Source organism: Rhagoletis pomonella, unplaced genomic scaffold (genome assembly GCF_013731165.1).
Source record: "Rhagoletis pomonella isolate Grant_MI unplaced genomic scaffold, Rhpom_1.0 Rhpom_scaffold_00013, whole genome shotgun sequence".
Classification (NCBI taxonomy): Eukaryota; Metazoa; Arthropoda; class Insecta; order Diptera; family Tephritidae; genus Rhagoletis; species Rhagoletis pomonella.
Window position 1 is genome coordinate 6,726,906 of NW_023458567.1, and position 63,551 is coordinate 6,790,456.

At 33.0% G+C, this 63,551-nt stretch overlaps 3 protein-coding genes across 3 annotated transcripts; 1 reads left to right on the forward strand and 2 right to left on the reverse strand.

The window, feature by feature from the left end:
• Positions 1-7,341: 7,341 nt before the first annotated feature.
• LOC118748219 lies at positions 7,342-8,730 on the forward strand. The gene is made up of 2 exons (XM_036482596.1): positions 7,342-7,785; positions 7,856-8,730. The coding sequence occupies exons 1-2, from the start codon at positions 7,386-7,388 to the stop codon at positions 8,656-8,658; spliced, it is 1,203 nt and encodes a 400-aa protein (XP_036338489.1). The 5' UTR covers positions 7,342-7,385; the 3' UTR covers positions 8,659-8,730.
• A 5,640-nt stretch (positions 8,731-14,370) lies between these two features.
• On the reverse strand, positions 14,371-14,985 carry LOC118748314 (the record flags this gene model as incomplete). Its single annotated transcript, XM_036482689.1, has 1 exon — positions 14,371-14,985. A coding segment is annotated over one exon (390 nt), but the record flags the coding sequence as incomplete, so codon positions are not given.
• On the reverse strand, positions 14,893-44,671 carry LOC118748680 (location of vulva defective 1-like). The gene is made up of 3 exons (XM_036483277.1): positions 43,854-44,671; positions 18,663-18,848; positions 14,893-15,173 (listed from the first exon to the last, which is right to left on the reverse strand). Exons 1-3 carry the CDS (start codon positions 44,422-44,424, stop codon positions 14,986-14,988), a joined length of 945 nt encoding a protein of 314 aa, XP_036339170.1. The 5' UTR covers positions 44,425-44,671; the 3' UTR covers positions 14,893-14,985.
• Between the last annotated feature and the right edge of the window lie 18,880 nt (positions 44,672-63,551).

The following is a 63,551-nucleotide window of genomic DNA, read 5'->3' on the forward strand; positions in this document are numbered from 1 at the left end:
AAAGTGTGATGTTTGTACGAGTATTGTGCAGAGGCGCATTGGGGAGTATCTTTAAGTGGAGTGTGTATATGCATGTATACATTTGTATGTATTTGGATATGTATGCACTAAATATAAATTTTGTACTTAGCCAAAGCAAATAGTTACATATGTATGACTGAGTAAAATACTATGCACAAAAAATAATTAACAATTTCTGATATAATCATTTATATTTAGTATTTTACGCATTTCTGTTTTATTTTTTATGACAAAACTATTTAAAATTTTTTAAATTTTGTAGTAACCAGTATTAAATATTTTAGGCAAAACTAAATATGTACTTTGATTCAAAAAGTTTTAAAAATATGTATATATTGCTAATGTTAAATATTTTTTCCAGTATTTTATTTAACTATTGCCTATAATTTCCTAAACGTCATTTTATCGTAAACAATGAATTTAGCAAAAACAACTGCATTCGAGCATTCTTGCAACCCTATATCCGTATCCCAATCTCAAAATACTCGTCCGTTTCCGTTCTGGTCAACGAACATATTAGTTGCGTTCGACAACACTAAAATTTGTAATAGTTTTCCCACTTTTTACAAGTTGGCGTTCGGTAACGACAAAAAATTATCCATGATTCAAAAATTGAGAGAGCATAGTTAATTTTGCTTCAAGAGAAACGTTCATTTTATGCTGGAAAAATTTTAGTCATCAAAAATTAGCCATCACGAAAACATATGATCTGAAAACATAAGGTTGAAATTTTTGTAAACAAGCAAAATTGAATTTTTCCAGTTGTGGTATTCAAATGCCTTTTGGCTGCCTGCTATATAACTACGATAGTGCTAACTAGTTTTTGCTTCCAGAAATGTTCCTGGCGAACATTGAATGTTCACATTCCTTTTTCTCCATGGAGGCAACATGAATTTCAGTTCGTTGTTTGATGGATAATTTTTGATGACTAAAACTCTTCCAGCATAAAATGAACGTTTCTCTTGAAGCAAAATTAACGTATGCTCTCTCAATTTTTGAATGATGGATAATTTTTTGTCGTTATCGAACGCTAACTAAAACTCTTCCAGCATAAAATGAACGTTTCTCTTGAAGCAAAATTAACGTATGCTCTCTCAATTTTTGAATGATGGATAATTTTTTGTCGTTATCGAACGCCAACTTGTAAAAATTGGAAAACTATTACAAATTTTAGTGTTGTCGAACGCAACTAATATGTTCGTTGACCAGAACGGAAACGGACGAGTATTTTGAGATTGGGATACGGGTATAGGGATGCAAGTATGCTCGAATGTAGTTGCTTTTGCTAAATTCATTGCTTACGATAAAATGACGTTTAAGAAGTTATCGGCAATAGTTAAATAAAATACTGGAAAAAATATTTAACATTAGCAATATTTACATATTTTTAAAACTTTTTGAATCAAAGTACATATTTAGTTTTGCCTAAAATATTTAAAACTGTTTACTACAAAACTTAAAAAATGTTAAACATTTTTGTCATAAAAAATAAAACATAAATGCGTAAAATACTAAATATAAAAGATTATATCAGAAATTGTTAATTATTTTTTGTGCATAGTATTTTACTCAGTCATACATATGTACCTATTTGCTTAGTTAGCCAAAGTACAAAATTTATATTTAGTGCATACATATCCAAATACATACAAATGTATGTATACATGGATATACACACTCCACTTAAAGATACTCCCCAATGCGCCTCTGCACAATACTCGTACAAACTTCACACTCTTCCGTTGTTCGTCAGTTTCCTTTTCGCGAATTTGCAAACGTTGCTTGTTCAGCAGCATGAAGTGGAAAAATGTGAAAATAGCGTAGTAAATAACGCGCCAAGTGTCGATTTTTGTAAAAAATATTGTAGTTAGGATAATGCTCTATCATTTGAGTGTAAAAAATTAGTGCGGGCGTTGTTTTTTAAGTGTAAATTTCGCGAGTGAAGTGGAACTGAAATTGGTGATCGTTGCCTGCACAGGCAAGCGGACATGTTGTTAGTGTATTTAGTGAATTAGTGTTTATAGAAATAAAATCCAAGGTGCACTTTAAAACAAATCGCTTTTAAGGTGAGTTTCTTTGCAAATGTAAGTGAAAATTAATTAGTATGCAAGGAGTGAATAAATGAGAATGCATTTATTTGCGTATTTACGAAGTGCCAATATAATATGTAGTAAGCTCCTATTCGTTGAGGTACATAGACGGTTTTAGTTCCAGTGTGGTATTCAAACTGTTGAAGCGCAGAATGTGCCCGGCAAATAGTTGGAATGAAAAGTGTGTGTATGCAAGTGAGTACACTAGCCTAGTATGTATGTAAACTAGACTGGGCCGCCAATTTAAATATAAATAATTTATAGCCCTTCCTCTCCCTAAATAATAAAAATTTTGATAGGATTTCAGGGCCATACAAATTTTCTCAGAATAGCCAAAGTTCCGTTTTGTTCATAACTTGTTATATGTATGTTACATACAATTTTAACGCATTGCATGTGTAGTATATAAGTGTATCCTGGCGTAGCAGATGGTACGTTCGGCGAAAATTGAGAATATAAAAGATTTCATGATTTAAGGGAATGTTTAAAGTATTATCTATTAGAACAAAATATTAGAAATTCTAACTTAGAGTATTAAAATATATCTAGTATGAATTTGTGTTCGGACGTTAGCATTGTTGATATAATCATCAAAAGTCTGAACATTTTGATTACACTTCTTTTTTCGTTTTTAGTTGCCTATTTCTCGGATTTGCCCATATCGGTAATGAGATATTTTTAAGTTCTACATACTACTTTTATATAATCTTGTCTTTATATACCTACTGATATATGAAGGTAAACTTAAATATTTCTATTTCTACCAGTCTATATTTCAATTTAGTTACCACACAACTAAACTTGTTAATACAGCTCTCGAAATAACAATTCTAATGAATTAAGCTGGGCTTGTGTTGGCCAAATCCCCATGAAGTCTACTTTAAAATCGGTAATTATTTTTTTTTGTATAAGCGTCGACCCGATCTAATTTATGCACATATGTATGTTTGTTGCTCTGTGACTACATACAAGTTTACTTTCTCGTTGAATGCAGCGGAAACGGACGAGTATTTAGTGGTTGGGATACGGAAATAGGGTTGTGGTAGTTGATAACTAATATTCTGAAAATTAACGGGTCCTCTTACAAGAGAAAAATGTCTAATATTTAATATCAGTAAAATTTTTGAAATTTGTTGGTCCAAACTAATCTTGTCTATTTGATACAAAATGGTCTCTAGTGGATATAAAAATAAAAATACATTTAAATATTTTTTCGTTTAAAAAGATATTTGAAAACTATGCAATAAGAAGTTATTAAATTTGTTTATTTATTTTTTTATTTTGGAAATATTTAATAAATATTAATACTAATAATTTATAATATTTTGTATGATCATACATACATATGTACGTATGTACATACATACAAACATATGTATTCGTATACTTCTACAAGATAAACAATTTTAATTTTATACATACTCCACATTGAAATACTCCCAAAAGCTCTTAGAACTTTGCCCTTTACATAAGGTAACACCTTAACCATCGCCATTTTCCGTTATTCGTCAGTTTCCTTGCCGCGAATTTGCAATTGTTGACTGCTGGGCAGCGTCAGGTGGAAAAATGTGATAATTTCATGGAAAATAAGGTCGGAAGTGTTGGTTTTTGTTGAAAACGATTTAGTTTGGAAAATGCTCTATCAATTGAGTACAAAAAATTAGCGCGGGCATTGTTTTTTATGTGCAAATTTCGTGAGTGAAGTGTAAGTGAAAAATGTTATAGTTGCATGCACAAGTATGCAAATGTGTTGTTAGTGTATTCAATGAATTATCGATGTGTAAATAAAAAGTCAAAGTGCGAGTTTAATAAAAATCATTTAAAAGGTGAGTTTCTTTAAAAAAAAATTTTAATTTATTAGAATATACCTACATATTGTAAGAAAGGAGAAGAAATGTTATATATTCCGTTGATAGCTGTCGTCTGAGGTCGGCAGTAACTGAGCCTTAGTTTTATAAGCATAGTGGTGTTCAAACTGTTGAATGTATGTATGTATGCACATACATATTAGGCTTAACATTTGATAATTGTTTAGTAAAGTCAAGGCAGGTTTTTAAGTAACTTTTAAATTTTATCTGCCCTTCAAAAAATTTTTTTTAATTTTAAAATTGACTTGAGAAAACGACCCTCAAAGTCGCTAAATCTTGAATTTTTCAATAAAAGACATAGGAAAATAAATACATAAGTACAAATTCATAAAACCTTAGTTTATTAATTATATTTATTCAAATAAAAAATTTTATAACACGAAATTTAAAAGCATCAGTTGTCAAGTTTTCTAATCGAAATTGCACGTTGACGCTTCGCTAAAAACCTTTCTAACACCATAAGCATCAAATTGCCTCATAGCAAATTCATTACCACCCGAGTGCTCAGTTACGAATCTTTTATATACATACGTACACATATTTACTATATGTTCATGCATGTGCACGTATGTGTGTATGTGTGTACTTCTATAATAATAATAATAATAATAATAATAATAGATTGGCGCTTACACATATGTTAGTGTTTGGCCGAGCTTCTCCTCCGATTTGTGGCGTTCGCCTTGATGTTGACACACAAAGCGGAGGGACCTACAGTTTTACGCCGACTCCGAACGGCGATTGTATTTTTATGAGAAGCTGTTTTTCATGGCAGAAAAACACTCGGAGGTTTGCCATTGCCTGCCGAGGGACGACCGCTGTTAAGAAAAAAACTTTTTTCTATATTTTTGCGATGTTGCTTTGACCAGAGTTTGAACCCAGGTGCTGCGGAGTGGTAGCGCGCACTGCTTACCACTACACCACTGCGACCTCTATACCCTGCAAAAAATTGTGCGACTAATCTCTAAAGAGAGTATTCCGAGATTACTCTCCATCGGGTAAAATTGGGCATTAATTAGTCCTAACTAGTCTCATACGGGTACTAATGGAGGTCAATTAGTCTCGACTCATCCCTTGTGGGTATAATTGGAGATCAATTAGTCCCCAACTCATCTCTAACGGGTACTATTAACGATATACGTATACGTACAAATAATTTGTATATTTACCCACTAGGCCATTTTGTTAGGTGCTCGTAATGTTATTCATGCCAGGATATGCATATGTATGCTTTTGTTAGTTTGACCGCAGGTACTATTCACAAAAATGTATTGCATTTTGAGTAGCTGAATTTGCAACTAACTAAAGTAGGTGTAAAACAGGAGAAGCCGAAGTAATAAATTGATACGAAGCGAGTAGATAACAAAGTTAGGTAGTGAGCAGCTACGTACTAGTGTTGCAAGTAACTTGGTTAATAAAATCCCGTCGAAATATAAACTAAATCCCGTTTTATACTAAAGTTATTACAGAACTCCCGCACTGTGTGTATCTATTTTAATAATAGATTGGCGCTTAACGTATTTTATCTCAAAAACGGATTTTTGTAGATTTTTTCAAGCTGATTTGAAGTGCATTTAAAAAAATTTCTAGCACGTCCAGTTTTGGAGAAAAAACTCTTGAAGTGTCTAAAAATGGCAAATTTAAAACATTGTTTTTAAAATAGAATTTGGACTTAGTTTTTCCGAAGGAAAAAACATCGCCCTTTTTACTCAATCCATCGACATGAGGTAGAATCCATCAGGCAAATTGGCTTTTCAGTAATACGTGTTTTTTTTCGGAAAAACTACGTCCAAATTATAATTTTAATTTTAATTTTTAAATTAGCAATTTTTGCCATTTTTCGACATTTCAAGAGTTGGTTTCTCAAAAACTGGACGTGCTAGTCGGGCCCGTTTTTTGAGATAAAATACGACCAATTTTTTTTTTTGAAAAGTGTAATTTGTACAAACAGCATTTTCATTCATTTTAAGTGATTATATTGCAAGTACAGCAATTAGGTTGTTTGCACATCACTAATTTTAATTTCTTTGATAAAAGAAGCACTCAAAATAATTTTCCATTCGTCGTTTAAATTTAACTGTTCATTGATTGGAAATTTTTATAATATTTTCAAAATACACAACTTTGCGAATTCCCCCACACGTTTTTCTAACTTCTAGCACTTTACTTTTTTCCAAATTACTTTCGGTATAACTCGTAAACTTGCTATTAAAATTCATTTCAAGTGAATGAAATTCCGCTGCACATAGGAGTATTTGACCGATTTATGCGGCCAAAATTATTTTTATGAATATTTCAACTCGACTTGTTCAGAAAATACGTGTATGTATTGTAAATGTTTAAAATCAAGTAAATTTAAATCGCGTGATTTTTTTTCACTTCTATAAATAATGAAAATATTTTATAAAAAATCGCGCGATTTTTTTTTTTTAAATCGATAATTGGATCAATTCAAATTATTATTAAAATCAATACTTCGGCTGCGGCGCTTTTTTTATGTAAAAGAGTATTTCAATATAAAATGAAAATTCTCAATAAAAAAAACCGCGGCTTTTTTTTTACTATTTTCATCATCTGGCAGCACCAAGATCTGTGTTCATTTCCAACCCTTGCATTTAACCAATGAAATTTGTATGGTGAATTGTGCAACTTTAACGGTTAATAACTTCAAGAAGCCTCTGCGGTCTGGGGTCTTCACTTTTAGGATCTGAAAAAGCTCCTCTGCCCCCCTCATTTTTTGGTTCTTCAAATTTGTACCGAATTAACGGAAAATGTTAATTATAAAATCAGTGGCAAATTAGCTGCAATTGAAAAAGTTGAATTTTGTGTAGTTTTTCCATGAAATGCTAAATTGTATTTACTAAGAAAACCAACAACTTTGTTATAGTGAAAAGTGGAGTTAGTGGAATGCTGACAAGGTGTTTAATTAATGACAACACATAGGCTTGCTTAAGTTACCGTATTGGAAACAACAAAATGGAGCATTTCACGTATAAAATCAACAATTTGTTTAGCCTTGTTGGACTAAGCATTTATTTGTCGTGAAATTCAAATATAAAATCACAGTTTGGTGGTCACTGTTTTCATTTACCATGGTTGCGGTTTCCTTTATTGCTGTTTTCACACCAACAACAACAGCAGCACCGCACTATTGAGGGTAGTTTTTGCTTCACGCGGCCATATTGCATGCACTGCTTGTATCAACAGCACTGCATGCATGTTAGCGCCGCCCATAAAAAGGGTGTGGTTTTCTACCATATGTAAGCGCCACCGACACAGATTTTCCATGAAAATTTTCTTCTCGAAATACACACACAAAAATTGACTGATTCGCATTTCAAATTTGTTGCTGAAACCGAAAGGACCACTGCTCCGCGTAAATTAAATTTGTTTGAAATTTTTTTCAATGGTTTGGATTCCAATGGGTGAGCCAGATGAGCTTAACTCCAACGTCGCTAACAAAAATGACTCCAGCAATCCGGCGAATGCCACAAATGGCTTAAGAAGCTGTAAATTGGAAAATGGCTCACCGAATTCCATTGCTGAATCGAGGTCAGTTTCACCAAAAACGGGCACAGCAGAAGTTGCACCAGCAATGTTGCCCAGTTGCATGCGCAGCTGTGCGACTAATGGCAATTGTAGTCCACCAGCGCTGGTGCGTTTACCACCTACTCCCGCAGCCTGCTTGCATCCCAAGACTGAGTCAATTTCCGACGGTGATCTATCCGATTTTTCACTCAACGACACCGAAGAGGAGGAGGAGGAATTTCGCAGCTGTGTGCTCTCGAATGGCAGTCAGGGAGAAGGTGAGCGCCCATTGTTGGCTGAAAATACCTAATAGTTAATTTCTTATTCCACTTTTTCTCCCTCGTACAGCCTCGCGCTCCCAGTCAACATCACCGCGCAACATGAACAACATCCTCCAGCCGCCGCGTCAAACAAATTCTCCTCCAAATAGCAGCAATATTTTGAAGAATGGACAACCCATTAGCGGTGCTCCAGTACGCAAAGTTTTCACCAATACACGCGAACGTTGGCGGCAACAAAATGTATCGGGCGCTTTTGCTGAGTTGCGTAAGCTGGTGCCCACACATCCGCCAGATAAGAAGCTCTCCAAAAATGAAATACTCCGCATGGCTATCAAATATATTAAGCTGCTCACAGGCGTCTTGGAGTGGCAGAAGCAACAGGAGGAGCTGCAGCAGCAGCAACAGCCTGCCAGCGGTAACACGCGTGGCAGCGGTGAGTTGAACAACAACGATAAGCAACGCATGAATGGGCATCATGTGCCTGCCGACGGCGTACGCCAGTCGCCGCCCTCACTGCGTCAGGTGCATTTGAAACAATTTCACTTGAAGTGTGAGCGCGGCGGTAGCGCTATATTAGCTGGCTCTCAACGGAATAGTAGTCTCCTAATGATAGCTCCTGGTGCTATGAACACGCGTTCTATTAAAATGGAGCACTTGGATGCGGTCGAGTTGGGTGGTGCTGCTGGTGGTTTGCCTACCGTTGCACCTGCAGTGGGCATTGCAGTGCCTTCTCAGGCATCGAGTTCAGCTGGACGCGTCAATGGTGTCGCTAGCGGACGCAGCAATAAGCGAAAGTCGAATTCGAGCAATAAGGCAAGTCTGGATGTGACAAGTGAGAATATTAACCATAAGAAAAAGAAGGAAAATTGATAATATTTGGGGATTTTTAAAGTTAAAAGTTAAAGTAATCAAAAGGCTCGGTGTTAAGTTCTTTATGCACGTTTGCTCTAAGTGAAATTAAATGTAAAAAATTAAATATACAATTTGATAATGTAGTTAATTCACTTTCTATTGCTTTTTGTGGCTTAAGGCTTCGTTTAAAGTGCATTCCTCTTCAACTTAGTCATAAAATGACTCACAAAGCGCATAGTATTCAGTAGCCCAACATCTGTGGATTTCCAGTTGTGCTCTCAGACAGTGTAAGTATTAGTGGTTGATTTTGTAACGGGTCTCTACGGGTGCTCAAATACTGAAAAATGAGCATAAAAGGCACCAGTTGCAGAGACCAACACTTCGCATTTATATTATATGCAGTCTTTGTCAAGCGAAGCTCACAAAGGAAGGCTACAGTAGTTAAGAAGCTATAGTGCATGCAAATCCTATAGTACTATATATAGACTACATACTACAGTCCAATTAGAATGAGCATCGTGCTGCGCACTCTTTTACTAAGCGTTGACCCCGCTTACAGACTCTCGCAAATCTTCGACGTCATACCTACAGATGCTTATGCGTAAGGAAAGCTACTGGCCCTGCTTAGATCCGTGTACCTCTAATTTGGGACTTCAGAATTTTGCATCGCATTTCAAGCAGAAGTTGCTGATATAAAATAGTCACTCCACTAGATGCGTAATACTGGGGCTTAGATTTGTTGGTGCTACAGCCGAAGCTGGCCGTGGAATGACTGGCTATACTTTTGACTCATCTGAGGGTTTTCGTATCTGTAACATACGGGCGCAAGGACACAGCGACATTGCTAGACGCATCCATTTGACCACCCGCGGGCGGTTATTGAAAAGATAGACTTCTCGACTCTCGACCAGAGAAGAATGGGATGCAGGAATGCCAGTAATAGAGGAGGTATATCTATCTGCACTGATAGTTCAAAGTTGAAAGAAGGAACCGGAGCCGGAGCCGGTGTCTACTCGAAGGACTTGCAGATTAACCAGTCCTTTGATCTACCAAACAACTGCAATGTCTTCCAAGCGGACATCTACGCTATAGAGAGGGCGGCTAGCCTTTTATTTAGTGATAGAGTTCCAGTAGACAAAGCCACTTTTTTTGTCGGCAGTCACGCAGCAGTGAAGGCAATAGGATCCAAAATAATAGTGAAATTAGGAATCGTACTTAAATGTCGCACCACGCTGGCGTCACTGAGCCGTAGTAACGTCACTCTATGCTGGGTCCTCGGACATAGCAATATTGCACTCAAAGATGCAATAGAAGAAGCGAATAGCTCAGTACTATCACCGTTTAGTGATCACGTTAGGAAAATTGATGATTACACCGTGGCCGCGGCGAATGACTTGTGGAACAAATGGGAGACCACAAGTTTATTATGGCTGCGGCTTAGTAAGAAAAAGACAAGGGACATACTGAAACTCAATAGATCTGCAGTAAGATGCCTTAACAGCGTCATCACAGGACACTGTGCTGCACTACCAATGCTTCAAACGGTGACGAATACCAACAAGTACTATCTGCAGAAGCCGCCATAAAAAGGATGAGGAGGAGTCAATTGACCACTTTCTGTGTCGCTATCTAGTAGACGAAGCGCCTCAAGCAGTTGGGTTTACGCTTGTTCAACGCTCTGGGCGAGGTAGCGGTGGTTCATTAGAATAATGACTTCAAGCTACTCTTTCAATTATAGGTACGTGTCTCCTCCTGACACTCACTTAAAGAGGGCACTCAAAATGGACAATTCTATCGCGGAGTGAAAGTATGAAATATTCCACACACGCCCTCCTAACCTAACCTAACCTAGACTTGGCTTATTGGGAGCTTTTCGAAAGCCTCGACAAGTTAATTTGCAAGTTCCTTGTGGTCGCTGGATACTTTGGCTCTGAAAGAAATTTATTTCGACATCTCCCAGACATCACAGGTTAATATATCTGGGCACGTCAATGCAGCTTAAGTGACTTTGGAAAATTTGACTTTGAATAAAAAAATTATAAGCTTCTCTTCAATTTTTTTCTCTTATTTTTATTAAGCTTCTATCAAAAGGGCATCTTAAACTGCATACACCTTTGGTTATTTAAACGTTAATTTTTGGTTTTTGGAACCCAATGGCATATTTTTTTAAAGGGGAAATAGCCTATCACGACTTAGGCTACTTTAATTATCGGCCACAAATTTTCACGGATTTTTTTGATAGTGATTACGACTATCGAAGAAGTTAGCACTAGAACTGAATGTAGAATCAGGGGAAGTCTGTTCATTTGCCGCTATTCTCGTTGCCTGCACCCGCAGAGCCACATTCTCAATAAGAAAACGGTCTACGTTAACTTCGAACTAAACTCCAAATCTTAAATTAGAGTCAGTTTCGAGCTTTTAGCCAGCATTCTATAAACTGTAAGTGTGGGCTTGGAACTGGGCTTTATCAGCAGCTCATTCTACAGCATGCTGTGATTAACTTAAAGCATGTGTGGCACTGAATCTTATTTTAACCTGAAAAAGAAGGTTTCCCCACGTCATTGCTGACGAGTTTAAGAGGCGGTTTTCTATGATTTGAAAATTTTTCAACCTTCGAAAATTAGAGGAATTTTAATATCATCGCTCTGGCAACAAAATCATTTGAATGGCATATTCTGAATCCTTCTTAGCGAAAGTGTATAGATTTTCATGACTACGTCAGTACATACTTACATACATACATACATACATACATAATTAAATATTATGCATGTCCTTTTGAGTACAGCTTGTTCATTTGTAGTAAAAGCTATCTAAAGCGCATGTGCTATTTGTAGAACAAATTTTCCCCAAAATCTTGCCAAATTTATTTGCAAAGCTCATCAGTTTCAATAAAGCTCTAAGTACGGTTAAAAGCTTCTTTGTTCCTAGACTGCTTTTCTGTTCCAAAGTCGCGTTAAGTTTTTCTTCACTTAAGCTCTGAGGGAGGTTGAAAGTTTCTGAAAGTTTGGTTCGTGTACTGAGCAGCTGAAGTTGCAAAAGAAGCTTGCTCAAGTTAATGGTTTTTGCCAAGCATTTTAGGAGTTCTATATGTTTAGTAAATATGTATATTGCAACAGTTTCTTCAGTCGGCACAGAGATACACAGCTTGTGGAAATTTTTAACTGAAATTTTCATTTTCAAATAGGATTCACTCCTCAAGAGACCGATCTGGTTAAGGAATGAGCTCTGGGATGGAACTGGAAAATTTGAAGATCTCAACTACCGGTAAATCTAGGAATCTTACTGATTCAACGCGGTCAAAGAAAAGGGAAAGAGGTGCTGGCGCAGTAGGTTTAAGGGGCCAAGAGAAAAAGTCGTTGTTCACAAACCGGAGTTATGTACATATATCAAGTATTTAACCCTTTAATGCCCCAGCCTGCCTCTAGGCGGTCTTCACAAAAATCGCACTGGCGGCAAGATTTTTTTTTTACAATGGCTAATGGATATGACAATATATTTGCATAAGCTTTGAATGCTTTCAAAAGCTTTCTTTTATCACCTTTCTTCCACTTTACAAAAGCCTGCTTATTTGCAACGAAACAAGTTTTGCTGGAAATTGCTCTATGTATTATCAAAGATCCATTCTGTTTTGGTTTGGAGTTTCTCTATCGCAATAATAACGTTTTGTTTCTAACAGGTATGCTTATCTATTATTATTTTGAAATGTGTTTTATGTTAATAAAGGCTAGTTGAGCTTTGGAGCAGTAATTTCTTAATGAGTGCCTCAGTTAAACATTCTCATGTCACAGCTGAGCCCATGACTATACTGGCTCAAAGAACTTTTTTTTTCATAAATCAGAAGCTAAAAATTATCTGAAAATGCATATTTAGCCCTAAAAAAATTCAAAAAAAAAAATTACCTTACCAAAAATCTTGAAGAATAGTTTTTTAATTTACAAAATTTAAATGAAATTTTAGAATTATGAAAATTAAAAAAGCTAAACAAAAGATGAGAAAACAGCATGACAAATTCTTTAAATAAAATTTTTAGTTTTCAATAAATTTTCTTTTAACAAAAAATGCTTACCAAAAATAATAAACATAAAAATAAATAAATTAGACACTAAACCTAAACACAAGTGCGAAAATTTATTTATGTTTTTTCGAAATTAAGAATTGCTTTTTTAAAACAAAAAAATGTTTGTCATAAAAAAGAGGATAACAAACTTAGATTAAAAATAAAAAAAATTTAGGGAGTGCTCAAAGCGCTCAAAGTTTTCCACGTATTTTATATGGGAAAAAAACAAATTTTCGTAGAAATAGTGTAGAGTTCTTGAAAATCAATATTTTTTGGTCGGAAAACTTGCTTATCTTCAGGAGATTCCCAGTATTAATACGCAATTGTTTCTATAACAATTTTTTCATGGTAACTATATTTTATAGGTCCTCCAAAAAATCTTTAATATTAAAAAATGGTTAAATAAATAAGTGGATATTAATATTGGAAGCCTCCTGAAGTTTTCCACAGTTTCCACAGATTTCTACGAAAAGTTATTTTTTCCACATATGGAAAATTTTGAGCGCTGTGAGCACTCCCTAAATATTTTTTCATTGCAAAAAAAAAAAAAACATGGGGTTATATTTTTTCGGTTCAGAACAATCCTAGGGAGTTGCGGCATCAAAACTCCGACTTTATTGTTTTTGGACCACTCTAATGTATATGTACTGCATATGAAAATATATAAATTAAAAAATTTGGAAATAAATTAAAAAAATATATGAAAACTTTTTCAAATAAATATTTAGTTTCCTCAAATTAAAAAAAAAAAATACCAAAAAAAATCTCGAATAAAATTTGAAAAAAATTCGAAAAATCTTAAATAAACTAAGCAAATTACAAAAAAAACGAAATTTAAAAAGAATTAATTAAGTTTGAAAAGATTTCAAAAAAAATATATTAACATAAAGAAAAATTTGTACCAAACAAATTTTGGCCAAAAAAGGAAGATAAAAAAAAAGCAAGTGAAGGAATTTTGAAAAAATAGCTTATAAATATTTGTATTTTACCCTTTTTTATTAACATTAAAAAAATAAATTAATTATGTACATCAAAACTATAATCTACAATTCAAGCTGCAGGTTTCTCACTTAAAGCTCTCATAGCACCAAAAGACTTTAAACTATTCGGATTTGTCGTAGCCAACTTGTTTTTAGTTTAAAGTTTTTTTGTCAACAGAAATAAAACCAAAATTTGATTTAATTTTTTATTCAAACTGTTTTTGAGTGTAAGACAGAACTCGCTCATTCCATACTCCAGTGAATTAAAACACCATATGTATTTATGTTGGGTTGCAGCTGCAATTTGGAAATTTTTATTATTTTTTTTCACTCCATTATTTTGTTTTTTTTTTCTTCTTTCATCTCCCATGAATTTTAAGGGTTTATTTAATTAACATTGCAAATAATACAAATTTAGATAGTAAATTCTTTAGTACAATTTTCTTACGGTAATTTTTCGCTATGTTACATAATTTTCAAATATCAATGCATCGCTGTATATGTATACATTTACGCTATATATAGTTTTTTTCAATTTACATACATAATAAAAGGGTATCAACACATTAAACGAGACGTAATTGTAATATACTTTGATAACTTTGCTTTAATACTGCTGGGGAAACTCCTTTTTACTTAATTATATAATTTTTTACACTTCCCAATTGTTTGGGTGTTTCCCCCATTTTTTTTTTGCTGAATTAATTGCATTTGCTGCATGGATTGACGGTGTTGCGGGGGTGCCCGAATTGAACTCATTCTCGCACGAAATGACTGGGTTGGGTTGGAATTTGCTGACTCACACTCGACTCGCGTTTTATAGATACTCCTTCCTCTTTTTCGACCAGCATACCACTTGCCTTCACCATCGCTGCTTTCTGCTTTCTTTACTTTGTTTGCTCTTCGTCCGCTGCCTTAGTATTCGTCCTGCAGTATTTCATTGATTGTTCGGGCATTTGTTAACGTCGCCCAGAGCGGCGATTGTACGCAGGCCAGCGTGTATGCCTCGGCGTCAAGTGAACGTGATTTGCGCATTGAGTGGCGTTTCTTACTGGCGGCCCGTTTTGTGGGCGTTGTGGTGGTGTTGCTGCCATCAAAATGCGTCTCCTGCACCGATTCGGTTTTACGAATTTTGAATTTCGTTTGCGAATGTGAACGCCTGTGTGAAGCTTTGCTCGTTGTTTGTGACACTGGCGCCGCCGATGCTGCTACTGCTGCTGCTGCTACTGTTGGGGAGATTTGTAATAGGTGTTGTGGTTGTTGTAGCTGCTGTTGCTGTTGTTTTTGTTGTTTATCCACTAATTGTTAGCTTGAAAAGGACATCTTGTAGGATGAAGTCGTCTCCATGGGCGATTCGGCATTGAGTATTTCCGTTTGCGTTTGTTCTACATCGCTGCAGCGTTCCTCCACTACGGTATCGAGCTCGAGGGAGGTGAAACCCTGACTCAGGCTTCGTTCAGGACGTAAACTGATAGCTCGCGACGGTCGGTAATCTGTGTGAAGGAGAGGGAGAAAGTAAGTAGAAAAATTTAGTACGCATTCGAACAATGAAGTTACCAAGAAATAAAAAGTTAGACACCTCAACCGACTTACGATATTGGTAATTTCAAGATTTTTGGACGGTTGATTAATATATTTTCATCCTAGATTTATAACTAAATCAAAATAAACACGTATGAAGTCTCACTAAAATATCATAGTTTTAAAGCCGTTTTGTCCGTTTCAATATCGTAAATATATCTTAAGTTCTTCATAACAAACTCTGTAAAGCCCCCTGATTTTGCTTTAAATTAAGTTAAATTCATACAAAAGTTGCTTTGAAGCAAAAATCCTAATATCGTAAAATATTTATATATTGGGAATGGAAAAAATACTTTTTGAAAGTACATAAGCTTAATAGCCTTATTTCGTAATCTTGTTTTCATTTCCGTAACGCGTGGCATCAGGAAAAATTATTGTACATATTTCTAACGAAACTTTCAATATCGTTAGTATTATATCGTACGTAATTTTTTAAAGCTCGACAGGATTTTAATTATATGGGGCTTTTAAATGTAACATACTATATGTATGTATAAAATTTTAGGAGAATTTTATTTAAAAATAATTTATATCGTAAATTTGTGCTTAACTATTTTTACATACATACTTAGCACCATAAAACATAATTGTGCATACCTCTTATGAAAATTGTAATATCGTAAAAATAATATCGAAAATGTTTGCTGCTTAAAATCAATTATAATTTAAAATCTAACAACCTGAGTAGTTTTCGGACATTCTATTTTCAAAAATGTTATATCGTAAGATTTTCACATACATCCATACGTATATATGTATGTACTGAGAAAAGTGGTTCTTTAAATAATTAATACTAACTAGAAAAGACTTGTAAAACGAATTTTAGAAATGAAAATTCAATATCGTAACTTCTATTGTGTAATTAAAATTGAAATTCATATTTTCGTAGGTCTATTCATATTTAGTGTTATTGAACTTCTTAAATGAAAGACTTATTCTAAATGTACTTTTGAAATTAAATAAAACAAGGCACGAATTTACCACTTAGCATGTTTCCCAATCATAAATCTATGGAATAGACACGTTAAGTATGCAAATGATATTTGCGAATCGTGAGAAATTATAATAGAAGAAAGAAAAGTGCGGGTGGAATGAAGCAAGCAGTTTCAAATTAAGGCAGAATTGCTAAGCCACATTTTCCCACAAAACGAATAAAGTAGATAATCGATGATAAGCTGAATGAAGATTATGCGCTAGATTGGTTATGTGGTAGTGAGAAGTCTAAGAACGTAATATGTATATTTAAAATTCAGTTGTTGCCAAGGACACTCACTGAATTTCAAATACATAAATCCAATCCACCCGAAGGTGATTGCGTCAAAAATAAAAAACTATTTAAAATCTTCCCTCGCACGCAAACGAACGATTTCCGTTAAGTTCAATGTAGATGACAAAGTATTCGGAAATAAAAAATGTATTAAAAAGCGCAATAAAAATAATCCAAAATCAACGAAATGTCGACAGCACCATGTTGGGGTGATTGTTGGAGCGTATTTAAGTGCGCCTAAAAGTAGATCTGACGCGCAAATGCTATTGCGTTTGCTATTCAATTCAACTCACAGTTCCATGCACGTACAAACTCCCTGACGGCCATAAAAAAATAAAAAATTCACTGTCAACGACACGCATTCACAGTTCACAGGAAGACACATTGTCAGCGCTGCTAAAAGCCGCGAGTCATCAGCCACCAAGCGGCAGCTGGCTACTCTCATTGCTCTTGTAATTGTTGGCGGCGTTGAAGTTGTTTCCGAACCTGTCGCTGACAGCCAGATGTGCTGATGAACTCCGACATTTCGGAAGTGCCTGTTGTGGGTCATGAATGTTTCATGAACAGTAATAACAAGGAACGCGAGAGTACATAGGCAACGCACGCTTGTGTGAAACATACTTTTAGGCGCTGTGCGCCACTAAATTAAAATTGACAATTATCGACCAGTTGCATGGATAGGTAACGAGATTAAGTGAACGGTTAAATTAATGCACTTTTTTACAAATTCTAATATGAAATTAGTCCCAAAAATATTCTTAAATAATTTAAACCCAAAAGTAACGACACAGTTTTTTTAATTTTTGAAGGGAAAAAAAATTGTTTGAAGAGGGTAATATCTTTAATTGAATATCGTAATTTTTTTGTGTAAAAGGTATATTTACTTAGTACTTTTATCTAAAGATTTCAGCTGTTTTTTGACAGAGTTTAAGTCACTATTTTTTCTAATTTTTTGTGTAAAAAGTATATTTACTTAGTACTTTTATCTAAAATTTTTCAAGTGTTTTTTGGCAGACTTTAAGCAACTATATTTTCTCATATCGTAAATATGTTGCAATACAAAATTAATTGCGTTAAAAAAAATAAAAAAGCAACAATTAGAGTGTAAGAATTGTAAAATTAGTAAAATCTATCGTAAAACCCATATCGTAAAACTTATATCGTAAAATATATATGTATCGCGATTTTTCAAAATAAAATAAAGGGTATATGATACTTGATATTATAGATAAATCTCTTTTTCTCTCACTTTTTAGATGACAGTACTAAATAAAAAATACTATTACTTTTTATAATAATTTTAATTCTAAAACAGTAAAAACGCTCATATCGTATAAACGATTCCCTTATTAATAATTTTTTGTAGTTTACTGAGTGCTTTTGAAGGTCTTATTCAGCCTACCTCAAAATACCAGAAATTATTTCTAGCAAATCTTAATAAGAAAAATATTGATAGAACCATAAATCTGAACATATCGTATTTTTGCAACATTCATTTACTTTCATATCAAAAATGTCCACAAAATACTCGTAACGCATTGAAAAATACAATGTCGTAAATTATGGCTTATAAAAGTAATTTCTTTTTTATCGGCTAAGCATCCAAAGATGGTTTTTAATTCGTTGAAAACAAAAATTTTTAAATTAAACTGAAAACGTTCTAAACAGCATAATGTCGTAAGAAATATTTTATTTAAATAACAGATTCTCACAATCTATTTAACAGACACTTTTTTGGATTACCTTCTTGCACTAAAAATCTATTATACTAAATTAACAAACCAATATCGTAAGACGAAATACTTGCGTGCCACTATTTTTGCATACACAATTAGAAGTATATTATGAAAAATTTAGAAATTTCTAAATTTTGTAGCGAAAAAACATATCGTGCACTTTTTCTTCTAAAAATGTCTAATTCTAAATTTTTTGTTTTTACAATAATAGGTACTAAAATAGTGCAGCAAGCATCAGTAGCAAAGTAAAAAAACAATTAGAAAAAAGTCGATTGCACAGAGTAGAGTAAAATTGTACACAATCCTAGGGGTGTCCTTATTTTTAAAAGTCAGTTTTTCACTTACTCGTCAATTGAAAATAAGCACACCCCACTCACACATAACACTTAACAACTCACTAAGCCTATGTATGGGACTAAATCTGACCAGGCTCACAGCGTGGTCCTGCATATCGTAATTCCGACGACGATCACGTTCACGTGCCAATTTCGCGCGACGACGCAGGCAACAGATGACGAGTAAAGCCAATATGGGGAAACCGAATATACACGAAACGATGGGTATCACAATAGATTCGGGCGAAACTGCAATGAGAAGAGAAAAGAGAAAGAAAGCAAATGAAAAATATATATATAAATGGAGTAAATATTTTGTATACTGATTTGTATGTTTCGTTCTAAATATGTACATATCTACATATGTATAGAAATACTAGTCTTGTAAAATGTCGCAGCCACTTACAAACACACCTACACATACATACGTGCATTGCATATACATACATACATTTGTATAGTCTAACAGCCGCACTTGTAATTCGAATAGCACTTCCGTTTTCAACGGCATTTAATTGAGTGTAAATGTAGTGTGTGGGTGTGTGCGACTCGAATGAAAGAAAGTGCATGGTATGTGTGCATCTGTGTAAGTGTGTGTTTGCCTTGTAGTTCATTTTAATCCACTCAATTAAAATGTTTGACATTTGATCCAGCTGCGGTTGAGATTTTAAGCGGTTCTAAAAATAAGTATTTTTTCTTTAGAAGGACTGCTTGGAAGTACAATATGAGCAGCGCCTGAGTACACATGCACTTGTGTTGGAAACTTGAAATATTGTAACTTGGTGTTTTATTTTTTCGCTACTGTAAAATTTGCAAGGGAATGCGATTTTTCCTAAAATTTAAAAGCAGACATTATATTTATAAGTAAGTGGTATCCTAATACTCCGAAAAAGGAACTGATACTTGTGATTTTGGCAGACCTGTGGGGCTATTCTCAAAAGAGTAAGCGACAAATATCGTATCGCTATCGTATACTTGCGACACACACTAACACACGTCAGCTATATACAACTTTATTAAGATTTAAGAAATTAAAAATTAAGTGCCCACTTTTAAGAGGTTTTTATAGCTAGTCTGTCTTTTTTTAATCACAAATATGAAGCGAATAAAAAATAACTAATATATTTAAAGCTAAATAAAAAATGTAGAAAAAACAAGAAAGTACGTAATTTTAAAATTTTTACGACACAAAAAACATCACTTTAAAAGAAAAATTAAAAAAAAACTTGTTAAAGATAGAAGTATGAAAAAAGTTAAAATAAAAAAAAAACATTAAAACTATTTTAAAATTGCGAATTCCATAATTTCAAAAAAATATAAATATAAAACAAAATTTTTTTTTAAATTTACGGTACAAAAATCTTGAAAATTTTTAAATATTGTTGATATTTAACTTAACGATTTTATAGCTAAAACAAACTGGAAAACTAAAATAAAAACTTTTGAAAAATAAAAATTAAACAAAACATGTTTAAACCAAAATGTAAGGCAAAAAATTAGGTAGAATTTTTACATTACGAAAAAATCAAATGGAAAAATATTAAAACAAAAAATTTTTAAAATAACGATTATATAAATGCCAAAAATTTTATTCAAAAAACTGGCAAATTAAATAAAAATAAACTGAAAATATTTGAAAAATAAAACTATAATCAAACTAACAATTTTTTAAAGAAAACATTTAAACAAAAAATTAACAAACAAATACAAAAAAAATATGTTGAAACAAATAATTTTAACAATGAGAATAAAAAATAATAATACGAAAAAACATTGAAAATTAGAAATATAATGAAACTAACAATTTTTTAAAGTAACCATTTAAAAAAATTTACCAAAAAAATCACACGAAAAAATATTGCAACCAAGAACATTTGCAATGATAATAACTCTTGAATATAATGAGAATAATATACAAAAAAAAGTTTAAATCAAAAGTTCTATTAAAAAATCTGCAAATTAAAAAAAAAAATATTATGAAAATATAATGATTTAAAAAGATTTTGAAATTAAAATTGATAAGTTAAACTTAAAATTAAAGAAGTTAAGGACTAAAATATTCCAATAATAATTAAAAAAAAAAATATTGAAAATTTAAAACCTTTTAAAATGAGAAATTGGTAACGCAAAATTAAAGCAAAAATTTTAAGTAAAAAAATTTAGGAAATTAAAAACAATATTGAAAAGATTTAAGTATTAAGAAGCAACAAAATATTGAAATTAAAAATGCAAACAAAAATTTACTTTCGAATGCAATATAATTATAAAGGAAACACTAAAAAAACTAAAATAAAATGAAGTCAAACAATTTTTGTATTAAAAAAATTAACAAAAAAATATAGAACGTACATATGTAAATACACTTCAAATAGAATGAAAACAATTATGGAATGCAATTAAAAACTAAATAATAACCACAAATAGGCGAAACAAAGAAAAAAGTAAAAAAAAAAGTGAAGCACTTTCAAAAATGAAGTTTAAGGGTGACAGATGCTGAAACAAAAAAATTCAAACAAATTTTCATAAAAAAAAACTAATATTCAGATTATGTGAGGCAATATGAAATCGGGTTTATGAGGGACTACCGTGTTACTCTGCCGACATTGCATATTTTTAGGCACAGTTTTTGCCTATTTAGAAACTTTTCGCGATACAATTCTTCTATCTAGAACCCCACCGCTAAGCTTGTCGGGGTAGTATAGCAAATAATTGTATATTCCTAGGCGCTAATATTAAAACTTGTATTTTAAAGCCACAGAGACTGCCAAATGTTAGTAGATATGTGGTACCTCCAAACAAAAATTTCGCAATTTCGATATCTACATAAATACGAGTAGGACTTACATTGTCCATATAAGAGCCAAGAAGACACAAAAGTTTACCTCATTTCGTATGAAAAATTCTCAAATTCTCAAAAGCCTGCAACACATCTGGCAGCTATTGGGTTGGCAAAACAAACTGAAACTCGTTTAATTACAAGCAACCGAAACCTTGATATGCCGCCCCTAAGCAAATTAACTATGTTTACGCTGTCAACCTCATTAAATTGTGTGCGTGTTAAGTGACACAGAAAGATACTCGATATACAAATATATATATGAAACACATAAAATATGTTGCATACTTTCAAGCTCACGCTGATGCTAGCTTCAGCGACTGCGTACATACATAGCTGACTTACCACCCGCTGAAACTGGGTCGTTTATGTGACTTTTGACTTTGACGCTTCATATCTGTGCTAAATTAAATATCTACTTAACACAAATTTACCACCTACTAAAGCAAGCACATTTTTTCGTAGCCACTGACGCACAATGACATCCTCATCTGCTGTCGACGTGCACTTGTCATTCACATTAATGTAATATAACTTTTGGTTGTCAGCAGCAAAGTTTGCGATTCGCTATTTTTTTTTTTTTTTTTGGCAAATAAGTGACATTAATAACAGGCAACATGGCACGAATGTGGGGAATGAACGGCAGACCGAAAAATGGCTGCTACAAAACAAAAAAGACACTTAAAGGTAGCGCAGATACAGATGCGCCTGTAAGTATGCGGCGTTTGCTGCCATTAAAAGGTATGCTTTTAGGCGCATTAACTCCCTCTGACAAAAAACTCATCACCTTTGCGAGACATTCCAACTTTTTGTTTCCTATCTCGTCGCCGATTGTCGGCTGTCGTGGCTGACATTTGATTTTTGTCACTTTGCGGCACTACACAACTTCCTGCAATGACTGCCATACATACTGTCTGTTGCTTTGTCGTCCTTATGCCACCTATTTTCTACTTATTTATTCGAAGCATTTTTTTTTGTCTTCCTATATACAATATGCGCTTTTTACTCGCCTACTCATCAGCTGCTACCTCGTTCATTGCCCCTTAATGGCTTTGTTTTTTGTTTGTGCCTCATTTTGTTGTGGGCTCCGCTGCGCGCTGGCTGCTTGCCGCTTATCTCGGCCGTATTGATGGCGGCTGGTTGACGTTAATTGAGTTTAATGATGCATGGTGACGACAGCGGCGCGCTCCTTGGTGATGCAGCCAACTCGGCATACATCGACTTTGTTTTTCGCAATAATATTATGTTTTTGCTTTTTTATTTGCTTCTGCTTATATTAGCCTTTTTTGTTACTATTTTTAGCTTTTTATCTATTTTATCCCGCTGCCTCAGCCTAGGCTTATTATCGAGCTGGTTTTTTCAATTTCTTTTGTTGCTCATTGGCTTTGTTGTGACATGGCATTGAGCGAAATTTATAGTTATCGAAAAATTATGCAGCTTATTTCTGTTTTTTATTGCATGGAAATACATAGAGTAGTTATACTTGAAATGTTGGAGGCTAGCTCTCTTAATAGGGCGGAAAAGTTTTAAATTAGGATATCAAGCTGGCATAAAAAATTATTGAAATGAAGTGAAAAGCGCGCAAAAAATATATAAATTCTGAACGACTGTTGATTTTTAGTTAAATAGTAAATATTTCAAGGGTATTCAGTAGCGTAACTTTAACCTTGCAACATCAAACTGGAACACCAAAGTGAAGCCCGGAATTCATAAAACTTCCCTCTGGTTTGGCTACTTTTACTGTATCCTTAAGCTATATATGAAAATAGAAAGCTTTCACTCTTCGGTTGAGAGAAGCATGGTGTGCAGGTTTTCACCTAAAAATTTCATTGAGTATTGAAGTGAATTGAGGTGACATGCGTTGAACAACATAACAGAATATAACATAACACAACTTAACATAACATAACACTATACAACACAACACTACACAACGCAACACAATACAACACACCACAACATAATATAACATAACATAACATAACATAACACAGCTCAACATAACGTAACATAACATAACATAACATAACATAACATAACATAACATAACATAGCATATCATAACGTAACATAACATAACATAACATGACGTAACATAACATAACATAACATAACACAACACAACACAACACAACCCAACACAACATAACGCAACACAGTACAACATAACATAACATAACATAACATATGATAACATAGCATAACCTAAAATTTATTTATCCATCGATTTTCTTCGCTAGTAGCTTGATTTTTTTGTAAAAGAACAGGCTTTGGTACAAACTAGGAGTGCCAGTTACTGTTGAAATTCAACTGTTTTTCTAGTTTTATAAAAGCCTTGGAAAAATTTTCCAACTTAGCACGTCGTTTGATTTAAGGTACAAAATTATTTACTGGAAAATCTCCTACTTTGTAACTAAAACGTGAATAAAATTTTTTATATCTTTGAAAATTTTTGGAGGATTTTGGCAGAACATGGAATCGACCTGATACATTCCAGTTTGTCGATAAATTTCTATAGTTTGATATATATCGATAATTTGGTCAATTTCAAAATCATTAAAATCCGATAACAAATTTCGATAACCCGACTATACAGCCATATCTACGTTTTACGTGGTGAATTTGATTAGCATAAGGATATTTGAATTTATCGGCTAGTAACTTTAAATGCAACACAGCTCTTGTCAACCGCGGCCATCCATTAAAAGACAGCTCACAAATTTTGAGCAAGCTGTTTCATTTAATTTGTGTTTGAAAGCCATTAAAGGCAGAAAAAAGTGAGTTTGAGCCGCACTAACTCATAACTTGGGCAACAAACTCCCCATTTCAAATATTTCCACCTCTGCGTATTTGCTGATTCCACTCCTACAGAAATAGCAGGCCCGATAATAATTTGGGTCGAAAAGACTTCCAACAAAAAAAATAAATTTTTGTTACTGATGGATTAATGCCAACCTTATCCTCACTCAAAAACACAATTCCATGGTAATTAATCACGCTGCTTGAGGTAAATAATGTCATAAACATTATTTGCATTTATATTTCAAACGGAAAATTGATGAATTGATGTTTTGGGAAACCAAAGCTAAAAGGTTGCAAATGGGTAATCTAAGCAGAAAGGAAGTTGAAAGCGCATAAAGACAGCAAATTAGACGAGTGAAATATATGTAGCAGAGCATTTCTAAGAAAAATGTATGCCATTAAAAATACTGAAATGGTAATTAAAACCGATTTCAATAAGATTTGTGTTTGCCGAAAATATGGAAATTTAAAGATAGGTATATCGTTTGGAAAAAGGTATCATTTTCTAACAAAGTTTCTTTAACTCAGGAAATGCATGCCCTGCAAAACAGGAAAAAATAATGAAAACTTTATACAAAATCGTATTGATTTAAATTTTTTTTTTTTGTTGAAGGCGTTTTGCATTTTTTCCATTTAAAGTATTTTGGAAAAAAAAAATTTTGTATGGTAGAGACTGCGTGAAAAAAAATCCTATAATCAATGGTATTTTCTAGGCACTTAAAACTTGTACTAACAGAATTGAGAGGGCTACAAATCTGCATACTCAAAAAAATTCTAAAAAATCTGATTAAAAATTTGAAAATTTGCTGAAATTTCGCGAGTTTTGCACAATGTTTAGGAATTATATTTTTATGTTTTTTGTTGTAAAATTGATGCATATATTGTGAAAAATTTGCTGTGCCAATACTTTGTTCCAGCAGTGTACATAAATCAAAGCGAGCAGCTATTTTTGATAAATTACAAACTTGACCTTGGCAATGCGAACATATCAAAAGCACACACACTTCGAGGCTACTCATTTGCTAATTTAATTGAATTTGCCAGACAAATATCAGTGAATCGATGGAAATGGGCGACAAACGAATGAGCAGTGACTGTGAAAAATACATTTATACCAACAAATCCAATTGGAAAATTAAATTAGATGAAAGCCAAGACATGAAGCTCTTTGGCTGCTGGTGATTAGACAGCTAGAATCGGAGAGTGCCGCATATATGGGAGGGACAGTGAATCTGAGCTTTGATACATGGCGATTAAGGAAAGCGAAAAAAGCAACAGACGTCAACAAAAAGTGATTTCCGAAAGCAAAATGAAATGAAAAAGTGATTAAGGAAAAGACGAAGGCGGAACGAGAGTTATTGTATGTAAAAGGAAGTGGCTTATTGAGAGTCAACAAAGCGAATAAATGATGAATACAGAAAATAGGGCATGGATACCACAAAAATTTGTGCGTAGAACTACTAGCGTTGAGTGGAGGCGGAAGAGAAGCAGAAGCAAAGCACTAAAGCGTAATAAGTCAGACTGAGATTTGCATTGAATGCGAAAGTAGAAAACAAAAACGAATGCCCAAATCGTGAATAGGCGATTTTATGATTTTGGCCAGCAGTGGTAGGTATGATCAATGACATGAAAGAACTTGGCTGAATACGATAAGCCGGCGGGGGATGGAAATATAGTACGAGTATGTATACATTTATAGGAGATAAACCAAGCTCAGACGCATAATTTTGCTCACTTAAGCGATAATCTTTTACTTTAGTAGTACAAGTAGATAGTTTTTATAAGGTTGCCAGCCTATTTGAAAAAATGCTAAGGACATAAAATATCAAAGTTTTGGTTTTAATCGTTAAAAATCTGTGTTTTCGTTAACAAGACAAAAATACCAATCTTTTAAAGTATTTATTAAAAAATATTTTTGGAGCAGTGTTGCCACACATTTTCAAACTAAAGTTTTTTATTTTATATAATAAAAAGTATCAGTTCAATTAATGAATGAATATAAAAAAAGATTTCACTACAGATTTTTTTTTATATATTGATATGTGTTTGCCGCCTTTTTTAATTATTGCAAAATAATCAAAAATAATGTGAGATATGTATATTTTATGTATTTTTTTAACAAAGTTGCTATTAAGTTATAAGTTTGAAACTTTCAGATTTTCTGTAATTTCCATAAGTATTTAGGATTTTCTTACCAGAGTTACCACTAAGTTATAAGTTTGAAAAATTAAATTTCTAATTTCTTACGTCGTTAACAAATAATAATTTTGCTAGACATGTTGACACCAAAAAAAAAATTTGTAATCTAAAGCTTGAAGGTGTCAAGTGTCTGTCAATTGAGATGGGTTGCCATTACATTTGATATTGCCACTTGGTACAGAAACATGGTATGTAGCAATATTAAATGTAATGGCAACCCATCTCATTTGACAGACTCTTGACACTTATCCTTGCGCGTTATTTTTTTTCGATTTCCAAACCGTTGAACCGAACCGAAACCCCGATTCAAAGACCAAAAAACCCGCTTTGTTGAACCAATTCAAAAGTGAAAAAACGGTACGAACCGCTGAACCGAACCGACCAAATTTTTCATCCGGTTCACGTACCTGGTTTTAACACCGATTGGCAAATAGGAATTCTTTTTATTAATCAACCCTACCCTACAAATGTGAATAATAAAAAAATGTGGATCCAAGTCCATCCACTTTCTGAGATTTCCGCGTACAGAATAGAGATGCCAGATCGAAATAAAAAAAAATCGATTTTTAAATCGATTCGAATCGAAATAAAAATAATCGATGCAGTGAGAAATCGTCAAAAAATAAACCGATCTCCCAAGATCGATTCATATAATTAGCCAAAAACCGTATTTGCTTATTTTTCTTAAATAAACAAAATACGGCATTCGGACCCACACTGAAATTACAAACCTCATTGTGAGTATTTTTTTAAAACATGCATTGCTATAAAGGTTTAAATATCTAGATTTATCAGGTAGTAGGGATGTCGGAAAAACATCGAAATATCGCAAATATCGATGGGTTACCTCGATGCATCGAAAATTTTCCACTCGATGTATCGATGCATCGATGTTTTTTTAAAACTGACATCTCTAGTACATTTAACCGTCATTCCAGTTTTTAAATTGTACAAATAATAGTGGTGATATTGACCAAAAAAATTAAATGGCTCCAAAAAGTTCCGTTAGAAATATAATTAGCTCAGTTGCAGTAATTTATTTCAAATTTTCTACATTTTTGCTAATAACATATTTTGTTGTGAAACATTATCTGAAAATTCCTATGGAAATCGATGCATCGAAAAATATAGATGTACATTTCGATGCATCAAATCAAAGAAAAAACATCGATGTATTTTTGCCACTGACATCTCTATCAGGTAGCTAATAATCCGTAAATACCTAAGAGAAACTGACAGGTTTTTCTATATTAAGACAACTACATATATGAACATTCAACAGAAACTTCATAAACTCTTAGCGCTACTTAGGAAAATTGCAATTTTTTTCGAATTTATGTTTCATATTTCATTCCATAATTACCCTTTAAAACAAATTTAAGTATTAAGTATGTAGTTTCTATACAATGTATGCTCGATTAAATTTTCATATGAATGAAATGCCTAGCATCGACAAAACAAAAAAAAGTAGCCAAAAATCAACGATTTTTTGCAGCCACTTGAAGCTTGCCTTTTATTATACTAAAATTGAAATTGAATGGGCTACAAAACTGCATCTCCTAAATTTTTCTAGAAAATATTAATAAATTAATAATGCCGCTCACTTGGATGCTTTGTAATGCTTTATTTTTTTTAATATCATTCTGCTCCATTCTGCGCTTTGGCTTTTTTTGGTAAATACGCTAGCGCAAATACTCTAAATTACAGCTAGAGGCAATATCCAAGCCCCTTCATTTTTTTGTGCTTAAATTCAAATTTGATTTAAATTTTCTATATTTTCCAATGCAATGAGAAAAAATCGAATGTCGATTCTCGATTTTTTCGGATCGATTCACTGAAAAAACTAAAAAATCGACAAAAAATTTAATCGGAAGGCCTCGATTAATCGATATTCGATTTAATCGATTTATAAACGGCATCTCTACTGCAGAGGTGCTCGGCTTTTTATTACAGATGATACTTTTTAATAAGAGTTGGAAATTTATTCTTGAAACATTACATAGCACGTAAGTTTAGTCACACTAAACTTTACATGATACTACAATTTAAACGCTATAGAGAATTTTAATAAGTTTAATACGATATTTAGCGGATAATGTTCCACGTGACGCAGCTACCAGTGTTGATATTTTTTCAGTACAATTAATTTTAAAAAGTACAAAAGTACAATTTGCCGATTTTAAGTACAATTTCAACAGCGGGTGAAATATCCCTCATCGCTATTTATTTTGAAAAAATCTTTGCAAATGGAATTTAGCTAATGGCGATCCTGCAGAAATAGAAGTAATTGAGCAATTTGGGGTTTAAAAGTAAAAAAAAATGTATGTAAATTTCATGCGTTGAAATTAAAAATTTCTATTGAGGATTTCCATTTTATCGATAGTGATATCATTTTATGGGATTTACTTTCATTAATGTGAACTGACATATATATTGTATTAATTTTTTATCATTATTGTCTACATCTTTGACAAAATTACACGGTCACCCGGTATTTATTTTATTTTTATTTTTTAATTAATTTTAATATTTTTTTTTTATAAAATTTTAGCTCATTTTCTAACAAAAACCTTACAAATAAAAAATCAACAAAGTTTCATTTTCACAGTTTTTGTTCAGAGTTTGTAGCCCATTTATTCTAGTATAATAATCTGCAAGTTTGAAGTGTCTAAAAGACACCGTTGATTTTTGGAATTTTTTTGTTTGCGGTGTTGCGTACTTTCTTCCATATAACGAATATTCGCATTTTATTTTATGTGGATAAAAATGCGCAACACCGTTGTTGATGTTTTTCTTTCAATATTTTAAATGAAGTTTTATTTGTATAGTTTTTGTTAGACAATGCTATACTTTTATAAAAGAAAAAAATAATTATAATTAACTTGCAAAAAATATAATAAATAGCCCAAACCGCGTGACCGTAGCATTTTCTCGCGGGGTTTACTTTAAAAAATGTGACTTATAATTCAAGAATTGATTTGTGTATAATTTAAGTTAAACTGTAAGCTTAATGAAACTTGCTTTAACTTAGTTGGACTTTCTGACAAAACTGGCTATGACTCTATAGGCTAGCTCAATGATAAGTTACGTTAAATTAAGACTACACTAACCGATGATGTACAATGAATTGAAAAATAAATACACTGCAATAGACAAAAAAATTGGCTTTGTTTAGTTGCGGAAAAAGGGAGGTAATGCAGAAATGGTGAAAAGTACAATTAAGCTCAAAAAGTTGCACTTTTTGTCATTAATTTAGTGCAATTTAAAAATTTCAAATATCTACACTGGCAGATACCCGTACAATAACCATAACAACAAGCAGCGTTGAATTAAAAAACAACAGTCGAATGAAATTAAATATGAAATGTGTATCAACATTTTCAGCGACAGAAAGCCTTCATTATGCAGGTGGGAATAGATTTTCATGCAAATGTATGTAGATATATGAGGATATATGTATGAACATGAATATGAATTCACTTGAAGCGCGTGAGTGTGCGTAGCACTAAAAAGCGACGAGAGGGTGTATTCAGTTTGTAGAACAACGGCTTCATAGCTCAATAGCCTCTTGCTGATGAAGGTTATCTACCGGTAAGTGAAAGAGTCACGCAAAAGCAGGAGGATGTATAGGCGAATGATCGCCACCCACTTCACTCCATGTTGAATTGTCAGCTGAATGAGCGAATTGAATGAGCGATGGATGGGCAGGGGAATGAATGAACAGCAGCAATAGCAACAACGAATGAATGAGCACTTAAATGGGCAGATACATTGTTGTAGCACACAGCGCAGGCAACGAAGGACACGCAGCAATAAGTTGGTCTCGAGTGGAGAATGGTGGAAAGATGGCGAAATGGATGCTCAACGGATATGACGTAGCTGGTTGTTGGTAGCAGCTTTTGAATGAACGCTGGGTTGAAGTGAGACTTGAATGGAAGGTTGCATGCTGCTACATCAACATAGGCGAGCAAATGACGATGAAGGAGGCAGGGAGTGGTTTTCCGTTCCGCTTTTTGCGGAATGTTGCGTCGAATGTAATCATGCAGGGCAGAGTGCTTGTTGTTTAACGACCAGCTGAGCCTATGAAAATATTTTAACGACTCAAGTGGCGGTTTAGCATGTTGAGTAAACAGCCAAAAAACAAAAAAAAAAAAACATTAAGTACAGTTGGATGGCAGATGAGCTGAGGTAGATGATGGTGGCATATTAAGAGAGTAGAGGGTTGCTTAGGATTTACGGTTGTAAGATTGCAAGCATGCGAAGAAGAATGCAGTTCATAGTGCGCTATTTTGGCAAGCAGCTATGAGGCATTTTTAAGAAGACCATAAATTTCGAAGGTAATTTTGAAAGCATATTTCTGCCGAAAGGATGACGTGACTAAGTGCAAGCAAAAAAGGAGGTGAAGGGGGTTTTTGTGTGTTTGAAACACGACCAGAGAGATAATAACAACAGAAGCGTGGGTAGGAAACTAAATGTCTAGCCTAGAAAAAAATGTAAAATGTTATCTTCAAAAGTCTTTAAGGGTACAAAATGTTTGCCTTGAACTATTTCCACGTACCCAGTGGAAAGTTACCCGCTTCTCATGCACCCGACTTCACCTCTTAAGCTTTCATTAAAATAGTTTTAGAACTCAAAATTTAAAACAAAAACAATAATTAGCGCATCGGCCACTTGCTTTGCTAAGCTTCCCTTTGGATTGGTGGGGGGCGAATGGTAGAATGTTTTTATGAGAATCTCAAACTTGAAAACAACTTCTCTTGAGATGTTTCTCTGCCCAGCGAACGAAGCTTGGTCCTACCAAATGGTGGTGTACACCTCTAATCACTCGACCGCGACAAATTCGTAGCGCAAAAGTGGAATTTCGAAATTCAATCGTATCACTATCGTAGCAATTTTACGCGGGAAGTCAGTGTGGGGACCACAACAAAACGCTTTGCTTCGAAATGAACGGCTCCTCCGACACATGAGACACCACCTGCGCAGAAATAGAACGAACATCGAGCCATACAAAGTAGGACCCAGAAGTTACAAGCATCTGCCCAGTATATTGGTAAAGTCCTTACAACTCTCAACACCTTCGCGTATGCATCTATAGTCCTAAGATTCTCAGGCTAACCAAGTCAGGCGACGAGGAGTACAACGATAACATTACTTGTTTAGACCGCCCTACTACAACACATAAAAAGAAACGCCAGGGCGGAGTTGTTCGCATGTTGCGCATGGGAATAAGGAGAAGAGGACTCTACTGGAAGATACCCAGTATCGGAGGTATGTATATGGTGGGTGAGAAGATCATCTGCCGTGCTGTGCAGGAAACTCTACGAATGCTACCTGGGAAGGAAGAGGGCATTGCCTCCGAGCCTTCTTTAGGCAGGCAACGGGTGGGTTTTTGGCCATCGGATCCCAATTTCGGAGTCTTGCCATCGACAATGGTTCCGATTATACGTAGTCACGAGTAACGTCGATGATATTAGCTGCGAATCTGAGATGTTGTTACTCTGTGAATCATTCCGGCTTTTCACGTCTGCGTCAGCCCGCCAGAGGATGGAGAACAAAAAGGAGCTAAGCAGATATCAGAAAGCTAAAAACGGGACTGAGACCTTATCAAAAAGTACTAGAGGCCAGCTGCACTAAAAGCAAAAAAAAGGTCAAGCAACTTTTGCTGTTGCAGCAACAGCCGAACTCACACGCTATCAGGGCGGCATATTAGTTAGAGCTGGGCCCAACGAGGCGTCGAAAAGGGTCGAAAACGGTGAAACCTCAGAATTCATTCGAATCCCCCATGCATCTGCAGGTGGCCATTATCGACCAAATTGACCTTGACAGGTAAACTCAAGAAGTTTACCGGGAGTTTAAGGTATTGCCTTGATTTTCATTCACTTTCAGAGGCAATACTTTACAATTGCTATACAGTTTACAGACTGTTTAAAGTTACTTTGGTTGCCGCGAATTTTTATGTTAGCATTTTTGAGTGCCATTTTAAAATACACTTTTAAAAGACACATGAAAGAAGGAAACGAGGAGTATCATCTTTTGAAATCCGAATTCATTTAAAAGAAGCCTATAAAATATTTCATTAAAATCAGCGCAGGTAAAGTCAAACAGACAATCCGATAGTGAAAAAGTTTTGTTATTAGCTTCATAAAGCACTCCAATCCACATCACTCAGTTTTCGTTGAACGATGGTCATGAGCAAACGTTATCAACCAGCTAACAGCCTTGAGTTGCAGAGCGCTTTTGTGAGCAGCTAGCAAATGACTTAAGCTTTAGTTGGTGTTTTCTATGTTGTTGGTGTTGATTCTTTATACTACAACCCATTGCACGTTTATTTACTTTACACGACTCAGCACCCTATTTGTTGACTACAAGTGTATGCTCTATACTCTACACACTTACAGTCTCACATATTTACTAAAGCGACTACACGCTGTGCTGTAAGTTTGTTTAAAAAGGTGGTATGTGAGAGAGTGTGTACACTCACAAATAGACTTCAGTTGCGCTATAGCTGCCAGCATTCTGCTGCAACCGGTCGCCTTTGCTGACCCCCTTGGCTTTATATGCTTTTCAACTGCAGACTTAATTTTTCCAACTGAGCTGGCAATCAGCAATGCGACTGTCAGTTGCGCTGTTGCTGTTGCTGTCATTGGTGTTGGTGTTGGCGCTGGCATTAGTGTTGGCAAGCAGCAGCTAGCTTTTGTGTGATGTTCTATACATAAAAAGGGCACGTGGAAATGGAGATGGAAATGAAAATGGAAAAGGTTACATGGCTTTTATTTGAATAGTTTGCCCATATCTACATTTGTTGCACTCATTCAGCTTCTCTTCTCGCTCTGCCGCTGTTGTCTTTTGTTAGGCGGGTAGACGTGTAATCCAATCATATTGAATTTGGATTTAAGCCAAAAAGGCGCTGGGATTTTTGTATTCATAAGATTATTAGATTAGACATTTATTTAGAAAATTTTTATTGTCATCCCCGCAGATTGCGTTTACCGTTGTGAAAAAGTTTATGCCTAAGGTTGAAATGTTTTAGCTGCCAATGTGCGCCTTGTTGGTTTTTAAATGTTTTTCGTTTTTTGTTATGGAAAATTTAAGAAAAATTTGTCCAACATTTTTCATTTAATTTCAATTCTTATGCCGAATTTCCACTAGGCATTGAAATGACAAAAAATAATTTTTTCTTGAGACGTGTAAACTGATTGAAGAAATTTGTAAAAAAAAAATTCGTTTCTTTTTCTTGAACGATATTTTGTGCGAATTTTTCGTCTTTCTTGAGAACTGTATACCAAGCGTTAGGAAAGCTATTTGTATATCAACTGTATATTTTCCACTGCTTTTTAAATGGACTCCTAAAATTCAAAGTTTTTGAAATTACAAAAAAAAATGCTTGGTCGTTTTTTACTATTAAAATTAATTCTTTGACTAGTACTTTATGTTTTTAAAATTTAAATGAAAAAATTGCCAACTCAAATGTTAGCACTGTCAATATTTACCTTGCTGATTTTTTCAAATATATTTCCTAATTCAAATTACATTTTTTTTTTTGGAAAATTAAGTGAAATTTAAATTTTTCAATTCAAAGGATAAAAGCTGTAGTTTTAGTTTTTCTAAATCTTGTGAATGATACTTTTTTAATTATCTAGTAAATTTTGAAATTAAATTTTAAAACAAATTTTAAGTAAGCAATGCCATTGCTTAAAAAAAAATTTAAAAGTTTATAATTTTTTTTTTCAAGTTCTAATTATTTCTAGTTCTAAGAATTTCAATCTTTCTATAATTTTTTATTTATTTTAAATTAAATATTTAGAATTTTAAACTAATTTCAATTGCAAATCGGCCGCTGTGGTGTAGTGGTAAGTAGTGCGCACTTTCACTCATCAGCACCCGGGTTCAAACCCTGGTCAAAGCAACATCGCTCGGCCAAACACTAACATATATGTAAGCGCCAATCTATTATTATTATTATTATTCAATTGCAAAAAGCGATATTTTTTTTTTAATTAATTTCTATTTTCTTTATGAATTTTGTCTGAAACAATTGCAGCCAACAAATTTCAGGGATTTTCCTAATAATTTTCTAATTTGTAAATGTAAGTAAAAAAATACATAAATTTTTTTTTAGGTATTTTCAGTTTTAAATTGTTTACTTTTTAAGTTTAATTATAAAAAAAAACTTTTGAAAACTTAATTACGTCTAATTATGAATAATTTTCGAGTAAACAAATTATAGTTTTTTTGGAATGTTGAATTTGCTTTGAATTTTCCTAAAAAAAAATTTAGTTTTTTACGCACATTTGTTTACTTAATTATATCTATCTGTTTTCTGAAACAATTTAAATAAAAAAAATATATTAAATTATCTTTTACCCAGTTTTTTAGTTATGCTTGCATAAATATTCATTCGTTTTCATTAAAGTGCAGTAGTTTATATTTTTTTAGTATTTTGTCGAAATATTGTTTTTTTTTTAACAATTTTGTTGTTTGTGTTTAATTTTGTCTTTATTTATAATTTCGTTTTATATTTGAATTTTGTCGCAAGAGTATATTTTAAATGAAAGGCTTTACAATTATTTCTTAAACTTTAATGAAAATAAATTTGTGTTTTTTTAGCTATTTGGTTATTTGTTTACAATTTTGTACTTTGCTTACACTTTCCTTTTGTATTTTAATTTTATCGCAAAAGTATATCTGTTGAATGGATTAACAAGTATTTTTTAAACTTTTATGTTGTCTTCATTTAAATTTAGAAATAAAAACACATCCATTTTTTAATAAAACTTTATTTTTTTCTGTAAAATTGGTTTAAAATTTACTTCTGTATCATTAATTATATCTACAAAAAACTTGAAATTCTAAATATTTAGGATAAAATTTCAAATAGATATTGTTATCGTTTTAATTTTCGTCTAAGGGCCATTTTTCAATTCAATTTCAAAATTTATCTTCCCTTTAACACAGATTTTCTCCACAAAAAATGTATTTGAAAGGCAAAACGCCACCTTATTCACATAATATATGATTTTATTAAATAAAGCGCAATTTCAAAAATAAATTGTCTGATGTTTTTCAAGCACTAAACTTTTATTTCCTCTAACCAACATAATTTTTTTTAATTTGACTATTTTCGTAAGAATATTTTTTTACACCTTAAAATTATTCAAGCATATTTAACTGCCGATTTCAAAAAAACGTAGATTTTTGGGGATTTTGTTGAAAATTTAAAGTTAAAGTATATTTTTTGGCTGAGTGTCTAATTAAATACGTATTTACTTTTTATCCTTCGTATTTTTTTATTTAAGATTTTATCAAATATTGAATGTAATATTTAAAAATTTTTATGATTTTTTTTATCTTAACTAAAACTTTTATAGCGAACTATAAATGGTGAATTTAAAGTTTGGTAAAATTTAATGCCTATTGTAAAAAAATGGGAAAAGAGTTTTTATAAAAACTTTTTTTTTTAATTTTTGTGATCGTTTTTAATATTTTAAGCTGCACAAATTTTTTTTCGTTCAAAATTCCAATTTTATGCTTCTAAAATGTAATTTTTTTTAGAAAAAATATTAATATACACATCTACATACATATAAATTTTGTAAACTTGTTTATATTTAAAATGACATCTATTGCTGTGATTTATTTTATTTTATTGTATTTTACTTTGCTTTATCTTGTGTCCATTGCGGCGAGATAGGGGGAAAAACGAAAATTTCATGAAAAAATTGGGTTTAGTGACCCTTACTACCTCGCTGGTTTATTTTGTTTCATTTTACATATTTTAGTTTTATCTGAAAATTTAAAACATGTGACTAAGGCGTCATTTTAAATTACCAATTAATCTTCTTAATTTCATATTTTCGTACCAAAAAATATAAAACCACAACAAACAAAAAAATATTTTGCTACATGCTACAATATTCTTGTACATACATATAAAAATACAAGCAGGATTTACTGCATATACCCTCCGGTATGCATTCACGCCTATTTATGACAAAAGGGTCGAAAATTTTTAAGCTTTAAGGCTGTCGAAATTTAATGCGGATTTACTTTCACGCGAAACATTAATAAATCGACGCATTAAATATACATAAAATACATACCTATACAAATTATGAAGGTATGCGTATGTGTATGTATGCGTGCATGTGTGTCGGCATCAATCGAAATAAGTCACTGGGGCAACTTTAATATTTAACTACATTTTAATAAACTAAACAGCATACAAATTGAGGTTACGTATACGCCATGGCCGCTGGGGGAATACTATGAGTCCAACACAAGAACAAAAGCGACGCACAGCAAGTGTAGCTACAAATACAAGAATGAATGGATGTATCTATGTGTGTGTGTGCCATATTTATACACACAAGTTGTTGAAATTGTTGAAATGAAATTTAAAATGCGCAAACTGTTGCAACAGCCAACATATGTAAAGTGTAAAAAGATTGCACAACGAGCAGCAAATGAGAAAAATTTACATACACGTATGCAGTTATGTAGGTGTGTGTGTTGGCTTGAAAGCAAAAAAACATGCACATGTATGCACTTAAATAAGTAAATATAATTGAGCGTGCATGTTTTTTGTGTGCTCACTGCCTGGCATGCGTTGATAGATTACGTAAATTTTTCATTGGGGAATTTAATATGCGCTATATACACATATAGACAACTTTAGAACACACGCGCTCTCTAGTCAAACTAATATAAGTTACATACACGCATGAAATATTTCGGAAGGATATGTAAAGTGGAGTAGAACAAGCAAAAAGGCAAAAAACAACAGAAACGCAAAAAAAAGACCATTGCCACAAAAAGGTTAAATAGCGCACAACTGAAACAAATGAGCTGACATTAACAGTTAGAGTAGCAGTGGTAGCAGCAGCAGCGGCAGCAGCGGCGATGGTGGTAGCAGCATTAAAGCTAGTACGCGAAGTGTGCCCCTCTCTTACTCTTTTTATATATATTAGGGTGAATTTTTTTTGCGACTATATTTTTTACTCCCACCTCGATCTTTTGTGGGAAATACTTAAAAAAATTCCCTGAAAATTTTAGCCCTTAATATTAATATGAAGTGCTCTACCAAGGCGTGCAAAGATTTCCCTTTTAAAATACAGGTAAATTTTTTTTCTTTTTTTTCAAAATTCTACAGCTCACAGGCATTTAGTTGTATAATCATGGCCAATGATGGAGTTTATTCAGAATTTAATGCACTACAAAAGTGTCCATTGCGGCGAGATAGGGGAAAAAACGAGAATTTCATAAAAAAAAAATGGATTTAGTGACCCTTACTATCTCGCCGGTGGATGTTAGGATTAGGCCGCAATGGACACTTTTATAGAGCTTTCAATTCTGAAGAAACCCCATCATGGATTATGATTATACCACCAAATTCCTCTCAGCTGTAGAATTTTGAAGAAAAAAAACAAAGTTTACGTGTATTTTAAACGTAAAATTTTTGCACGTCTTGGCCCAGAGAATTTGTTTAGAGTATTTCCCACAAAATTTTGAGGTGGGAGTGAAAATAGAAATAGTCGCAAAAAAGCACCCTATATTACTCATATGCACGGTGACCAGATTTCTGAGGCCAAAATCGGGACATTTCTAAAGTATCGAATTCGAACATACAATTTTGTTTTTAGAATAAAAAGGGTTCATACAGTTTTATTTAAAACAAAACAAAGGGAAAAAAGTTAAAAAATTTTTATTATTTTTTTATGAAACACATGTAAATCAAAATCTTAAAATTTGTAGAAAACTAATAAAAATTCGACGAATTTGAATAAATGTTCATCAAAATTTGAAATATTTTCATCCGATTTTCTAGAATTGTTTTGAGTATTCAGTTGTGAAGCCCATTGAATTTTAGTACAATAAAGTGCAAGTTGGAAGAAGCTTGGGCTTACCGTTGATTTTAAGCAATTTTTTGTTTGCGCATTTTCTTCCATACATAGTATGTTCAAAATTTTTTTTTGTATGGAGAAAATGAGCAACACCTTCCACAAAATTTACCAAATATCAACGGTAAGTCCTAGCTACATAAAATTTGCACTTTGAATTGAATGGGTTACTGCATACTCAGAATATTTCTAAGAATTCTAATTAAAAAGCTCAAAATTTTGATGAACCGTTGTCGGATTTTGCTAATTTTTGTACAAAGTTTCAAACTCTGACTTACATAGCCACACTTTCAAAAAAAAAGGAATAAAAATTAAATAATCGAAAGGGAGAAAACTATAATATCTCTTCGCTATTTATATTTTCGCCCCTCTATCTACAGCTTATGTTTTTCATATCCATGATTTTTTGAGGGTATTAGTATTAATTTTTTATAATTTCATTAATTATATTATTATATGATTAATAAGGATGCTGGGGCTATGTTTATGGCTCACTTATATTCTATGTATTTCCGTTGTGCTGCAAACGAAAGTGCTGCCTCGTTTGTACAAAAATTTTTTTTTGGCCCAGAGTACAGGGACAGTCTTAATAAATTAATAAAGAAAATATTGAAAATCGCGACACTTATACTTCCCGACTTCTAAAAAATATTCAGCGAGACAATTTTCTCAAAATCGGTACGAATGGTCACCGTATGCATACGTATATTTACACTCTAAAAGTTATAAGAAAATTGTTTAGAAGGGCGCTAACGAGTTTGGTAGCAGCTGGCTTTTTACCATCCTCTAAATTTAGTGCATAGATGTAATGTGCATTAGCTGACATACACAATCATACGTATATATGTATATTGAAATTAAGCATGAGAAGATTTATGGCAATGTTAGTGCAAAAATTGGTGAAAAGCGATAATGCGCTTCAAAAGATCTTGGAAAGAAAAAAAGTATATTGGTGCCACGCAAATGTCAAATTTCAGCTTTAATCCGCTCAAGGAGGAAGAGGGAAATAAAATGCCTACACTCTTTCACTCATAAGGAGTTTTGAGATATGTGTACCGAGGCGAATTAAAGCAGCTGTTCCAGCAACACCACCTTATATGAATTCGCCTTGGTTGGTGCTCAATTAAGCGAGTTTTTCTAGTAAAAATTCTTATGTCATTAACCCTTATGTACAAAGAGCTGGTACAAATATACCACCAAGCAATAAAAATGTAAATATCTCGACAACCAAAGTACCTATGATCATGAAATTTCATGAAACGCAAACGTTTTTGAAGGCCATTCTGTTTAACGAAAGCCTCTTATTGGTAAAGTGGACTTTATTATTATGGGTCTGGGTACCCATAGTCCTTAAAGACAAAGTAAAGGGTAAAACACATCATTTCAAGCCTGTGAAAGCTTTAAGGGGGTAATTAATAACATGAAACGATCAAAACCACAGATTCATTATTCGTTATTAACTAATAAAAATCAGTCAAAATTAATTTCGGTATATGCATACATTCAGCCAATTTGCGATAACTTTTTAGACAGTCTGGCTCAACTTTGCTCTACCCAAAGGAAAAGTAGCAAACGTATGATTTCATAGCTTAATTTCGTACATCAATCATTCATCTCATAAAAGATAAGACCACAAATGCGTATTAAGTAAATACATTTATCATTTTCAAGCCATTATTATCCATACGACCTCCCCAACTGCCTCCCAAAGTCATGTCAGACCTCAAATCGCTTTTCCGCCTGAATTGTGCGATTTTCCAACTGGTCGCATATCTACGCCAGATGTGCTTCCCACCCCCCCTTTCCCAACTCGGAAACAGCATATCGCTTCCCGCTCCGCTCTGTTCGTCTCATATGAGCAAGAAACTTAAACAATTTTTCTTTTTTATTATATCAATTTAGTGCGCTGAGAAAATCTTTAATGAGCAAAGTTACTTGGCTTGCTTAGTTGTTTAGGTACAAAATGGAAACGCGTGTCATCTGCTTAAATAAATCTCACTCAAGCAAACTAAAATAACAAAAACAAGGAAGAGTGTAAGTTAAGCCAAGTCAAGTAAAGCCAGGACATGCAATGCTTCCGCCAGCAGCCAGGCAGTAAGGCAGTTAGCGCGTCAGCCAACAGCCGGCAGGTATACTTGCAAGAAGCAAAGCTTTGCTATTTATTTTGATAGGACTAACACGTAAACACACACTCATGCTGCACACAAATACTTTCGCACGAAGCGCACAAAACTTTTCGGCAGCAAAACATGTGCGGGCGCGCATTAAGATTCGCTTTTCGTAAGGTAAAACTTTTCGTATAAGAAACAACAAAAACAAAAAAAAAACGTTATAAAAAGTTTACTAAGCTCAAATGGGCTGCTTCAACACTACATAATCCAACACTTTTCACACAACAACTTGGCGCTTGCTGGCATTTATAGGAAAGCGGCTGAGTTTGTGAAGAGGAAGTGTTAAGAAAGTTTCGCTGCTAAAGAGTTCATTAACTTCTTACTTGACTACCTAGTTACATACATATATATATATATACCTAACTATACGTTTGGCTGACGTATGTATGCTTACTTACTCCGCCCTGTTGCAAAGTATTTGCATCTGTTTGACAATTTTGTTGTTGTCGATATATGCTAATTTGTAACCCGCCGCGTGGAATTGATTTTTTTTGTTTACTTGCGCTTGCAGTTTTTTTGTAGTGGAAGAGGTTAAGTAAGAAGACACCAAAAAGTTTTGATACTCAAAACCAGCTGATGCCCTTCAGAACTACCTGCAGTTCAGTCTTTTTGTATGCTTAACTTACTTATATTAGCTCAGTTCAGCTCAGTTCAGCTTAGCCTTTAGCTGAGCGCAATCGAAAGATATTCGTCGCAAAGTCTAAGAAATTAAGGACTTAGAAAATTTGAGCGCCTTTGGACATGAAAAATACATATGCATAGTGTTTCAGGCTTTAAACATCGGCAAAAGGATTTTTTAGTCTACCTGTTTGCTTCAATTTGGATATTGGAAGGCCTTTTCTTCTTCCCGCGGACGTTTTGTCCTCCTACGAGCACTTCCGCTTTCGAAGGTCAGCTTTGGCTTTCTCTTGGTGATTCTCCGGGGAAGGTTCTGTCCAAGCTTTAGAGCTAATTTGCTCTTCGGTCAAGTCCTCTTGTTTGGCATCTTTCAGCCTATATATAATATATATATGATACGCAGAGCTGATCTTCTGGGACGATAGTTCCTTTCAGAGGCACCAATTGCTTTGGAAGGAAGTTTTAGCGTGCAACCAGAAGGGTTGGCGTCGGGATTCACTGAGTTGGGCATGTAAACCGATTCCACGGTCGTTGAAGCCGATATTCCCCTTTTAGGAGAAACCACAGCTGGGGAGGTGACAGGCTTGTCTTTGGATATGGCCGGCAGAGCTTCTTGAAGGCAGTCTAGGAAGATTTGCCCCCGAGTTGCGTCGAGTCCGCCACTAGAGGTGGAGAGGGTGCCATCCTTGACTTGTCTTGAGACAGTATCAGAGATGACAGTCTGCCTACCTCCAGAGGCTATAGAGGCATCACCACCATCATGCCTAAGGGCATGGCTGGTATTGATGGCTGTATGATCGGCTTAGGCCCCTGCTGCCGTGCAGAATTGACCCGGTTGGATTAGGGTGGAGCTAGGCCCTGGCTTTGCCACATACTTTGCTCCAGAGAGATTTTTTGCCAAAGATTGGCAAGACCGGCCCGATGTGCTAGGTATGTTTTTTTTAATAAACCTCGTTTATCCGAGAAGGAGTTATCAGAAGCTTGATAGCAATGAAAGAGCTGACCTACTTGCTTAATGTGAAGCACGACGGATCCTTTGTATCTAAAACTCTATTTATCTAAAACTTATTTACTCTATGGCACTTTTTGTGTACCTGCTAAGTCTTAGCAGGGATGATGTACAGACTCTCACCGGTTACATGCAAGAAAAGGTACCCTTTTTAGAAAAAGGTATTCCCGAATCGGTGTAGTAGTTTATATGGAGGAGTTTTTGTCGGAAGTCTCAGAGCAAAAGACTTGGAGAGCGACTATCACCTCGACTACTGTTTGCATTTAATTCCCTCAGTCACTATGGCTGGGAAATCAAATCGTAACCTTTTCTACGGTTCTATCAGCAGCATCCTGCCGGTTTAGCCTTAAAGCAGGTGCCGCACCTCGCCCTTGGGTTGAGGTGTGTGTGCTTTGGGATCTAATTTCCCTAGAAGGAGCTGACGCCGGTTTTCCCAGACCTCCCTTTTTCCCTTGAAACATATGCGTTTGAAATCGACGCATTGCTCGATGCTCTTTGTTACCGCTACACTATGTTTTTACCCTAAGTTGTGAATACATTAAGACAGAAAAGTCAATCTCGTGTAAACAAACGAATTTTATTTAGCTCATAGCTCTAATAATATTTAACTTTATGAACCAATCCCTTTGTGAAGATCCTTAGAATTTAACTACTTCAAATACTAGCACTGTCTAAGGAAGACAGCTCAGGGTCCGATGTGTTTTATGTGAGCCCAGGCGAGGAAGGCATCACCTTACGATGCTCAAAAAGACTGCATTATCATTATCGGTACCAATCAACTTTGTGAAATGTGAATACCAACCACCTTGGTAGAGCTCGAGGTCTACTTTGCCGTAATTTGGATCGACGTAGGGTTGAAATACAATTCCGTATCGAGCAGGCACAAACCAAAACCACCCTTCTAATCCCTGAAGGGCCGTGACAGATGAACAGGTTTGAATACGCTCTATGGACTCCTGCCCACCGTGATACCAGAACTAAGCATCGGTTCAGACTTCGTCATCGAATCTACTGAAAGTTCAGTAGCATTACTGCTCTGGATTGTTGGCCAATAACGGAGCCCACACATAGTCTAAAAACTTACTCCGCAAATATGACATTCCGACTAGTGAGGCCATTCTACTCACATCCAACCGTCCCTTCCCTTATTTCCACAAAAAGCAGAAGGTTGCCAGCGTTGGCTCAACATTTGCTGAGTGGCTCTAGCTGAGTTCCTGAGGTGGAGCCCTGCAGACTACCCTATACCAGCCCAATCCCCACCACCTAGGTTCGTACCAAGTAGCTAGAGGATTAATTGTATGAAGTATCAGATGAAAATCAAAATAGTTCACAAAGGATAAAGTCTGATAAGGAGTACCAGGATTCGAAGTCATCTGAAAAAAGGTAAAAATCATTAGTTGGGGTGCGGGAAGTATTCGCGCTTGGACACTTTTGGGTTTTGAGAGTTGAACGAAGTTTGTTTTAGGTATACATTTGACATATTCAGTTTAAATTATCCCTACCTATATATATGTACATAAACCCCTTTTTTCAACAAAATCCTTTCTTTACCTATTTTCATCCAGACGCAAACCTCGTTATCCTTTCTTTCACTCAAGGCTCAGCAGGTGTTCAACCTATTTTCATGCGCTTAATTTAATCGCAAACGGCAGTACTTTTCGCACTTAGCTCTACACAATACCACTTATGTACATATGTATATGCATGTATGTATGTACCCACCTGTAGGATAAACAATTATCGTGGCGCGATTTTTATGTCCCGCCGCAATGAATGTGGCCACTGTTTGCGCGGGTAGCGATGTAGTCGCCTCCATGGTATAGCGCGTCACAGGTAGCGTTGGTAGAACAGACGACAGAACCGTTGTTGCACCACCACTATCCAACGCACTCCCCTCCGTGCCGATGCCAATGCCCGTGCTAATGCCAGTGACATTGTTGAGGGACGGCAGCAACGTGTACGGTGTGGTATAATCGCTTAAATTAGCTTGCGCCACATTGGCGAGTGTTTTATTAAAAAGCGTCTTAAGTGTAGAATTAAAGGTCTCGAGTGCTGGTGGCGTTGCGGCAGGACGTTCGGGTAGCATGTCGCGTAGTGTGGTCGGAAGTGATGTAAGGGTAGTGGTGACGACGGGGGTGGCGCCGGTTGGGATGGAGATGTTGTTGAAATTTGTGGCGATGTTATTTGTCGCTGTTGCTGTTGCTGTTGCCGTTGCCGTTGTTGTTGCGAGTATAATTGTTGTCATATTGTTTCTCAGCAGTCTTGTGGCATATTCGAGGAGCTCCAAAAGCATCGCCGGCTAGGACGGTGTCGTGGGTGCGGGTGGAGTTGTCAGTTTTGTACAACCGATTGGTGCGATTTTGGGCGCTGGGTTGCTGGTTAATTTTTGTATTTTTGTTACAATTTTGCACACATTTTGATATTGTTCTTGGTTTGTCTTTTTTGATTGAAGACATCAAAATTGCTTGGTGATCATTTTGTAAGTTTTTTTACACTTTTTACTAGGGTTGCTCAAGTAGTTTTAAATAGTTTTCTTTATCTTTTCTAGTTCATTCAAAATTTGTATACTTTTAAAAAACATTGCATGCTTTAAATACATTTTTTTTTGCAAAAATCGAAAAATATTTTTTGAGCTACAATTTTATTGGCGTTTTAAATAAAATGGTAAAAACTTTGACGCACAAAAAAATGTACAAAATAAATGATTCTTATTAAAATTGCAAAACAAAACATTTTTTCTTTAACAAATTTAGTTCAGTATACATTTTTTCAACAAAGCTTCAGCAAATTTCTAAAAACAAAATATATATATATGTAGTATCTAAGACAAATGAGACGAAAAGTACACCGTAAAAAATTGGTGGGAATAGAAAGCTGTTGAAATGTAAGAAAAAAAGATTTTCCAAAAAAAATGTATCAAAATTATCTAAAATTTAGATTTTTACGTACCATTTTGTCAAGTAGCTCTTTAAATACATATGTTTTCCAAACACATTTATTCAGAACAACATGTGGGTTTAAAGGCACATAAATTTTAAAAATTATTTGAGCAAAAGCCCCCAGAAATTTAAAAAATTTGGAGATTTATTTAGAATACTTTACTTCTTAAAACTGAAAAGAAATACAATTTTTGGAAAAAATTAGATCACAATTTTTAGGTCGTTTAAATTTAAGAAATATGAAAATCTTGCAGCTTTTTATACAAAGTTCTATTAGCTGCACATTTCTTTGAAATTTTTTATTTACTTCGTAGGCAGGTAGTGCAAAGGAGAATATTAACTTTGTTTAATAAAAGAAAATTTAATTTTGTTATTTTACAGTCAAATATTTTTTACTTTTTTTTGTTTGGGGAACAAAATTCTTTTTTGTCACAAATATAAAAAAAAATTTACCTCAAAAATTAAAAATTGCAAAGACAGAATTTTTTATTACAAAAAATAAAAGTTAAGAACTTTTTAATCCTGAAAGTCTTTAATTTCACCATAATTTTTTTTTAAGAAAAAGTTTTAATTTAGATTATCCCCAATTCATTATAATACAGATTATGTGCATATATATGTATGTATGCCAATTTTAAATTTAAAAATTTTTATTATTTTTAGCTTGAAAAGGGAGCGCGATTTTTTGCAATTTGTTTGTGTTCATTTATATTGAAAAAATATTTAGTTCAATTTTAAATTAAAAAAAGTTTATAAAAAATCTCCATACCAAACATTTTATTCCTGTGTTTTGATTTTGTATACTAAAGAGAACCAGCTGCTTCGGCCGTGTTAAATGAAATCAAAAACATTTAAAACGGCCGCAGCAGCTCAAACTCAGCAAACAACTTCAATAAGAACTTGGCCCAATCCTACATAAAGAGAACCACTTTGATATAATTTTGTTTATTTATTTTTGAGCACCTAAATTTCATAGTCAACATTTTTCCAATATATATAAATTTAAATTATAAATATAAATTTTCCTGAGTGATTCAATACATAAGCTATTATTTTTAATTCCATTGAAGCATTTCAGGCAACTTTGAATTTTTTGCGATATTTTTTAATAATTTTTCAGTTTTTCTCACTTATTAAAAAAAAAAATATATTTTTATATAATCTTTTTTTAATTCTCTATTTTTTTAAGATTTTCTTAGAGCATTTAATTTTTTAAACGATTCTCAATTTAGCCATTTTTTGCCTTATTTTCTCGATTTTCCAAAAGTATGAACTGCGAAAATTTTCTATGTGTCTCAAATTTATTTCCTTTTTCGATTTAAATGCATTCACCAGAAAAATATTCACTCATCACTTCGCACGGTTTGCAACTATTTCACTTAAAAATTTCGCAATATTTTTAATGTGTTTTTTTTTTCACTGCTTTCATATTTCCTCTGCCAGTTTCCACTACTCTGCACTAAATTACAATTTTCAATCAAGTGCAAACTTTTCATGAGCATGCAAGCACACAGAGAAGCACACAAATTGTATTGGAAAAGTATTTTTTGTCATTTCAGCACCAGCGTGTACCATATGCTTGGCTATAGCGCCGACATAAAAGCGAGCATTAACACAAAGGCGATACACACAAGCAATACACACTTAGTTGACCGCACACTACTGGTAAGTGCTAAAGAAATATTTGTACATGCTTGTTTGTATGTATGTTTATTTGTTTTATTCCAAAGCAAATACATATACAAATAGTTGTGTAGGATTTGCTCGCCGCTGTGGCTGTCGATCGCACAATCGACCGACCGGTCAGCTATTGTTTGGCGTCACGCTATGGCGGCGAACTAGTATTGGTTAGAGGTAAATCCAAAGCAAAGCCATTCAAGCGTTTAACCGCAATTTATTTTTACGACAAATTCACCAAAATCGGATATACTGCTATATGTATGTATGTATGAATGTATGTGTATTTGTGCATATAAAATTTAATATTTATTATTTTCATCATTTGCTATTTTCTGCTGCTGCTGATTATTGTGTTGTCTTTTCTTTGTTGTTGTTTCATTTGCCGCATTAGCGCACAGCAAAAGCACACACACATTTCCACATATTCACATGTCACACGCTTGAGTGCTTTGATTGGCTTTTTATTCATTTGATTTTCCGTTGAAAACTTTTTACTTGCAATTTTGCGCTTTTAACTTTTTTTTTTAAGTCCTTTTTTGCCTTTTTCATTTTTATTAGCCCATAAAAATATTCTGCGGCGTTTGAAATCAGTGAACCAAAACACTTATTTTGGTAATTACTTCAAAAATTCACTCCTTCAAAGGGCGCGCTTGTTCTTGCACGAAATTTAAAAACGACAAAAAATCATGCGTTTATCCTTACTTTCACTACCACATATGCGCACACACCTTGTGTGTGAATATCCTTTTTATACTTCGAAACAATAGTTACCACTACTTTTACCGGTAAATTTTCGGGTGTTACCACCGCTGCTGCCTGCCGCCATTCAACTGCTCGCTTTGGCCATTTGTGCTTTGGTTTTTATAATAGCGGCAAATTTTCAAACATTCCAGCCAAGTGAAATGCCTCTGTCTATGGGAATGCTGCTCTCTTAAAATGTGCAGCAAGAGTGTTGAGAAAATTTTGCGCCGGTTCTCTTACTTAGCGCATGTACAGGTAAAGTTGTACGGTGCGTATACGTAACTTCCTCTGGAGGGTAGATTGTTTTGCTATGCTTTTGAATTGATTTTGCTGAATTTTTTTGTTTTTAATTTTTAAAGCCTTCCATTGATGCAATGCATTCGCTGCAAGTCAGATCATTTAAACAAGATACAGTGTCGCAAAATATTGCAGAGTTATCGTTTTCGTTATTTTTAACCGACCTCAAAAACGGAGAAGGTTATAAATTCGTCGAAATATTTTTTTTTTTACTTATGGTACCGCATAACTTTAGACCACGTTAACCGATTTCGTTGGTTCTTCTTCTATAGGAAAGGCAGTGTCTCACAGGTGGTCCCATATTAATTTGGTTTATGTCCGATCATTGGATCATGAAAAAATTACCGGTCCTAATAAATTTTTATATGAGAATTGAATGAATTGTTTTTCGCTTAAAAATTACTTGTTTGCTTAAAAATTATTTATATTCTTAAAAATTATTTGTTTTCTAAAAGTTACTGGTAGTTTTAAGGAAACTAAAAATCTGAAATTTTAGGTTTCTGAAAAGTTTTGTGTATAAAATATGGTAAAAAAAAAACAAAACGAAAAAAGCTAGCTTTAATTTTTTGTTTGTAAAATTTTTTAAATTTTGCAAGTTTATAGAAATTAGAGGATTATTTCAGTATTTCTAAGGATATTCAGAAATTCGCAACACTTTTTTTATACTTTTAATTCTAATTCAATTGTAAGGATACTTTTTGGTTTGAAAATAAAAAATTTATTTCCAAATATTTTCGAAAATTATGTACATACACTGTCGGCAAAAAGTATTGGCACAGCTAACTTATCACAATATATGCAACAATTATTTTTTATGATTTATTCTACACCAAAAAACATAAAAATATAATTCATAAACTTTGTGTAAATTTTTTAGAATATTTTTGAGTTTTTAGATTTGTACACCATTTAATTAAAGCACAAGCTTTAAGTAGCTAGGAATTACCGTTGATTTTTGGCAATTTTTTTCACGCAGTCTCTTTTATACAAAAAAAAAGTTTCGAAATACTTTATATGGAAAAAATGCATAACCCCTTCAACAAAAAAAATTTAAAAAATCAATGCGATTTCTGACTAACTCCGAACCTGCATTTTTTACTAGAATTTAATGGGCTACAAAACTGCATACTCAAAAAGTTCCAAAAAATCTGATTAAAAACTTGAAAATTTGCATGAAAATTTGCTGACTTTTCGCAAGTTTTGTACAAAGTTTAGGAACTATATTTTTATGTTTTTGTTGTAAAATAAGCGGAAAATATTAAAAAAGATTGTTGCATATATTGTGAAAAATTTTTACGAAACTTATTTTGAAAAAGTAAGCAAAAGTACAACTTTTTAAATAAAATAAATTAGGTCTGCAAACCTGCAACGCTTTAACAATTTGTGAAGGGAATTTATTTTTTATTAAGAATATTTTTTTTTATATCAAATAAATCTATTTCAAAAACATAGAAATATTTGGCATTAGCGTACCTATATTTTTATCACGAAAACGATCTGAAAAATTTTACACAAATAATTTCATGCATGAGAAAATCAGAATGATCTTTTTTACGATGTTCAAATAAAAACTGAAACGGAATTTACTCTGTTTCAACTACATTTTTTAGCCAAAAAAAAACGATTTTAAGATAAGTGTTAAAATGAGGCTGCATATTTTTGATAAAAACATTTTTTAATTTCCGAAACTTTAACATTTTTTTTTCTTAAAAATTATAGTAAAGTATTTTCATTTGCAAGGTTTAACAGACATTACTTTCAGATACCCTTTGATTTGTTTACTTGTCTATTTTATTTAGATTATTTCACCCCTATGATCAACGCACGAAAAAAGAGAGTTCGGATCTTGCTTTGTTTTAACTAAAACCACATGCATGTATGTATATTGTAAATAAAAAAGTGGCTATGAGTAATTCGTAAAATGTTTTTCTCAAAAAATTTTAGGAATTCGTTTGCATGTGCAACCGATTTTTTTGTTATTTATACATATTTTTTTCTTTTTTGTTTTATGTTGTAACATTGAAAAGTGAGTATTGACAATTTGTAGCCATAAATTTTAAATGAACGTGCTTTTGTTTTCGTTGTATGGCTTGTGAAGTATTTACTACAGTGGTGGTTGTATTTTTTTGTTTTTGTTTTTGGTTTTAGAGAAATGTCATATCGAAACCAATGGAATATTTTTTTTTTGTATGCACTTTTTTCCCACATTCAATGCAATGCAATTTACATATGTACATCTGTATGCATTTTGTTGTTACATATGTATGTACTTTGAAAGCATTTTGTGTGTTACAATTTCGCTACATTTTTAGTTCTCTGTATGCTTTTTGACTACTTTTAGGCGCTCAGCATTGTTGAGTTAGTTTACTGAGCGTACATATTTACATATCAATGTAGACAATCAGTATTTCATTTTACAGTTATCATTATACTATATACTGACTGCTGAAAATGTGCCTCAATTGCGGTGAATCGGATTCGAAGGTACACACATATATATCGAAAAGGAAAACAAAATCGTCCATATCAGCTTGAAAAGAAAAGGAATATAAAATTAATCAAATCGATTATGATTTCGATATCGATAACTCACCAAAAAATATCAATGACTATCAAAAATATCGATAAATTTCGATAAAAAAATAAAACATTCATTCAAATCAGGTATTCAAAGATTGTAAGGCGTAGTAAAAAATTTCGAAGTTACAATTTGTGTATCGAATGCGTTTTTGAATACGAATAGCCACCGTATAAAAATGCGATAAAGAAATGATATGCAAAAAGTTAGGCAATACAATAACAACAGTGATATCGATAATGTCGAACGAAAGTAACTCGATAAAATATATCTACGACAATATCGATATCCATATGTGCGATGATTTTGGCTGCAATAACAACTGTAAATTTCTCCGTAAAGGAAACGATAAATCTATACATAGTATATAGGAATATGTGAATAAATAAACAAAAATATGCCACCAACAAAAAACAGTACCTGAAATATATCGTTAAGTCTATTCATAAGTAAAAAAATAAATAAAAATAAAAAATATATCGATGCGTTCAAACTTAACTTAAACTTAAAAAACGTAAGGGTTACAATTTTCACAATGTAGCACATTGTGTGTATACATACATATATTAGCTTTTTGTTTTATATTAAAACAAATCTTCTTTAAATTCAAATTTTAAATTGTCCTTCTCTAGACAATTACCGAAAAAATAGTTATCGATAAAAAACACAATTCAAATAATCAAATTACTTCTTTTCACACTTCACTTTTTGCCCTATTTTGCCACAGCCGGTTTCCTGGTACTACACCGTCGAAAATAGTTACAACTAAACTAAGTGAAGGCTAAATTTTGTCATCTCCAATAATATTAAAATTTTTACAAAGTATTTAAGAGCCGTTAATTACGTAAGCATACCGCTTGGTCCAACCGCATGCATGTCCCCTTGTCCAAATAATTGCACACATTTCAATTTACAAAACAAAGTGAACACTAATCGAAAAGTGCAGAATGGCATGAATATATGTAGGTACATATGTATGTATGTATATATGCACATACACACTTGTATATACATACATGCGTAGTACAATTGCTCATTTACACCATGTTATGCATTTTGCAATTTAAAAGCCTGCATCCAATACGAGTACCATTACTGGGTATTCAATATGCCATTGTTACATTCAATTAGAAATTTTTAGATAAGTGATTTTTGTGACATTTCATAGAAGCACGAATACAGGCGCCCACACACACATACATACATACATAGACATATGCATGATATATCTAGTAGAAATTGCTCAATTTAAATTAACATATGCATGTACATTAGGATGGCCCTAAATTTATTTCCTCCATATCTTATCCTTATATATTTTATATTCTTCAGTTCTGGGGGTTGGCAGCAGCAAAAATCAAAAAAGTTGTGTATTTTTGGGCGGCCACCCTAATGTATATATACTACAAAGCTGTCTTTTGTCCGCACGCTTTACGAGCCATGTAACTGTTGCTGTTTTTTTACTATTAGAACCACATACAATGCTTAATTCACCACTAGTCCATTGTGAGCGCGCGTGTGTGTGTGTGTGTGTGTTTGTTGTTCGTCGCCTATTGTTGGCCGCAAATTGTGTTTAATTCAGTGAAATGCAAAATAAATACATTAAAATGAACAATACGGCACCAGGCAAGAATAAAGAGCAAATAAAATAGAATGACAAACCAACGTCAACAGCAACAAAAAGTCAGTAATGCATTGGTGGTTTTTTCTTTTTAAAATCATATATATTCGCTTTTTTTGTTATTTTACTCTGAATGCATCAGGAAACTTTGTTAGCGAGGAAAAGGGTCTAAGTTCCTATTTTATATTTCGTTTTTGTCCACTTAGATGTCCAATTTTTAATCAAAATTTATTTCTTGTATAAAAATTTTTTCGGTTCTTAAGTTACCAAAAATTTATGTCCAATTTTAAATTAACCTATTTTCAAATCACAAAAAATTTTGTTTATTAAAAAAATATATAAATATATATTTTGCAGTTTTTAGGTTAACAAAAGTTTTAAGTCCATTTTGCTTTATCTGAAAATTTCAGTTCTCGGGGGACCAGTAATATATATTCAAAAACATTTGTCTAGTAATTATATCTAAAGTTAGAGTTAAAGTCCAAAAATTTTTATCTAGTTTATATGACAAACAAAATTGTAGCCATTTTTTAATTTTTAAATAGTCAAAATAAAGCCGAGTCTACAGTTTATTTAACTCCCAAATTGCCAAAAATTTGTATACACCTTTCACTTTAAATGGTTCTTATCTTCTTCATTTAGTACATTCTTTTTTTTTATTTATATGCGGCTATTAAATTAAAAAAAAAAATAATGTATATCTACTTTTTGAATTGCCCAAACATTAAAGTCGTATTTTCGTATTACCAAAAAATTTTGGCCATTTTTTAATGACCAAAAATGTATGCCCAATACTGAAATGACCACAAATTAAGTCCAGTTTTTAAATTACAAAAAGATTATGTTAAATTTTTAAACTTAAACAAAAAAATTGTTTTTTTTTCGTTTTTTTATATTTTGCACAAAAATGTACATACATGTGTAGTATCAACTTTTTTATAAACTGTTTACTTAAATTTTTCTTAATAAATACGCACATTTTATTTCTTACTTTACTAACGTAATTATTGCGAAAATTTCAAGTGAGGTTTTAGGCCCCGAAAGCCCGCACCACGCTTTTCTGCACACCAATATTACTAGCGAAAAGAAGCCGGAAGCAACAAGACCAGCGCTAGAAGCAACAAGAACAGTAGATACAAACAAAAAGAGTGTGAAATAAAAACTCGATCAAGTTAAGTGAATTTTCACACACAAGCACAGTCACACACACTGACTAGCGCAGCGACGGACACACAATGGCATACCACTAGAGAAAGACGTTGTTGTTTGTTATATGGATGTTGAATGCTGGCAATGCTTAATGGCTGTACACAAAAATACATACGTTACACATAGGGGCATCAGATACACCCTAGTGTATTTACAGTAAATGGACATACCCTGTGGGGAAAATTTCTACTTCTGAACTCGTGCGCTTCTAGTTTCGAACCACTTCTAAATTCATCACCTTAAATATAGATTTATAAAGAAAAGTTTTTTTTACTTTTTTTTAATTTTTTCTTTTTTTTGGGACTTGTCACATTTTCTGTTACTATTTGAACCTAGAAAATTTGCGTATCACTGAACAAAAATGGTTAACGATAAAATAGGTAGTTCGATCGGTTAAAAAACGATTCATTTCCAATTACTTTTGCTTCTTGCATTAATAGGCATGTTTTATTCAACCATCACAAGCAAATAGTTAAATCTTGGTCAAATAAAACGAAATTAGCTTATTTCCTATGTTAGCCTAATTTTGACAGTTGTTTGACTGCAAATAGTGTCAAAGTAAGTTTTTGCCTCTTTCTGATTGGCTGAAAGAGAAAATTTCTGATGCTGAATGGCAATGCCTCTTGTTCAATATACAAGCCAAGATAGCTTTTCATAAGCCAATATAATTATGTTGGGTAAGTCCTCCGTACAAACTAAGCTAATAGCTTAAATTTCTGGACAAATAAAATACGGCTAATATATAATTCTTAGAAAAATCGGACTTGGCAGCAGCTTTTCACTCTTAGCAAGTGATTGTAGTTTTAAAAAGTTAATCATAATAGTTTTTAAATGTACCAGATTTCGCTGCTTTTAAACTTGTCTAGGTTCTAGGGATCTAGTTACTATCGAACTGGTTCGTTTTTGGTTCGCTAGTTCGGGCATTCCCTGCAGGGTACATGCTCGGATATATGCATGTATATTTACTTGCTTGCACACATACGACCATGCGGAACATACATATGTGAAGGTCATGGCATTAAAGTGACGATTGCTCTGTTGTTGATAAAGATTTTTGTTGTTGTTGGTAAAATAGTTGTTTGTGTAGCTCGCAAGCGACCATATTGGTTGTTGTTGTTTCTTAAATTTTGCTTTTTGTGCACGCTTTCAGCCCCTAGTCCCACGTACGTGCAGTTGGTAACTTCAGAAGCTAGCAAATTACTCAAAGCTAAGTTACCCGCGGACGTTGGTAGATGAACGTGTTGGAGATACAGGGAAGATTAGTAAAAAAGATTCATATGATTTTTAATGCATTTTTTTGCGAATCCAGCATTCAATACCGGCTCTTTCCTAGTTTCCTCTAATCATCTGATGTCTGACTGGGGCTCCCCTACAAAAGAAAATATTCCAGCTGCCACTGTGAAATCTTAATGGGAGCAAAAAAAAAATGTGTTCAAATTTAATTCGCACATCAATAAAATGTACCGGCATTGACAATAAATCAATCTGACGATTTTCGACAACAACAATTTCCTTAGGGAATGTAGACATATGTACGTTCATAAAAGTGCTAAATTCCCAACAGCTGTCACACACTCGCCCATATATGTATGTACATATGTACACCTGTATAAATTTATTTTTTATTTCAACGTATAAATGCAATTACGCAAGTAATGATGCGGTAATGGATGTCAAAGTGGTTTGTAATAAATACACGTATTCACGTACGTGTGCAAATAATGACATTTCGCACTTGAGTTCACTTGTAAAGTGACACACATATTTACATACATATATGCAGCAGCGGCAAGTAACACTAAAGTGAAACTGATGAATTTCGTATGGGTGTAAAGTTGTCAATTTACTGTCAACCATTTGTTAAACATTTATTTTGTACGAATTTTAGAGCAACGCCAGGCAGGTGAATCGAGTGTAGGTAACGAGGTTGTTACTTGCGTAGGTGTTAGTAGAGAGGAGTTGATAAAAAATTTAAGGGGAGTTGAGCATTTACTCGCGTGTAAGTGAAAAAAGTGTAGATGCCAAATAATAAATATTATAAGTATTTCTAAATAGCGGTTCCGAAGTCGAATTTGTTGGACCTTAAGATAAGAGTCCTAGGCGAGGCATTGTGCTTGTAAGCGTACGCGTACTTTACAGCGGAATTTCGATAGACATTTTTATATAACAACTAGAAAAAACAAAGATTTAGATTAAAAAAATATCTTGGAGATTTTTATTGTTTAAAAATGGTCCCAAAACACAGGAGAGGAAAAAAATGTCAGTCAATTCACCATTTTTTAAGAGAGTTTTTTCGTTGAAATGCAGTTTAAATGTAAAAATTTATATTTGGAGAAATAGTGGAACACTTCAAAAAAAAAAACGAAATTTTTATTTTAATAAAAAGAAAAAAAGGGAAATCTAAAAAAATTACACGAAATATTTAAGCACGAATCACTAATTTTTTAAATTTGAAAATTTTTTAATTTTATTTTATTTTGTCTAAGTAAAATTTATTTACAATATTTCTTTTTTATTTACATAAAGGCAAATATTTTAAATAAAATTTATAAATTATATAAATTTATAATTTTCCCTATTTGTTAAAAATTTAAAGTTTTTGATGTTATTTTATTTTCTCAGAATAAAACTTATTTACAATTTGTTCCGTACAATCTTTATTTTTTTTGAAAAATTAAAGGCAAATATCTCTAATATGATTTATAATTTTTACTAACAAAAATGAAGCTAATAAAAATTAAAAAAAAAATACTTACTCCATTTTTGCTTTATTTTTGTATCAAAGTTTCATCAATAACTAAGCTCACCAACTCGCGCCACATTAGTTTTCCGATTTCAATTTATATTTTTGCATTTCAAACACTAAACTGCTTTAAAAAATTCGCTTTCACTTTCTTCAAGTTTTTGTTTCACTAACTTTATAGTTTATGACAACAACATTCCACAGCGGTGCACATTTGTTTGCCTGCACAATTTTTTTCCACATCTTATTTTTAAAATGTTTTCCATGAAAACCACAAAATGCTGCAAAGAAAAATGTGAATTTTTTTGCGAAGTACAAGAAAAATTACTGTCGCAACGCCGCAAAAGCGCAAAAGCTGACAAAGTGTCACAGGGGGATTTTCTGCTGCTGCAGTTTCGGTTGCTTTACGTTGCTACGCTTGGTGGCATGCAAGCGGCAATGGAGTGCGTTGGCGTATGGTACATATGTATGTATGTGTGTATGTAGGGTAGTGTAGGAGCAGCTCTTTGGGGTGTTATTAATATTTTGCAATGGCTTACATGGCGTATGAGTGACGGTAATGCTGGTTCTTTCGCATGTCACAACAGCAGTAGTACGTAAAAGTAGCAGCAGAAGCAAATTAGATTTAAGTAGGTAATGAAATTTCTGTGAGTGTGTAGGAAAATTAGAAAAATAGAATTATGGAAAAATTTTTAAGTTTTTGTGGTAAATGCGAAATTGAAATTTTTCTAGTTTTGTGCAAAGCATATTTTTAGTAGCATAATTACATATAATTTTGTGAACTTTCAAAGTAATTAACTTTTTTTCCAAGCCTTAATGGTATTTTTAGTCGCAAATTATTGATGGTAATGGTAATAATAATTATACTGATAATAGTAATGGTGATGATAATATGTAGTAATGGTAATTATTTACAATGGTAATGGTAATAGTAATAGTAATGATACTCTCAGATAATGGTAATGGTAACGGTTATGGTAATGATAATAGTATAGGTAACTTAAAGGGCAATGGTAATGGAAATAATAACAGTAATTGTAATTGTAAATAATGGTAATGGTAATGGTAATGCTAATGGTAGTAGCAATGGGAATGGGAATGGTAATAACTTATATAGTGGTAACGGTAACGGTAGCGGTAAAATAACGGTAAAAATAATAGTAATGGTAATGGTGACGGTTATGGTTGTTGTAATGGTAATACAAATGGTAATGGTTACAGTAATAGTAATTCCAGTAACAATAGCAATGGAAACGGGAAAATATGCGTATTTGAGGAAGAAATCAGATTGTTACACTCAAAGCTCATAAGCTATTGATTCCTCACTCTTTTTTAGTTCAGCAAGTATGCGTCCAAGGCGATTTTAAAGAAAATTAAAAGCCTTGTCACTTGCAGTCCCTTCAAATTCACTCCATCTCCCAGCCATATTGTCTACCATTTGAATATTTATGACTTTCATTAATTTCAAACTGCTCGATAAGCATAAGCGCTTCACGCCACGCTGGCTTTCTACTACTTATCTACGCACTGCTGGTCAGCAACAAAACCAAAAAAAAAATCTTGCAAAAATATATAACCAAACTAAAGTGTTAAAACAAAACCGATTTAGCCACGTAATTTGTTTATGGCAAAAAACCATTTTTCACCATTTTTGCTGAAGTGCCGAAGATATAGAAGTGGCGATAAAGCGTGGAAATTAAGCTGACCAAGACGCACAGTGTGGTGGCTGGTGGTGGCCATATTGATCATCGCCTTTGGTGTCAATAACTTTGCTTACGCAGAAGGGTAATCAAAATAAATGAGTTGTGCGAAAAGGGTGAACTTGGGTGTGTGAAATGACCGAGTAAGGAGAAAAGACGAGAAGATTAAAAATATGGTGCTGAGTGACGAGAGGGGAAACGTTTTTCTTTTCATGTATATGTGTATATAAGAATGTCTAATAAGCGGCAAGAAAAGGCTTTTTGTACAATTTGTAAACTCATAAATCAGTAAACTAACAAAAAAAAACGTCATTCCCAAATTTCAGCTTAAATTACATTATTTACATTTTGCATTGTCACTGCTGTGACCACAAATCTCTGCAAAATCATGTATCCCAACAGTCCACAGGCTACCGCATTTTTCATTCCTCTCCCTACCCTTTTCGCCTCTAATGCAACTCAATTTCATGAAGTTAATTTGTTATTGTAACTAAGTATGCAATTCCGGCATACCCACAATTAGCAAGTGTGCAGGACAGGCAAATAGTTGAAATCATGAATGTACAATAAATTTTGGATTAGAGTTACCAAAGGCAGGGGCATCAAGTATAAAGACAATAAAGCGTTTAGTAGGAATTTATGGTTAAAAAAATTAGAGATACATACACTAGGCGACACATGAAAGTGTACACCTGGTTCTTATATAAATGATATTCACAATTATTTTCATGAAAAATTTTTTGCATTAATTATTTATTTAAATTTAAATTGAAATTTAAACCATATGAATCAAACTTTCACACTTTCTATAAAGTTCACAAAAAATCAAATAATTTCCTCAAAATCATCAATTTTTTCATTACAGTGTACATTATTACATGTGTGATAGTTCTCAAACAATCATTTTTTCATAAATATATATTGGAAATTTTAAAGGATATTTAAGGATAAAATTTGTAAAGGACATTTTCCATACCCATTCATCCTTATGCACCAAACATTTTTTTTTCTGTTATAATTCTGCAGAATTTTTTCTTTTATATGATACCCTTATTGTTATCCTACATTGCACTTATTTTTTTAATATTTTTTTTTGGAATAATCATAGTTTTTTATTTCAAAGTCCTTATAAAAAAATCCTGACGTCAGAGTGAAAAACTAAATATTTACGCAGTTTTACTATAATTTACCCATAGTTTCGCGAATATATTAATTTTTTGTGTGTAAAATTTACTGTCGCATGGTGTCGCATTAGAACAAGGTGCACACTTTCATTTGTCGCCTAGTGTAGGTTTATGTATTGCCATACTGGAAAACAGGCAAATAACCTGAAAAGGATGAAAATCTGAGCAGCTATGTACTAGACCTTATCGCCGTAAATGTGTACTGAGTGTAATGTATTTTTGCAATTTCGAAATTATTTATTTTTTTTTTCCGAACGTAGGAATCGTCTTTATATATTTTTTGCTAAATCTTTGGCAATTACAGTCGGATTTTAAAATATGATAAGTCGATGTTCACGTATCGAGGAGAAAATATTTTTTGTGCCAAAGCTCATTAACTTTAAGTACGCCATTCTAGTACTTAAAACTCGCCAAAAATAATTTAACTTTTAAATAGGAAGTAGTTTGATTCAGTAGAACTATTACAGAAAAAAAGCAATTTTTCTTGCCGAATATAGTTATCACCGAAAAATGTAAAATGGCGGTCCAAGGTTCGGGCCAAAGAAAAAAAAATGTTTTCAAAATTACGTTGGAAAAAATATTTTAAATTCGCCATAGGAAATTTTTTTTACGTAAGGTGGTACGCACTTAGCAGAATTTTAATTATTTTTTTGCACAAAGTAAGAAATTGGGATTAAAAAAATCTGCAAAGACGCATTTAAATTTTCACTTTTTTAAACAGAATTTTTTTGAGTATGCAGTTTTTGATAACTTTTTACATACAAAAGAAGAAGATGCGTTAAAAGCTATCAAATATCGATAATGTATCAACGGAAGACCTCTACTGAGACAGAGTCGGGAAAGAGCTCGAAAACTAAAATTGTATGTTCTAAAAATGTATTATATTAACATGCAAAATAAATCAAACCCGGCAACTCTGCCCACATATAAGTTGACATAGCAAATGAAGTCAGCAAAGGAACTTCATTTAGATTTCAGCGTCTGAACTAATACAAATGATACTAAACACAACGCAGGTAAACTTTGGTCTACATTAAGGCACAGTGTATTAAATAAATTGCAGAAAATAACTGTTCCACTTTATGGTAGACTCATCGCATGCATACGCTGAATCAAATGCAGGAAATCTATAGCCAATTAAGGACGAAATGCGAATGACTGCAAAGTGACACCCACCAGAACAGAGGGAAGGAGGCCGAACAATGCGAGCGGCATTAGAGCAATTTATACATGCATATATCCTACTCCAGAGAATGGAGTTATTTGCCAACGATAAATATTTATTCGCAATTAAGTGGTTACATTGCAAATTACGAGAAAATTAGGCAACTAAGTGGGACACAGGAGGATGAGGGCGCTATTTGTGTGGGCATACATACATATGTACATTTGTATGAAGGCATGGATTAGAAAATACATACGAGTATATTCAGGCGAATTCGACATTGTGAGAAACTTATTATTGCATAGTTTTAGGTGCCAGCGTAGTAAATTTTAGTTAGCAAGTACAATAGAGAAAAACTTCTTTCTCAGCCCAAAATATGCCTTAAAAACTGTTTATATATGGGGCGTTCCATACGAAATAGGACGGGCTTCACACTTCCTGTGTTTGATTTGTTTCAAATTTTTAGGGTAGATGGACAAACATAAATAATAAATAAATATGAAATTTGAGATTGATCAATACATTTTTAAAAAACTTGACAGCACAAAAATAAAAACAAATCGATTTAATAGTTTTCCAAATATCTCGAGAACGGGACGAGGAAAAAATTTTAAAAAATCACACATACACACATAAAAAACTCTCTATGAAAAGAAATATTTTATAATTTTTTTTTCTTTGAAAAATTTTTCACATACAAATTGTTTGATAAAAAAATTAGTTTTTGAAAATATGCCATTTCAAAAAGATTTTTACTCAGTATTCCCTCTGCACATATAAAAATTGTAAAAATTAAATTTTAGTTTCTCAAAGCATAGTCATCTTTTCATTTCGCAAGAACATTTCAGCATTTAATTTTAACATTTTGCAGTATCTTAAATTATTACAATTACAAAAATCGTATAATTTCAAAAATTACGAAACAGCCCCGACTGATATTCTGCATGCTATTTTTTTTAGTTTGGTGGCACACTCTTGAAACTTCACAGCTATTTTGTATTTGATGCCAACGTCCATTTACTCTGAAATGAACATTTTATTTGAAAACTTCCCAAAGTTATATAAAAAAAAAACTGATTTTTTCGAGTGACAATGAAAAAATTTGTAATTTCGGTTCTTTTTCGCCTAAATAATCGTTTTAAAGCTAAAAATGTTCAAATACTTGATTTATTTTTTGTTGTACTTATATATATTTTATATATTTTTGCAAAAAAAAAAATTATTATGTTTTAAATTTTAATAAAAAAAAGAAAAAGATTTTAGTAAAAAATAAATAGTAAACGATTTTCCAGAGAGCAAGCTAAGAGAGCCCAAAAAAATGTAGGTTCTCTGTTAAAGTTAGTAGCACTTTTACTCACAAATTCGGTTTGAATTTTCTCTTCTTTGCCATTTCATTTTCTCTTTCTCTCGCTCTTCTCTATACTCTTAAACTTTATCCTTATTGCAACCGACAGCTTTGAATTAAATGTTGTTCACTATTCATATTTTGTTTTTAAGAAAATTGAAATAAAAGCGACATAATTATTTATAGTCTACTTTAAGGCGATTAAAGTATTTCATTTGCATATGAAAATATGTACATAAAAAACTGTGTCTGCATGCATATTTTTATGGCTTAGACCACAACTAAGCCAACCGTGCACATTTCACTTCAAGCGCCACAAAAATAGTAAATTGTGGTTGCATAGCAGCAGTATAAATGCCTGAAAGTATGCTACATGGCTTTTTAATTAGCATATGTTGGCAGGCGCTGGTGCATGCAGGCATATACAAACACACGCATTCACATATAAACACATCACATGTACAGTGACTCAAACAATGACCAAGTATTGATTTTTTTTTTAATATTAACAATGTTTTTCAAGATAATTTTTCTATATAGAAATATTGCCCAAGCTTTAGCCAAAACCATATAAATGAAATTTTCGATTTTTACACAAAAGTTTGGAAAATTCCACAATTTTTCATCAAAATTTCAACTTTTTAATCTGAATCTTTAGAACATAAACGGCTAGAAAATGTCTTTGATTTTTATTTTTATTTTTTTTTATTTTGGTGATGGCTTCGGCGGTTTTTACATAAAAAGTGCAAATTATGAGAAATTGCGTTGATTTTTTGAAATTTTTCTGCGAGCGGTCATACGCTTTTTATTTCATAAGAAATTAATGAATATATGAAAAAAGTGGAAACATCCGTCAGCAAAAAAAAAAATTTAATCAATGCGATTTTTTAGCTGCTTGAAGCTTGCCCTTCATCGGACTATAATTGTATGTGCTATATGGATTTTTAAGGTTAATCTGTTTAACCTTTTCAGAACCAAAGAAAACATATTTCCCAAGGAGTGATTCCATTCATAAAGAAACTGTGCCAGTTTGTAATAATGGTATATTTTCAATTTTTACAATGTACCTCATATTTATTTAGCTATTTTAATCACTAAATAAAAAGAAAAAATATGTTTATTATAATTAGGAAAATGTATCGAAACAAAATTTTTTTAGAAAATTTTAATGCATTAGAAAAAAATACTTTTTAAGCATTTTTTGGGAAAAACACTTTTTACGAAAAAAACCTAATTTGGAAAAAAGTTTTTTAAGGAAAAAATGTTTACCCAAATTAGAAAAAATTTATAGGATTTTAGAAACAAAAATTTTTAGTGATGAAATACATTTGCAGTAAAAGTTATTTTAAGGATGAGTTGATCAATTTAAAAAAAAAAAAATTTTGTGAATTGAAAATTTCAAAAATAAGTTTTTTAAGTAAAAGTGTTTTAGTAAAAAAAATTATTTAAGATTTTTCACGTAAAAAATAATTTTTTAAGACTAATAAAAATATTCGCCCTAATATATGAAAACTCTGATTTATTTGGCAAAAAATTATTTCTTTGCAGGAAAACACTGTTTGGCAAAATATTTGTGGGAAAAAAACACTTAAGAAAACCCCCCAAAAAATTTTGAAAAATTGTTCTTAGAATAAAAAAGTTAGAAACATGATTTTAGTTGAAATTAATGAACGTTCTTTGGAGCAAATTATTTTCTACACTGAATTTTTATATAAGAATTTGTTTACTTAGACAACGATTAATCACATTTTTTAATTGAACTCATTATTTTCTAACTACAAACTTATGGTCCTAAGAGGGTTAAAGCTTGGACAAGTTTGTTATAAAAAAAATAACAAGAAAATTTATTTTGAAAATATTGTGAATATTTAAAATACAAAATCAACACATGGTCACTTGTTTGAGTCAGTGTAGGTACATTAAATATTTATATGAATGAGTGCGTGCTATCGCAAGTTAATGGCATTTGTATGCGCGCGCGTGAGTTATGGATGTGCGAATGCAGCGACATGTACATTAGAAAGCGTTGTTGTTGGTATAACAGGCATACCGCTAATATACAATTCAAGCACGTTGTGTGTGCGCTGCTGTGGCAAATTCATAACAGCTTGTTTGCTTTTTTTAGGTCGAAAATGGCCTGCGGCGCTAATTCGTTGCAACACAGTCACAAAGGTACACACACACACACAAACCACTCGCACTTGAATTGAATAATCTC

Coding starts and splice junctions, on each gene's coding strand:
- LOC118748680 (XM_036483277.1), bottom strand. CDS start 44,424: ATGCTTTTGGAGCTCCTCGAATATGCCACAAGACTGCTGAGAAACAAT. Junction 18,849..43,853: donor GATAATTGTTTATCCTACAG/GTGGGTACATAC, acceptor TTCTCATTGCAG/TTTCGCCCGAATCTATTGTG. Junction 15,174..18,662: donor TAGTCCCATACATAGGCTTA/GTGAGTTGTTAA, acceptor TCCTTCACACAG/ATTACCGACCGTCGCGAGCT.
- LOC118748219 (XM_036482596.1), top strand. CDS start 7,386: ATGGTTTGGATTCCAATGGGTGAGCCAGATGAGCTTAACTCCAACGTC. Junction 7,786..7,855: donor GAATGGCAGTCAGGGAGAAG/GTGAGCGCCCAT, acceptor TCCCTCGTACAG/CCTCGCGCTCCCAGTCAACA.